This window comes from Urocitellus parryii, chromosome 15 (genome assembly GCF_045843805.1).
Source record: "Urocitellus parryii isolate mUroPar1 chromosome 15, mUroPar1.hap1, whole genome shotgun sequence".
In the NCBI taxonomy this organism is placed as follows: domain Eukaryota; kingdom Metazoa; phylum Chordata; class Mammalia; order Rodentia; family Sciuridae; genus Urocitellus; species Urocitellus parryii.
In genome coordinates this window covers 50,013,369-50,085,457 of record NC_135545.1, presented here as the reverse complement: position 1 = coordinate 50,085,457, position 72,089 = coordinate 50,013,369, and positions in this window count along the sequence as shown.

Below are 72,089 nucleotides of genomic sequence, written 5' to 3'. Positions count from 1 at the left end.
TTGATCTTTGGCTCAGCAGCTAATGCAATATGCACAAAGAAATAAACTACTTATAATAAATACTGAAAGAGATATGTTGATGACATGCTTATAAAGTAAAAAAAAAAAACCCACAGAGCTCTACCATAAGCAATGAAAATTAAGAACAAGATCATTTTAAAAAGAATGAACAAAAGATCTAAAACTAATTTTCTTTACATTTGTAATATTAAATTAAAAAATAGAAGGTAGCATATAAATTTCATTCAGAAGAGCAAGAGACATAAACTACTGGGTATAAATATAACCAGAAGGTCTATGCAAAGGAAACCATAAAATCTTAACAGAAGGACTTAAAAAAGTATCAGAGGAAAGGAAGGCCAGATCAATATTCTCCTTAGAAGAACACAATAAAGCAAATGTATTCATTCAGGTTAAGTTGAGAATATAAGCCATCAGTGTTCTCAGAATCCTAATAGCTATTTTAAAAATTGGGCATGTTCAAGATCATTTAACAATGACAGACGGTGGTTACCAAACAAGGTAAATTAAATACTCAGGAAAAGCCATCATTCTATCTGTTGTTGTTATATGAATTTCCTTTCCTAAAGTACAAGGAAGGGACTATTTCCCTTCACCAGGAAGAACGAGGTATGCTGTTACAATAAATCTGTGGCTGCACCATCCAACTGGATTCTGCTGTCAGATAAGAAGCTACAGCTCAGACCAGAAGGAACATTCATCTCGCATCAGCATTTACCGAATCCCAGGCATCTCAGTCCACAGGGATCTCATTTCTAGCAGAGGTCACAGATAGGAGAACAAATCACAGCATTGGCAAAGGCGAGGGTGTCTCGGAGGTGGGGTGGTGGCTGATGAGCCAGGCTATCCTTGAGGACCAGAGAGCTGTGCAGTAAAGCCTGGGGAAAGGGCATCCAGGGCAGAACTCCTCACGAGGGCAAAGGCAAGGACGTGAGAAACAGCCTGGCCCAGGCCAACTCCCTCAAGTCACAGGTGCTGCCGGGGTTCAAGAGGAGAGGCAGAGATTGGGGGAAGGAAAGGTAAGACAAGATGCAAGCTTTAGTGCGTCTTTCAACAGAACTGAGAACATGGCTTCTTTTCTTTCATAAAATGAAACACCAAGCACAGAATCTCGAGGGCTGTGGCCAGCAGGCAGTGTGTGTACTAGCCACTGGGAATCAGTGAGGCAACTAGTCTCAGGCTTGGACACTTCATAGATAGCAGGGATGGGGAAGGGCTTGTGATTCAGGACGTCGGACCCAAGTGCTTGCCTTCTTTATCGTTAGGATGGCCAGCTAATTTTCACTTATTCACCAAAATTCAGCCCAGGTATCCCTTCTGAAAAATTCCTGGCACCACAGCCTGACTGTGATAACATCTGCCTCTTATCTGCTGTCTTGCAACTTTTTATTTTTGTTTTTGGCCACCGCTCTGAATTGTCTTACCTACCCCTTATCGAGTTCAGCTGTATCCTTTTTTTCCCACCATCCTTCCCTTCCCTCCCCTATCGGGCCCCTTACTTCATATATTATACTGTCCTATGACCACTGACTTATTGATTTACTCTTGTATCCCCCAGTAGATGGTAAATTCCTTGATGGATAGGCCTGCCCTTTTTAGACCTTAGATCTTCCTCCCCAACAATGACGCTTGAATCACAGCAAAAGGTGGTCAAAGGGTAGTTTTGACATATGGACAGATTGATTGACTGGATGAATGAGTGGAAAATGGAAGGCTTAGCCTCATCAGCTGATGCCTGAACTGGCACCGGGAAGGAAATATAGCTTTGGGAATGCTCTGAGATGGCAGCAAACATAATTAATATTATCAGAGGGGCTGAATTTTTATATTATTGTCTTTTTTCTAAGGAACTTACTTGATTATATATACCTTTATACACTCTTTTACTAAGTAATTTTCAGATTGGGGAAAACAATATTTTGAATTATTTTTGATGTTGAGTTAATATTAAAAGTTTAGCTCAGAAATAAAAAATAGGACTCTGGGAGAGGAACCCCTGTTTCTACTCACAATGTCTAACGAGCTCAGGTCAAGCACACTGTGACAGCTGAGCATGAGATTCATAGGCAGACAAGCTGGATTGTCACCCTGGCCCTGTGTGGCCCTGACTGTTAGGTACACTTTCTGAAGCACAGATCCTTATTAGTGATGGGAATTTTAGTACTTACTTCACAGTTATTAATAAGTAATAGAGACGCTGGAATGGAGTGTCTGGTACTAAGTAGCCCCCTAGTAAGTACAAATGCTGCTTCCTCACCCCCACTCAAACCCAAATGAAGAACACAGTCCCCATTGTCCTGGCTGTGACTATGCCTTATCCAGTGGCTTAAGCTGGGATTTGGAGCCAGAGAAGCCTCGTAAGGCAGTTCCGGCTCTACTGTCCTCTGTCACCAAGACCCCAGCCCTCCATGGAGTTTGTGATGTTGCTCCGGGCACTCTCCTGTGTTGTCTTGTGTCAAGTCTGTTAACATCCGGGGACTCAGGGCTTGCTATTGCTTGATCTAGACAAAGCCAAGTGCCCCTTCTAAGGCTATTTTATCATTAACGTATCATTTAGGGCCCAGTCTCTGGATTTAGGTCCCCTGATCCCACTCTCTTCCACAATGCTGCCTCCAAAAAAATCCTTAAAATCAGGAGCACAGGTGTCTTTCACCGTGAAATAGAGCAGAACTGGAGGGGGGAACCCTCGACTCTCCAGTGCTCAGGCCGCCAGCCTTCCTGCCGCTTACGTCCAGGCAGGCTCAGGGGCCACCAGTCCCCCGGAATCAACACTCTGCTCCTTGTTAAGACCACGGTGCATGTCCTTCCTGGTTCTGTGGCACCAACTCTGGTGGTCACTGGCTCCTGGTTTTTGGTTTCAGCATGGCTTTTGCCTGCTATGCTGACCATGGGCTAGATCCAGGGAGGCCCGTAGGATGCATTGCAAGGCATTGTGTGGTGGGGACAGGACTAGAGAGGAAGGAGACTGCAAGTCAAGAAGTGGGATTTGGGACTGGGGCTGTAGTTCAGAGAGCCTGCCTAGCGCATCTGAGTCACTGGGTTCGATCCTTAGCACCACATAAAAATGAAACAAATAAAATAAAGGCATGCTGTTACAAAAAAAAAAAAAAGAGAGAGAGAGAGAGAGAAAGAATTGGGGTTTGTTCTAAAAGCAGTGGGAAGCCACTGAAGGGATTTAAGCTGAGGAGTGATGTGATCAGAGTCCTGTTAAAATTCCTGCACATGACTCTGAGGAGCCAACTGAATGGCCCTCATTGGGGGCTGGAGCTTGAGAGGTGGCCAGGTTGGAGAGGAAAGACTTAGACTCTACTTACCATGTGCAACTCTCTTCTCTCACAGGCCTTCCCTGCCAGAGCAGGGAGACATGGCGATGAGCAAGGAGACAGTGTAAGGAGCATCGAGGAAAAACTAAAATTGGATAAAGCAAGGTGATGTGACAGTGGCAAGAGCCTTTCTCTGAGACGATCACATGGATTCTGGGATCTTAATAAGAAAGTCTCAGGAACATCAAGAGATGGAGCAGAGGCCAGAGGATGCAGCAAGTGGGAAGGCCAAGGCAGGATGGTTTCCTGTGGGATACAGTGTTACACATGGGTGGGTCCAATCAGGGGACGGGCCAGAGTTTTGGAACTTATACTAATGGGTTCTTGCAGGGGATAATGAACTCATTTAGGCAGGACTTGGTGCAGGGCTGATCCTGAGAGGTCAGAGGGGAGTACCAAGTGAGGGTGGTGTCCAGAGAGGTGGCCTGGTATCCTAGTGGGTGCTGTGGCCACCTCTGGAGACTTGTGCATTAAATATCCTCATGCAGTCGACTGTTGCTTTGAACACCGAATGGACAGTGTGAACCGGCTGCCCGCCTGTAATATTAAAATGTGTGTCTATGGCCTTGTAAATTAAAAAGCAAAGCTTGATATATAGAACTCATTTTATAGACTGGAAAGGTCCTCTGAGGAATGTCTGCAAATTAATTCACCTTCACCTCACCTGTGGCTGTGTGTCTGCTAGAGAATGGGGGCCCTGCTGTGTTTGGAAAGGTAGGAGCTGAGAAAAAGGTGGAGAGGTCTGAGGGGAAGGGAAAGGGGGAGAAGAGCAAGGAGAGCCATTTATTTTGTGACTTCAGAATTTTCTCAAGAAGATGTAATCAAAGCAGATACATTTTTCAGGAACTTCATTAATAAACATTAACCAAACACATAATGCTCCCTGTTTCTCCTTGTGCTGCAAATTATACAAAATACAAGGTTGTACAACACGCCTTGCTTACAACGTATGCAACAAATTAAGAAATTTGACAGCATAAAAGGCACAATTGCATTAGGTGTCAAAAGTGTGTCAAAGGAAAGAGCAGGGGCCATGGGTACCCTTCTGATACTGCACTCTTACCAAGCCACCTCTCTGGCTTTAGCTTTCTTTTTGTTTTAAGACAAAAATCCAATGGTCTGGAGTTTAAGATCTTCCAAAATTGGGCTTCGGTTCTGTCATTCTAAGCTTCAAAGAACTGGTGCTCCTGCTGAGTTCTGAGCCTCAAACAGCCATGGGAGGTAACCGGTCTAGGTAGAAGTGATGATGATGGTGAGGACAATAGCTGAGTACCTGTCACACTCCGGGACTGCACAAGACTTTCCTCTCTTCCTTACTAACAACTTGCAAGACAGATCTATTATCTTCATGAGTGAAAAGAAATTCGGGTTTTTTTTTTTTTTTTTTTTTTTCCCCTCAGGACATTCTGCTAGGAATGAGCAGAGCCAAGATTCAGAGACAACAGAATCCGGAGGTGCCTGCTACAGCTGTCTATCTGAACAAAGTCAGTGTCCAAATGGGTTTTTAGTAATCACATCCTTGCCTGAACCTCTAGAACTTTTTTTGTGTGTGTGATATTGCTGGAAGTTATGATTATAGAGATACTGTAATGAGAAAAATTATAATAAATACTATAAAGCTTGAATAGCATCAAGTACATGCTTTTTAACAATGGTAACACTTTGTGAACTCAGGCAAATTGCTTAAAAGGTATTTCAGTTTTCTTTCGGTTCCTGGAGATAACAGGACCTGCCTGAGTCCTGCAGAGGAAGAGTGAGTAGATCAGATACAGTTTAGAACCTGGTTGAAGACAAATATGCCTTGCCTATCAAGGCTACCTAATAGGCAGAGCCCCAGTGCATATTTGTCTGCAACCAGGATGGTGGGGACAAGTAGTGAGAAGAGAACCAAGTAAGTAAGAAAATATCAGTTAGTACTAAGAGCTAAGTGTTCCTTAGGTGCTAAATGCTTAGAAGAAAAGGAAGTAAGATGTTGTGGTAAGGAACTGAGGAGGCTGTTACATTTAGAATAGTCAAAGGTGGTATCTCTTTTCTTTCTTTTTTTTGGGGGGGTGGTGTCTGGGATTGAACCCAGGGCCTTGTGCATGTAAGACAGGCATTCTACCAACTGAGCAAAATTCCCAATCCCCATATTTTATTTATAGAAAGGGACTCTACTGTTGCTGAGGCTGTCTTTGAACCTACAGTCCTCCTGTCTCAACCTCCTGAGCCACTGGGATTACAGGCATGAACTCTAAATAGGAAAGAGGGGTGGAAAGGGAAGGGAGGGGGCATAGGGTTAGAAATGATGGTGGAATGTGATGGACATTATTATCCAAAGTACATGTATGAAGACACGAATTGTTGTGAATATACTTTGTATACAACCAGAGATATGAAAAATTGTGCTCTATTTGTGTAATAAGATTTGTAATGCATTCCACTGTCATATATGAATAAAAAATTAATTAAAAACAAAAACAAAGATGGTATCTCTGAAGAGACAATACTTTAGATGATCTTGAGTGGTGAGACCTGTTTCGTCTTGAGTTAGAATATGAGTATTGCCAAGTACCAAGTTCTGAGCACTCCCAGTCAGGTGAGTGGTGCATGGAGTACCTCTGTCAGTGGTGCATGGGTTCAATAAAGAGAAATATGTCTTATTTTGGGACCCTCAAGGACATAACTGTTTTCAGGGGAAGGTCAGAAAACTCTTGGCTGGAATTTCATGCCCAATTTTAGACAGTGGATCATCTTTTCCTGCTTGCAGCTTTTCTGGTGGGCTGGTGGATGGTGGATGAGGCCAGGAGTCAGGAATGAACCTCAGGTTTATCCTTACCCTGGGGGAAGCCTGCTGGTTTGAAGTATGTTGGGAACATTGTTTCCCTATGGGGGACAGAAAAATGTCTACAGCCAAAGACTACCAGGGACAAACCTTCAACAGAATAGGTTTATTGACTTACTGCAATAAAAGAGAGCGCACCAGGTGGTCTGTGAAGGGTCGGTCTTTTGGTAAGAAGGGACAGAGAGAATGTGTTTGTGAGACTTGTGCTGTGTCAAGTGATTCTTAGGAAGGGCTAGAGGACGTAGGAATCAGCTCTGCATTGCTTGATGTTATAAAGTCTAAGCTCCAGTGGATTTTGCAAAGCTGGGCTGGGGACATCTTTGTATGAAATCAGTCGCCCTCAAGGAAGAGGGTCATTGCAAGACGCTACAGCTGCCGAATGACCTTTGGAGAAATACCCTTTACTGTTAACTTACTGTGGACTTTATCTGTGGCTGTTATCATAATCTGGTTAATGGCAGGCCTGATATTTACTACCTCAGCTCAGAGAAAAAAAATGTAAAATGTTCCTGACATTTTTAAAAAAATCAGGGCTATAATCAGTAGTGGTTTTAGCCCTGTTGTATCCGAGGAGCAGAATAAACCCCAAGAACAGTTATAGCTGGCATTTTTTGATTGGCTTTCTTCCATACAAATCAGACTGGCCCTTGTTAGTTTGACAGGTTGGATTGGAAAGGCCTATTTTGCTAAACAATGCTGGACTTCAATGCTTATTATTATTTTTTTAATTGGGCAACAACAACAAAAAAATGTCCAAAGTATCAGCTAATGAGAAATAACAAAACACACCGGTTCCAAGTGAAAACTTAACCAGCCTACCAGAACATCCAAATACTCTCCACTTAATTGAGTTAAGGCCCCTTAGCACAGATATTTCAGAAAAGTTATGAGGTTGGAAGTATCTGGAAGAGATTCTCAGAAAGTGGAAGTCGATTCAGCGGAAGTAGAATGCACCCTCCATCCATCATACACCCTTCTCTCTATGATGATCAGGGACAAATGTTTTCAGGTGCTATGTCAGGGGCTGGGAAGACAAAGAGGAATGATGAGACTCCCATTTCTCATTGTACACAATGATAAACCAAGGTTCAGAAATCTCAAAGAATTAAGAAACATATCTGATAACCAACTAAGCTGGGGTGTCCTTCCATGCCTGGCTGAACACAGGGCCCAACAAAGAGAACCTTTGTTGGAAACAACTAAGACTTTGGACAGATCTAGGTAACTATGAAAGAGTCTCTTGGGTCTCTAGGTGCCCCCAACCCCCATACAATCCTCTTTAAAGTTTTTTTCTTTCTCACCTCAGGCCTATTGTCCTTTTATCATCCATATTCACTTAGAAGGCCAAGGCAGATTTGTGTGAAGAAAAGACATTCTTCTTTTGTGTCCCCCCCAAAAAGAGGTTTCCTTAGCTTTCTCTAGGATCAGAGGGAAAATGAGGCTTCAGTGGCAAACTGAAAATCGACTGAGCTGATCTACGGTCTTCAGTAGAATGGCCTCTATGTTTTCTTGGTTCTGAGCGTCCTTTCTTCCACTTGTAAAATGAGGGTTAGTGAAACTCACCTCCCTGTGAGAGTTTCTACCCTTGAGATTGATAAAAACCCAGTGGAGGTGGCACCGATATTTCACAGAACAGCATCATGGAGCAACCCTGCAGTTTTCAATTAGGTTCCTAGGAGTGTGGCTATCAATGCAGGAAAAAAAAAAAAGCTTCAATATCCACTCAAGGTTTTAGGTGGCTGGCCTGGGAGAATAGTGGGGCACCAGGTAGTTATTATTGGAAGAAGTGCCACCTCTTATTTTCCTTTCCTAATAAGAGGTTTGAGCCGATGAATGAAAAGAATAGACTCACAGCTTGGCTATGAAAGCCCAGCCAGGTGCAGGACAGGGTCTTGGGTCTTGAATTTGCATCCAAGCTGGAGAAAAGAGCAAGACCTTAAATGAGCAGGGGATTTCTTTGTTCATTATGGCTTTGTTTTGGCTTTTTGGTAAAACTTGAGGGGATAAAGTGCAGGGGAAGGACAGAGTGTTTGATTGACTTTTCTTTGGGGTATTTTAAGTGACTGCTCAGAGTGTGTGTGTGGGGGGCGGGGGGAGCCCTTAAAGAATGATGGGAACAAATACCTATTTCCTGTGCAGTTCTTCACTTGATAAAGTTATAGCAAACCTGAATAGTGAAGAATATTTTTCTCTAACTAATCTGGAATTGAGGGTACTTGTAGCTGCCTTGAAAGATAGGTGATCCTCTCTGGACAGGTATCATATTATATGAGCGGCTGATGAAGATTATTTTTTAATTTGCTTAAATAAATGGTCTAGATAATATCTGGGACACATGCAAAGAATCTTAACAGTGGGCATTCTTGCATCTCATGGGGAGTTCAGTACTCCTACATTTAAACTAATTAACAAATACATCCAGCTGTTACGCCACACTCTATGCTGGAGAAAAATAATTTATCAAAATATTTCCGAGTTCTGCAAAACAGTTGACTACTTATTTTTCTCAGTATCTTGGGGAGATTTTAATTTTTAGTAAAGGTTTTGTTTGCTTTGCTTGCATATAATTGGAAAGTAATTATGTTTGTGAGAGCTAGACACTTAAAATTTTAGCTCCTGTATAAAATCCCTTACTTAAAATGTGGAGCAACATGTCTATATATTTTCAAAGTAAAAATAAACACTTCTTGGATTACCTTTATATAAAGATTATACTTCCGCAAATACAGACAGTCCCTGTAATTGCATTTCCTGAACACTTTTTTTTTTGTGCTTTATCTTCCAGAGTGTCTTCATCATTCAGGTGTGAAAATGTACAAGGAAGCACTTTATGAACATTAGCTAATGAGACAAGCATCGAGACAACTTAAGGTCATCAAGAACTTGGGATAAATTTGAGAAGTCATTCCTTTGTTTTTACAATGATTAACCTGAAAGAAGACAGAACTCAGGGTAAACTATCAACTGCTGCTAATAAAACTCTGCTACCAAAATATAATAGCATACAAGTCTTTCACCTCCTTGGTTAAATTTCTTCCTAAGTATTTTACTATTTTTGATGCTATAATAAATGGGAATTTTACCAAAAAATCTTTCTTGGATAGTTCATTGTAAGTGTATAAAAACAATTAATTTTTGCATGTTGACTTTCATCCTGTAACTGTTGAATTTATTTATTAGTTCTGGTGTGTGTGTGTGTGTGTGTGTGTGTGTGTGTGTGTGAGAGAGAGAGAGAGAGAGAGAGAGAGAGAGAGAGAGAGAGAGAGAGAGAGAGGTGTCGAGGTATCTTTGGAGTTTTCTACATATATGATCATGCCATCCGTGAAAAGAGATCATTTCCTTTTTGCCTAGGATGCCTTTATATATCTTTTCTTGCCTAATTGCTCTGGCAAGGACTCCTAGTACTGTACCAAGAAATGGTGAGAATGGGCATCCTTATCTTATTCCTGATCTTAGAGGAAAATCAGTATTTCAACACTGTGTAAAATGTGAGCTTCATGTTTTTCACATAGAGACTTTATTATGTTTAGGTAATTTCTTTCTATTCCTAATTTATTAATTTTACTCTTAGCATCTACCTTTGGGAAAGAAGACAGATCTCTCCAGAGAGACTTATAAGTGAATCATAGTAACATTATTTATAATATCTAAGAAGCGTAACCCATCCAAATATCCCATTGGCTTTTTAAATGAACAAAGTGTGGCATGTTCATACAGTGAAACAGGGCTCTACCATCAAGTTGAAATAAATACTGATATGCGCAACAGAAAGGACGGGTTTCATTCTACCAGAGTGAAAACAGACCCATATGAGTACATTTCTTCTGATACCATTTATGTGAAATTTCTAGAAAAGGGAAAACTACAGAGACCCCCAAATAGAACAGAATAAGAAGTAGAAGAGATGTTGACTAGGACTGGCTAGAGAAACAAGGATTGGCTGAATGTGGACATAAGGGTGCTTTGAGGGGTGATGTAAATGTTCTACAAATGTACAAATTTACTAAAACTCACTAAATGGTACACTGAAATGTATATGAATTTTATAACATGAAAATTATACCTCGATAATTTAGATTAGTGAAAAGTAGCTAACCAAGGTGCAAAGTGGCGTTTCACGGGGGGGAAGTCATGCATGGAACTCTGCAGTCAGACCTGCCTTCAGAGAGCAGCTGTCTCGCAGGTCAACTTCTTTATCATACCATATTCTTAGTCTCTGTAGGGCTATTATTAAATACCAGGTAATCACCTACCACTAAATCAAGGTGTCTAATCCACAGGTCTAAAAATGTGCAGCATTTCTATTGGAAGAAAGGTGATTGCCAAAGATCTGACTCTGTCTCCTTCCTTGGTGGTGGTGGTGGGGTCCTTGAGGGCTGTTTTCATTCCCCTGATGATGGAGCCTGGGCAGGAAGACACACAGCAGGAGAAAGCACCCAGGAGGATCAGCCGACACTGCGTGTGCTGGGGTGCTTTTCTGTTGGGCTGTAATTTGCTATGTTCTTCCAGATCAGGGAAAAAAAAACAACAACAACAACAAGAAACACTCTACAGAAGAGAATAGATGTGCTGTGGAGTTTATAATTAAAAAGGGAATGAACGGTTGGCAGCTGCTGTGAAATGATGCCTCTTCTCCTCTTCCTGGGCACCCTTTTCAGGCAAGGGCTCTTAACAAGAAGGCACAAGGGTTCCACCTCAAAGGAGAGAGCTGTGAACAGGGCTCTCAGGATCAGCATGCAGCTGCTGAGAAACCTCATCAGGCTTTGTCAGAAAGAATCTCACTACAATCCGACCCATTCAGCTGCCGGGGAAAGAGGCTCCACAGTACCATTCCCAGGATGCACCCATGCCGTCAGCCCTTTCTGGAAAAGAAGCCACCTGCTTCCTTCATCGTAGCACTAAGGGGAGCCAGGGTGGCACCTCTGGAACCCAGGGATGTCACCTGGCAGGTCTTACCGAAAGGCATGTTTTGTGTTAGCAGGTTTGAGGTGCAACTTCTAGGCCATACTTGAAGTGGCACGAAATTAGAAGGCTTCGTACATTTGGGAAGAATACAATTTATTCCAAGAGTGGCTCAAGAAGAAATCATTTCCTTTTTCATCAACATTCCTTAAATTTCAGACAGAGACAGAGGTATTTGTGGAACTCAAGGAGCTAAAGATCAATTTGATTATTGTTTTTGAGGACTTTAGAAGAAATGGCCAGTGGGTTATAGGGTGTCCCAGGACAGGTCAGGGACTTGTCCCAAGTCACAGTGGTAGTTCTGAGAAAGACTTGTATTCAGAAAGCACCATCTCTACTAAGATCAACCTTTTTCATCTTAATTGCCACTTAAAACTTTTTTTGCTAATTAACTTTTAATGATTATATATTTATGGGAGGGGGGATAGTGTGATGTTTTGATACATGTTCACACTGTGTGATCACCCAGAGTATTTTTCATTGCCAGTGCCTGGTGCATTTATCATTTCTTTGTGGTGAGACCATTCAAACTCCTCTCTTCTAAGTGTTTTGAAATATACAATATCATCTTTTATCTATAGTCACTCTCCTGTGCAAAAGAAAACCAGAACTTACTTTTCCTATGTTTGACTTATTACCCATTGGCTGACTCTCCCCAGACTTCTTCCCTCAGACATCTCAGGTCACTTCTGTCCTACTGTATATTTATATGAGATCAACTTTTTTAGATTCTGTGCCTGACTTATTCCACTTCACCTGATGTCCTTCAGGTTCATCCTTGTGGTTGCAAATGACAGGATTTCATTCTTTTAATAGTGGAACAGTATTCCATTGTGTGTAGGCACTGCATTTTCTTTATCCACTCATCTGTCGATGGACACTGAGGTTAACTCCATATCATGGCTATTGTAAATAGAGGTACAATAAACGTGCAAGTGCAGATGTCTCTTTGACATCCCAATTTCATTTCCTTTGGATCTATGACCAGCAGAGGGATTGCTGGGTCATATGGCTGTTCTATTTTTAGTTTGTTCGCTTTTTAAACACTGTTTGTCCTGTTATTGTTAAGCAAGAGGAAATTACCTACAGTGGTTAATATTCCTAAAAGGTAAGTTATCATAATTTAAAATTCTGTGGCAAAATGTCAAAGACTTTTCTCAGCATTATGCTATGTCTACTCAAACCCATTTAACCTATTTAATCATAACAATCCTATGAAGCTGGCACAATGTTATCTTGATTTCACAGACGAGGAGACTAATGTTTAGAGTGCAATTCACTTGGGTCATACCATCTGTATGCTTGGCTTCTTCCAGAATGTTTTTCTATCATAGGTCACAGCTTTTTCAACTCTGGCTGCACATTGGAATCACAGCACGTTGGAATCTTAGTTCAGGCTGCTGTAACGAAAACAATAGACGAGGTAAGCTTAAGTAACAGAAATTTATTTCTTGGAGTTCTGGAAGTTAGAAAAGCCAAGATCAGGGTATGGTTCAGATGGCCACCTTTTTGATGCATCCTCCCAAGGCAGACAGAGATCTGCTTTCTCAAGTGTCTTCTTGAAGAGTGCTCATCTATTCAGAAGGGTTCTGCCAAAGCCTCCATCTCCAAATTTCATCATGTTAGGGCTTAAGCATATGGGTTTTGAGGGAATGTAAGTGTAGGTCCAAGCAATCACCTAGAAGGATTTACCAAATCTTGGTACCTGAACCCCCCAACACCAGTGCGGTAATTGCCATGCAGCCAAGATTGAGAGAGACACAGGTGCTCCCTGAGGACATGAGTTTCTCATCTCTTGCCTCCCCCTGGATGCACCCTCTGCAACCACTCAGAGGACCTCAAAAATGTTGCTGGAACAAATGAGAGCAATTTGTATAGCAAGGCATGCACATCAGGAAGTAGATTATTTTTACTCCCTGAAAGATTTCAAACAAAATAGTCTATGTAAAAGCAGTTAGAAAACTGAAGTATGCAATTTGTATCTAATAATATCAATAGTTCTCATGACCTCCAAGAGACATTCTTTCAAGTAGAGGAATCCAATCTGACAGTGCACCAAATTATGGAGTGACCTCCCATTGTCATAATCTCTACAGGGGTCCTTGATTTTGGTCTTTGGGGAACTAGATGAAGGATCTTTATGATTAAGGACATATAAAAGGGGTTGATATCAGAAGCAAAGTATTGTCATTTCACAATGTGGTCGGTGAACAATAAGATGTCCCTAGATATTGGCACAAAATCTGAACATGAAAGCGAATGAAAATCAACAGAGAACACAAATGACTAGTGACCTGGAGAGGTCACCTACCCTGGATAACAGGCTGACAATGGGCTGCAACTAGGACCAGAAGGCATATCTGTGCCTAGGTCTGGAGCCTTAGTCCATTTTGACTGCTATAACAAAATACTATTCACATGAAGCTTTTAAAAAATATATATATTATTTTTCTGGAGGTTGAGAAGTCTAAGGTCAAGGCACTGGGCAGATTTGGTGTCTGGTGATGGCCTCTTTTTTAGCACCTAGATGGTGTTTTTTAGGACTGCATTCTCTGAAAATATGAGCTCAAATAAACCTTCCCTCCTCTAAGTGGTCAGGTATTTTGGTCACAGTTACAGAATGCTAACTCACACAGACACATCCCGATTTCAGAGCCATTAAGATGTGAAAAGCCTGTCTTCAAATCACTGAAATATGGGGAAATACAAGATTCTGTACTGACAGACTATTCTACAGAAATCCTAAAGGAAAGAGGGTGCTAGACATGCTGGTTTTACCTGAGAAGGTCTGTGGGATTCCTGTTTGGTCAGTAAGGTTCACAGTACCAGTGGATCAAGTGGGTCCAATAACCTGAAGTTGCCTAGGCCACTGGCCCTTTGCTAACTGGGATGCAGGATGCAGGTCCTTGGCCCTTAGCTAACAGGGATGCAGGATATCAGAATTTGTCACTTGATGCCCCAGTTCCTTCCAGAATAATTGAGGTATTCCAAATGGAGCTCCCAATTGGTGATGTTGAAACTCAATGAAATTGATCTCAAAATGCTCTCAACACCCCCCCCCACACACACACACACAGAGTACGTAACTTTGAGTTGGTTGATATGTTATTAGCTTGATTGTGGGATCATCTCACAATGTACACATATACCAAAGCATCAAGTTGTAGACTGTAAAAATGTTGAAGTCTACAGTTATTATTTGTCAACTATATCTCAGTGAAGCTGAAAAAAATCAAGCAAACATAAAAACAAATCCAAATATCTTGCACCAGGCCATTGATAGCACTTATTTCTGGGGGCTGGAAGAGAAGGTTGGATCTCACCCTCAGTGTCACTTAAGAAAGAGACTTGGATTTCTTTTTTTCTAAATTGAAAAAAATAAAGAGAACATAGATTTGATAACAAATGATTGTGTAGGAAGCTATTCATGATATTTTAAGATAAAAGAAGGCTTAAAAATAAGTATCTACCATACCATTTTATTTTGTTAATTATACATACACAGAAAGAAGAAAAGATGTTTGTAAGGATTTAAAAAAAAACTATCAATAGCAGCTGTCAGTAAATGAAGAGAGCTGTACATCTACCTATCTATCTATATCTATCATGTATCTATCTCTATCTATACATATGAATTAGAACCTCGTTAAAAGCGTTTGCTTAGTTAAGCCCCATGTATTTACCCAGGGATTGAGACATGAACGGAGGCATTACTGATGGTCAGAAGGGAGCTCCTGCCGAGGTCACAGAAGAAATCCTAGTGCAGCCTTCTCTCCCACTTTATAACACAGGCTCTGACTTTCTTGTTTAACAAAAACATCCTGCCTGTGAACGAACCCTTTCCTGTGCTTGAGGTTTATAAGATTCCGGCATAGGCTCTTATGGGAGCATGTGTGATAAGCAAAGCACTACTTGCTATATTAAATACTCCACTGGCCTCAGAGACTCAAAAACTGACTTCCAACTAAGATCTCTGTGTGACACTGTGCACCGGATTCTGTAGTTTGTCCTTAAAAATAATAAATATATATGTGTCTGGTAATGGTACCACTTGTAGATTTTGATTGGTGTCATAGTAGCTAATGATCCTAAAGTCCTTAGAGTTATCAATACGATTATATGTGTAATTAAAAGGGACCCTTACACATAGAGGTCACTTGATTCTAGGTTTCCTTGGAATATCCTACTGGCTTTCAAATCGACACAACCTCTGATTGGACTTGGAACAATGACCCTGGGGCAGTTCTCAACGGATACAAGAGGAATGAACCTCTGCTCTCTTTTGTGAATTGAAGAGTTCCAAAGAGGCTGAGTCTAAATCTCCCTGGGTTGGAAGGCACCTTTGCGGGGTCCCTGGTACAGATGCACCACACCCTAAGATGGGAAGTTGAAGGAGCCCCCATGAGTGTCCCTGAGCCTGGACCAGGACAAGAGGGGTGAAATAACCCCTAGTAGTGTAGAGCCACAAGAGCTCCATGGTGACTTTGCCCCACAAGCAGTGGCCATGGCAGAACCTCAGAGCTGTCCCTCCCCAGCACTCAAGCCTGGCTGCAGGGGCTGGGACCCCAGGATCACCGGTGCTTATTTTCAAAGAGTATTTAAAGAGACAAATTCCTCATCTTAAAAAGTATAGAAGAGATTCTCACACACTGAGGTTTAGAGCAGAATTATTCAAAATAGCCAAAAATGAAAGCAATTCAACCATACACTAATGGCTGGATGGATAAACAAGGCATGGTATATACATATGTGGAAGTTATTCATCCTTAAAAGGGAATGAAGTTCTGGCACACGCTAAGGCATATGTGAACCTTGAAGACTGTAGGCTACGTAAACCAGACCTAATGCAGTGACTAGCACAGTTCCACTCCCAAATGTGGGAATGGTGGCTGCAAGGGGCTAAGGGGAAGAAGAAATGTGAGTTGTGTTTAATAGGTCTAGAGTGCCAGTTGGGGTAAACGAGAGATAGTGCTGGAGACGGCTGGAGATGAGGTTTGCACAATGAGAGAGCCCTTAGTAACAACCAACTACCCCTGGAAATGGTCACAATCTAAGTGTTCTGTTATGGCACTTTACTACAATAAAAAAATAAAAACTAGAAAAACAAGATAATCTTTTGTCCATCATAATAAACTATACCCAAAGCAAAATCCCTACACAAACAAACAAAAACCTACAAGGAAATACTTGATTTTTTGAGCACTGTGGCCAAGTGCATGGGATATGCTACTTGGGTTGTAGGAGATAAAGAGTGGCTGAATGATTTTGAGGGATTTGGAAATGCTCTTTGAGTGTGACACTGACAAAAACAAAGAGAACACTGTGGGGAGGAAGCAAAAATGTCTGAGCTGTTAAGAGCAAAATATGCACCTGTGTATTTGAAAGTTTTCCTCCCATTCCTCACCACTATGTGATTGGCAGGAGCCCATTGGCTGCCTTAGATCCACACAAGGCCAACCATCCCCAAGCAGGTCTGGTGGAGTCGATGCTAAGTGCTTCCCTCCATCTAGGAAAGAACAGGAAGCCAACAAAAGTGTCTGTGAAGTAAGTCTCACAGCATCATCCCAGGCCCTCCGTTGCTTCTCTTACCTTTTCACAGAATCAGATGTGCATGGTGGAAAAGAGCATTTTGGGAACACACAGGTGATGCTCAGTGTTCGAATGCTGGAGGTCTCCACCCTGTTTCTCTCTTTTGTAAATGATGGGAAAATGACCCTGACCTTTAGAGTGTCTTTGAGGAGTAAATGAGATCAAGAAAGTGCCAAACGTGGAGCTCATCCTGGCTCATCTGCCTCCCTTTCCTTCCCCGGCACACAGTTGATGAAGACATCAGAGGTGCAGAGAGGAGGCCGCAAGGCATAGTGAGGGGTGGGGTGAGGGGTAACGAACGTGAGTGGTAATGAACGCCAGCTGTTGGGAACGGAATCCCAGCTCAGCAGCCCACCAGCTGTGTAACCTCAGGCATGTTTATCTCCCAATTTTTTTGCAGGGACATAATGCTGCATATAAAATTATAAACACACTTTACATTTTTTATGGAAACGGTGTGAAATAGGATATATCAGAACATACATGTTTGTTAGGCGCTCTTACAGAGTACTGCTACCCACAGAAGACGCCTGTGCATGTGAGCTGGCACCTCTTAGGAACACAGACTATCCCCCCACCCCACCCACCAAAGAAATCCAATCAACCACGCTAGAGGAATGATATCAACATTCTATTCTTTCTAGAGAAACTGGGAACAAAATTGTTGCTACATGAGAAAGCAGAGTATAAAAGAAAAAACAATATATTTTCTGGAGATGTGTTAGATATCCAATAAATAAAAATGTATTGTGTGTCCGGAGTTTGTGATAATGGTGCATTTTTATTTTATTTTAATTTTTCGAGCTGCTGGGCAAGTGTTCTACCAGCGAGCCATACCCCCAGCCCTATGGTGGTATTTTTTGTTTTTTAGATAATTTTTTGGTGACTTTGCTTCTCATTCTAAATAGGCACCCTCATTTGTACATAACTATAGACTTAATCATTTTGTATTCTCTGTCTTAATTGGGCACCACAGTTGATTGCTGGAATCGCCTCTTCCCAGATCCTTGTTCTAGTGAGTTAACAAGGGAACTCAGGCTGGAGATGGAGGCTCAAGGTCATGGAGGCACGAATCTCACCTGCAGAATCACATCCTCTGTGCATAACGATCCCAAAAACGTTGAGCGATGAAAATACACGTAAGAAAAAAAAGTAACACTCATAACTGCTTTTTGATGATCTATTATTATTTCAAAATTCAGGACTTCAATTTTATGCAATTGTGACCACTTCACATGTATTATCTCAATTACCACAAATCTGTGGGGTATGTATTAGTATTATTTCAATTTGATGAGTGAGTTAAGGAAACTGGGGTTTCAAAGGGTAAAAATCCTTGGCACACAGTCCCTGGATGACAGACTACAATCTCAGGTGTTTGAAAGCCCGACATGAACACAGATGTTGAGAACTAGGGTGGGTGGTGGGCAAGTGTGGGCACCTTACCCGTGCGTGAGTTTTCTACCTTGATTTCTGCTGTGGGTTAACGAGTGAAAAGACATGGGGCCTCTGTTGAGTTTGCTTTAACCCTAAATTTTTCTGCTTGCTCAATAGGGAATCAGGTGCTTTTTATTTAACTTTCATTAATCATAACTAAAGAGGGCTAATTGGGGAACAGGTCAGGTTTTTGTAAATTGTTTATGATTTTAATATGAAAAAAATGCTTTCTATTAGTAGTACTTTCTTTTTTTAACCAGGATTAAAATTATCTTTCTACTTTAATTCATTTTTTAAAGTTCTAAAAATTGTGAGGGCCCAACTTCCTTGACACTTTAATTAAAATGATTTATAAATTAAGTAAGCAAATAAATGAATTAATCATCCATTTGCAGTAACATTATCATTTCCTGACCCTAAACAGGCCATTTTATCTGATGCAAAATAAAGATGAGAAGGGTTCACTTTGGATAATAAAAAATGATGTCATGAGTCAGGTACTTGATTTGCCAAATGGATAAATGCATTACTTAATCATTGCAAAATTTATTTCTATAAATGGAAACACATTTTACAACTCATCATCCATAGGAATTTTTGAATAAGCTGAATGGTTAATGGCAAAAATGAAAGCCTATATGTGCACAAGAATCTGAGTATTAACAGTTTGGAAAAGAGTTTAAAATATGACTTGCAGAGTGATATTGAACTCAGGCCTTGCAAAAAAATTATAGTTTCAGAAATGACATAAAATTGTCTGAAACTCTTCATAGCTCCTTTTCAGAACTTTCTATGTGGAAAATTTCATAAATCACATAAACTGGAAAACATATCTTCAAGTGCTCATATAATCATTATCTGTACATAGCAAATATCAACATTTTGTCTATTTAAAAAAAAATCTATGTCCCTGTAGAATATTGTTTGTTTTGATTAAAGTGGTTTAAGGCCAATTCCATGTATCATGCTATTTCATCCATCAAAAGTGGACTTGATGACACTGAAGACAACAACACATGTTCTGAGATGCCATTTTGCAATCTGTTTGAGAAGACATCACCATGTTCCACAGACCAAACAAGATATTATGGTGCACATTGGCTTATGCTGAATTTTCTAGGTCGAGGCCTTTGATTTTTTTTTTTTTTTTTTTAGCAAATGACAGAATAAAGATAATCACTGTGGACCAGAGCTGCGTTTATCACTGTGACAAAATATCTGAGAAAAATCAACCTAAAGGAGGAAGGACTTATTTTTGCTCATGGATTTAGAAGTTTCAGTTCTCGGTCAGCTGGCTCCATGATTTCTGGGCCATGATGAGGCAGAACATCATAGCATGGAGAGGGTAGTGAAACAAAGCTGCTTACCATATGATGGCCAGGGAGGAGACAGAGAGAAAGAGAGAGGGGGAGTGAGAGAAGACGAGAGGAGAGAGAAGAAAGGGCCAGGGGCAAGATGTAACTTTCCAATGCCTTGGAATTTTCTGAATTTCCACCACCTCCCAATAACACCATCAGCTATGAACTCCTTAATTGATTAATCCATTGACGAGGTCAGAGCCCTTATGAGCCAATTACTTCTCAACAGCCCCACCTCTGAACATTGATTGGGGCCCAAACCTTCAACACATAAGCCTTTGGAAGACATTACAGATCTGAATTCCAACAGGAGCATATGAAAAGATGAACAGAGAAATGTGGTATGCATGATGGTGGATGGGGTGCATCAAACCTGGATGGATGGGAGGAATTTATATAAGAGAACAACAGATGCTCCAGGGGTTTTTGAAGAAGGTCCGTAGCATGGTGAAATGATACTTATGGAAGAATCATATACATAGAACTACGCAGAGTAGTTCAGGGATAAGGTTATGGAGACTTGCACTATAGCAGCCAGAGTGAGAACTACTTACAGATACCTTCAGTAGATTCACATTTTTTTTTTCATACCAGAAAGGTAAAGCATTCAAAAAATTCTAATAGTAGTTAATTTTAAAAAAAGAAACAGAGAAAAGTATGAAAAAGACATGTTTTTATTGGCCAGTGATATGTCCAGAGATGATGATGAACACCATATTTAATTAGATGTTTTGATTATTTCTACCTTTATCAAAATAAAAATAAACAACTAGACTCACTGTTTTCAGACATGTTAGGAAATCTCAGTCTAATCATTAGCTGACTACTAAGGTAACTAAACGGAGATTTTAGTGACCCCATATGATGTGAATATAGGTTATAGAGCTGTAAATAGGAAAGTAATTAAACAAGCAGAAATACCAATTAACCAGGGAAGAGGAGGATCTACTGTCTAGAATTGACATATTACATTGTATAAAATGTCTATTTTTCAATAATAAAAAATATAAGACATATGAAGAACCAAGAAAGTATGACTCATACGTAGAATATTTTAAAAAGAAAGTAGTCCTTGTTCTGGAGGAAGCCCAGATGTTGGGCATGCCAGATAAAGGTTTTAAATCCATAAGTGTAAGCATGTTCACAGAACTAAAGCAAATCATGTCTAAACAACTAAAGGAAAAGAAGAGGATGATATCTTAGAGCACAGAGACTATAAATAAAAGGGTGGACTTTTGTAGAAAGGCACCAAATAGACATTCCAGAGTTGGAAAAAAGGTAACTAAAATGAAAAAAAAAAATCATCAGAGCAGCTCAAGAGCTGATTTGAGCAGTCAGAGAAAAATCAGTGAACCTGAAAATAGGTCGATGGAGATTATCCACCCTGAAGAACAAAAGGAAAAATATGAAGATCAAAATAGAAGCTTAATGGCCAACAGGGCATCATCAAGAATACCAAAATATGCACAGTATGACTCCCAGCAATCGAGGAGAGAAGGGAACATAGACAATAGTTGAAAGAACAATGTTTAAAAATGCTCAAATTGGATGAAAAAATACAAATCAGCAAATCCAAGAAGCCCAATAAAGTCCAAGTAAGATCATCTGGAACATGCCAGAAACACATCATATTCGAACTGTAGAAAATCAAAGAAAAAGAGTCACAAGAATAGCAAGAAATTTAAAGGACAAAAGCATTTTCTTTTCCTTGCAAACAGAAAACATACACATTAGGAGTGTCCAGTAATTTCAGTGTTTGCTGTAAAATAAGGAAGTATCAATATTAATGCATAATATGCACCAAAATCTTCCCTAAATTGCTCAGAAATAAATCAATCAGAAGTTAATCAGGATTTTGAGAATACAATAGACAGCAAGTCCAGATTGGAGTGATTTACAATGCAAGTGCATAGTAAAAGATGAATGCATAGTAAAAGGTCAATGTTCACAGGGCACCCTAGCTACTAAGTGGCATCACCAAATTTCACCATTCCAGTTATTTTTGTGTATGGCCTTGGGATGACTACAAAGCCACAGGAAGGGAGAGGTCAGGAGAAGAGGAGAATTTCTTTGCCACTTAACTTTCCTTCCTGTCTCTTAGACAGAAGGGGCTTACATGCTACCCTAGCTGCAGGGAGTCTGTAAATGTGTGTGTCCAGCCAATGGAATGAAATAGACCATCTTCCATGGACTGGCACATTGCTACCCTGAGCAAAATTTAAGTTAACAAGAAAAAAGGGTTAGGGATGATGGTTGGGTAGGCAATGAATGCAGCCCATGGAAGACAGGAAATCATTCTTTTGGACATTTAGTTAAGAGTAAATTCTACTTCTTATTTGTCTTCCAAAGTCCTATGTTTTCAGTGCTCAGTAGCATAGCTGTCAAATGGTTCCTGCTCTTTAGCTATAGGCTGCATATATGAATGAATGAATAAATTGCTTGGTCTTTGATAACTTGTAATTTGGGCAGAAAATTACTCAATACACCGATAGAAATAGAAAATCGGGAAGCAAAGTGTCAGTACCCTGAAATTTTGTGCCCAGAGGAAAATTTTCAGTTATAACTGAAGAGAAGGTAAAGGTCTGTATTAACTAATTTCCTAGCTTTTATGTAAGTGGAAAAACTCTGAAAGTGTCAAGAATTTAGTATCCCTCAGCAGTGCTGGGGCCCAGAAGTAGACACAGATGGACTCTTTACCATCTTCCCGCTTAACCAGGAAGCACCAGGCAGGGCATGTTTCAAACCTCTTTCCTGGGAACACTGCTGTGGCAACAAGACAAAAGCTTGCCGAGTAAAAAGGCTAATCATCAAGTGATTTGCAACAGTCTTCCCAGTGCTGTGTCCAAGAGCAATGCTTTTCTGTAATGACTTCCTGGTGCACCTGAGATTAGGTATCCAGATGTCTGCTTCTCCTCTTTATGTGTGAATTCGAGGCTTGGGGCATTACAGTTGATTTTGCAGGATACATCTAGATCATGTACAATGAATTTTTCTATTGTATAAAATTTGAGTCCTCAATAGACAAGAACTGGAGACTAAATTCTTTAGTAGAATATATTTCAACGATCAATGGATGCTTTAGTTAATAAACGAAAGTATAAAACCCTTGTAATCCTATCATCAAGATACATTTTGGTGAATTTCCTTATTGGTTCTAATTTAATGTCATTTAAAAGTATGAAATTAATGCGTATTTATTGCAAGAAATGGGTGGCACAGGGGTAGTAATAAATTTGCAGATTCTAACTCCAAGGACTACTTTCTAAAGTTAATTCCTATTAATGGTTTATAGCCTATCCTTCCAAGCATTTTAGCAAGCTTATTTTTAAAGTTCAGAAAGCATTCACCTCGTAGCAGAATACAACAGTTACTAATATGGCATTATGTAAAAATGTGGATGTGTAACCGATGTGATTCTGCAATCAGTATTTGGGGTAAAAATGGGAGTTCATAACCCACTTGAATCTAATGTATGAAATATGATATGTCAAGAGCTTTGTAATGTTTTGAACATCCAATAAAAATTAAAAAAAAAAGAAAGCATTCACCTCCATCAGATTCCATGAGAAAGAGTTTGATTTTGTCTAATATAAAAAGACTATTTGGAAGCTCCTGATGGATAATACATTCAACTTGGATAGGAAGATCTTTTATTTTCAGCTCAGCCTAAGACCCACTTCTGAAAGTTACCTAAGCCTTTCTGCCATTTATCCATTTATGAAGTGTAATTCAATTATTTCATAAATATTTATAACACAACTACAATATGCTTGGCATAGTACCGGGTATTTAGAGGGCTAGGAAAAAAATATTGAGCAGAGTTTGTGTGTTCCACAGTTGTGAGGTATTGAACAAAGCTCTGTGCTTGAGTTTTCTAATTTCATGTAACAGAAGCCTCAGAAACTGACTGGCTTAAAACAATAATGGTAATCAGCTCAGAAACCTGCTCCATAGAGCATCAGCTGGGGCAGCTCCCTGGGGGCTGGAGGGTTGAGTCACAGGGTGATTCATTTACATGAAAGCCACTTGGTCCTGGCTGCTGACTGAGAACTCAGGTGGGGTTGGGGACCTTGGACCTTATTTTCTCTCTGCTTGAGTTCCCCCACAAACTTCCCTGTAGCACTGTGGACGGTTTCCAAGAGTGAGCCCAGAAGATAGGACAGCTGCTAGTTTCCTTATTCTTTAGGCTAGAAGCTGAACATTCTCTGCCAGGCAAAAGCAGAGCAAGCGAGTTTAGGGGACTTTGTCCCACTTCTCAATGGGAAGCATGTTAAAGGAATTTGAAGTTGTGTTTTGGAGTAGATGTGTGTGTGTGTGTGTGTGTGTGTGTGTGTGTGTGTGTGTTTATTTAAATATATCTTCCTTGGCTAAGATCACTCATCTTCCTATAACAAATTTTGCCCCTAGACCCACTCCACAGAATGGAGTTTTCAATCAGTGAATAGGGATTTCAACCAGTTTTAGGTCTATTTCCCACAAGGTGGGTATGTGGTATCTGTACAGCTAATAGCAATACCACATGACATGGCCCCAGTGTTTGATGTTTCTTCCTGGGCGGGCACAAATTTTATTTTGCCCATCATATTTCTTTACTGGTTACTATTACCAATAGAACAAAGATGGAACAATCTACTTGTATTGCTGTGTTGGTAGTAAAATACTGTAGCCCTGTTTTCACTCCTAGAAAAGCTGGTCTATAGTAGGTTTGCATTTCATATGCCCTTGTAAAATCTTATACATACTGTAGCTCCTTTCTGGGTATCAATTTCCCCTGTAGTAATGTCTACCTTATGGGCTTTCATAAGGAATACACGAGACATGGGGGACACTCCCAAAATGTAAAATATGATCACTATGTTGTTGTTTAATATTGGTATAAATGGGTGAAAATTTTGAAATTTTGTAAAACAGAAGCTTCCAGTGTTTGAAGTTATATAGCTCTTACCTTTTGGAGGGCAGGAAAATCTAAGCAAAGGAAGAGATGGGAATGATCTTGTGGAGCAAAGTGGAGGTACCCATGAAATGTATATTGATTGCATCCGGGGACCCACATGATGAGGTCTACAAATTTTTTGAATAATTAGACATAACAGATATAGTTGTAATATTTAATTATCCTTTTGCTTCTCCTGATCCAAAGTATGATGAAGCAAATACGCTTTCTGTGCATGTGTAACAGAAACAGTAGCTACTTGCTGCAGACAGCACCCTTTCATATACATCTAGGAGACACTCTCTACCAAGGGGAGGAAGTAGGCAATACAATTATGATGGAAGAGAAAAAGGCTGTCTTTTGAAATAAGCATTTCCACCAAAGTGAGACTTTGCCTCCAACTGCAGGTACATCCAAAATTAAATCATGATTCACTTGCTTTTCTGATTTCTACATTTTATAAATAAAACCTTATAGCTTCACCCATAATAGAGCACATCTTTCACTTTTGATAAACTCTATTTTCTGTATTGAAACCACATGCAACTTAATTGTGTGTTTGTATCTTCCTCAAAACTGTGCATACATACTTTAATCTGGAAGGTCTGTGTATTCAAACTTGTGCTCAGACTAAACATCATTACGTTTCAAGGGCCATAGGATATTCAGTTCAGCATGAAGCATGGGGCTGGTGATGTGACTGTTTTTTATTGGATTATTGAGTTTCGGAAGTGAGACACATATGCCAAGGATAGAACATGAGATCTTCCTGCAGGAAGAACTAAATGTAGACGCCTAGAGAAAGGGAAAGCATATGGCAGGCACCCTCTGAAAAATGTCTCCAGCAGTGAAAGAGTACCATGATCCATTGAATGCATTCATTGTATTCTGTATCAACGAATTCTCAGGCAGGAAAGCTAGATCTTGAGAAGTGGAAACACCCCAGATGGATAGAGGATGAAAACAGAAATCCATCTGGTCTCGGTGCTGCTCTACCCCACGGGAATGACTGCTCGGCTGCACACAGGTCTGCATCGTCAAGGATACTTCTTAGAACTGAAAGCATCTTGGAAACCCACTGGAGAGAAATTAAAACCCGTGGTCCATGATAGCTGGCTATTAGGGCATGTAGCTTTTAGCTTTTATCATTACCTTTATTTCGTTGCCATCCCCGACATTCCCATTAGGCAAAGACTTACTGTCCAAAGCATTTTGTATGAAGGAGCACATATGTTATCAAGGCCTTTTTTTGTTCTCCATAAGCCTGAAGGAATTGGGGGGATCGATAAAAACAGCCAGTCAAGTTAACCGAGGAATCAGCTCTGCCTAGGTTCATGTTTCCCGATGCTTCTGACTGTGTCCCAGGGTGTCAAGAGTTCTGGGGAGGTTCCATTGTGCACCGCAGAAGGGAAAGCATGATTTTAAAAGGAAGTGGATCTCAGATAGGGGTCATCTCTTGCCCTAAGCCAGTTGTTATGGTTTGAATGTCTCCCCAAAGCTCCTGTGTTATAAATTTAATCCTTAGGGCATAGGTAGGAGGGTGGGGCCTTAGTAAGAGTTGATCAGAAGACAAGGGCTCTGCTGTCACCAATAGACTAATGTCATTATTGTGGGAATAGGTTAGTCATTACAAAAGCAGATTTGTTATAACAGTGAGCTCAGTCCTGGTTGCCTTTCTGCCTTCCGCTATGGGGTAATCAGCAAGGGGGCCCTCACCAGATGCCAGCCCTGTTCTTGGATTTCCGAGACTTCAGAATATAGTAAGCCACATACATTCTTGTTCTTCATAAATTATTATGTTGTAGAAGCAGAAAACAGATTAAGACACTGGCCATATTTATGAAATTTGGAGCTTCACAAGCTTTAAATAATGATCCTTTTTGGTTTCTACTAACTTTCGATTAGTTTCAAATGATAAGATATGTGGCTTACCATAGCGATAACGGAAGTGAGTTTCAGGAGGTTTAAGAAATGGCCATGCCTGATGTGTATTTAGAAGAGGAATGGTGATCACCAGAATCAAGCCAGGCTATACCAGTTTAAAATGTTCAGATTAGGGTATCAGTTCTATGCACCAGGCAAATGCTGACTCATCATTGTGGCCCAAAGTGGACTATTCATTGGTGATGCTAGTTGGGTTTTTATATATGGAAAAAAAAAAAGGAATCTGTGGCCACATGTGATCAGTGGATACTGAATTAAATAAAAATATTCTTGGACTTCTCAGAGACTTTGATGTTAGGCATGTTCCCAAATGTGTTACACTCCGTTTCTCAGGACAAATGATTAGAGGAGCACCCTGGAAGCCTGCAATAATGACTGAATCTGGAGTCAGCCAACCTTTTGACACAGTCCTGCATCTCAGTTGACGTTCAAGATGAACAATTTTTTTTTTTTTTGTTTGGGCAGGATATTAATACTGTTCAGTGAGTTCATAATCAGTTGGGAACTAATTAATATTTGCCAGTGTGAGGAGAGTCTACAGTGAAGTGTTATATTCTGCCTCTCTCCCCTTGGTGTTTATTTTTTCTTCCCCAATATGTGAATACAGACAGGACATGGATGACATTCTTCTTCTTACTTTTTTTTTTTAGGTTAAAATGACCTGACAAGCTTAAATAGCCTATTGGGTTGAATATGATAACAGAGAAATCTATAATATCTTTCACTTAACACCTTTATACTAATAATGCCCATAGTAAAAGGAAATCGCTAACAGGGTTTACAGTATGATCCCCTACACAGGCAAATATGTCACGGTGTTTGCTTTACCGAGTGCCCAGGAACTGGAGATTTGGACCCTAAGCGATACTTAGTTGTATTGCATACATTTTTTCTGTTGCTTGAATTTTTTTATATTTTAATGACCGTGTTACTTTTTTTTTCTAAAAATGTATTGAAATTTATTGGAAGAAGGAAGTGAAGATGTACAGGATTAAGAAAGTTATAGATTAAGGGGAGTCACATTGAGAAAACCTTAGGGATTAAGGTAACTATAAATGGAAATGTGAATGGACCCTCTGGTGTAGTCAAAAGGAAAGTGAATCCACTAGGTTTCAGCTGGTCACTGTCCTTATGAAGACATTATGATCTTTGGTAGCATGTAAAAGATACATTATGGAGTGGAATTAATGGCCCACTGGATTTTTTCTTTGGAGACCTATATACTATTTTGTTTGGCCAAGGAGAACTATCACCCTTTTCCGTTTTCTTCATGAAGGGATAACATTTAGTAATCTAGGTGTTCTATCTAAATCATGTTTTAAAAAAACTTTAAGTGGATCTTCCATTACCTGAGTTAGCTGTTCAAAGTTACTCCTTAATGTTGCTTCTAAACCACAAAATTGGCATATTTAATGCATAGACTTTAGCCAATATAGAAAATAAGAACAAACAACACAAAAAATGAAAAGTTAATTTTACAAATGTAAGAAAGTTCATTGTCAATAAAAGTTTCTCAACATAGCCTATATTATGAAAAAGGGCGGCAAAATCAATTCTCTTGACATCTATGATATATAAAACAGGATCACAGAGTATCGGAGCATCAAAGATAGGTTCCCTTTTGAGACTACATGTAATACTTGTTCTTAGATGAAAAAATATTATCATTGCTCATTTTGGTACATTAAACACTGTAGCAGAATTCCCCTTTCCTATCTGCTATTCTAACTAGCATATACATTTGTTTTTGCCTTATGTTTGGTAATATCAGTGTCACTTTGAAGAAGATACCAATATAGCAGTGTCTGCTGGAGCAAAACAACAAAATCTACTGGTTTTTATGTAAGCACACAGAAATAACTTGATTAAACCTCAAATGGGCTATGTTCCAGGCTAACCAGAAAACTTGAAAAAACCTCTCTGGTGATTCACACTTCATGAGTTGTCCATTGCCCCAAGTCTCTTGGTTTAGTATTTGACATCTGTTAAGGCAGTGATAAATACCCTATGTCCATCATCCTACTGTCGGAAACTGCTCTTTAAAAGGAGTCTTTGGTTATTCAATATAAAAGTGTATAATTCAATATAAAGCTAGAGGATTTCTAACTATGTCTGGCTCTGTGTGTCTCCCTCTTTTTTTTTTTTAAACAAACCACGTTGTTGGGAGAAATCTGTACAATCTTGATGCTGGGAACTGGAAGCAGGTTGACATAAAATAAATAGGCCCAGATCATCTTCCTAGTTACCGTCTTGCTTTCTACTCATGCTAATGCTGAACCAATAGCACTCCCAAGCAAATATATCTTAACCACAATTTAGAAAGAGTTTTAAAGGAAACCACCTCTCTCACAGGTGTAATTCATTCTTGCTTAATCTCCACCTTCCACAGAGTGGGTTTTTCAGAAGTTTCTGTTGCCCACAGCACTGCTGGAGGACATCGAAGGTACAAGGAAAAGATTATTAAACACCTGCTGCATGGAATTCTACTTCATTCCCACACCTGCTAAAACAGCTGGCTCCCTGCTTGGGGACAAAGACACAAAGAGCCCACTTTAATGAGTTACCTCTTGATGTGAGTCTGAAGACAATTTACTATATTGGAAAAAAAAAAGTTTCATCTCAAGAAAAACTATGGTACATAGAGATGGATTATGTCTCTTGGGAGATATTAACCACGGGTGGTGGTGTAATGATTATTTTAATGTTCTATTTTCATGGACTTTTTTCTGTTTTCTATAATAAATATCAATATATCTGTAATTAAAGTTGTTTTAAAAAATGTCACACTTCATCCAAGCATCTCCTATTGAAAAGGATTATAGCATGGCCACTCAATACCTCCAGACTGAAGTGTCTTGTCGTGGCGATTTATTTCCTTGCGTCTTTTGTTACTAAGATAGAAGAAATTAAATGAAAGCATCTCCAGGGCATTTCCTCTCCTGGTGATGGTTCTTACCACAAGCCTAGAAGGAGAGGCTCTACCCAAGGGCCCCTCTGGTGGTCTTAGGCTGTTCCTGGTCTGACAGTGCTGCTGCAGGTTGGTCTCAAGCTAAGACAATTTTCAGAGCTCTGCGGGGAGACCAAAGGCCACCTGGAGCCAGTCCCTGATGGAAGGAACGGAAGCCTTGCAGGGAGTATGGTCACTAAGAACAGATAATAAATCACTCAATTTGTAAAAACTGACTCAACTTGGCCTGAGAGCCCCTGGTTTCTTTGATCTATTCCTCAGCTGCTTAATTTACTTTTGGGGGCAGTTCTGGCTCTGTGGGTATTGGAACTGGAAAATAGACTTCTTGGTAGGTAAATCCTTTTGAAAGATTAGGCGGAGAGCTAGCTGCTCTGCTCACAGCAAAGCAATCCCAGTTTCTGGAAAGACACACAAGCAGCTGGCAATAGTTATGACCTAGAGAAGGGGGCTTGGGATTTTGGATTGGTTCAGTACCCTGCTTTCCTGGTGTACCCTGTTATACTCTGTGCAATTATGACTACACACTGTGACATTTTTTTTTCAATTAAATAGCAACTAATAATTATGAGCACTCCTCCCCATCCCCCCCCAACACTTAGCTTCATGCAAAGAAGTCAGTGAAAAGTCCTCTCCGACATGACCTTGTGTCTAGACTGGTCTCCATCTTTTCCTTCCTTTACTTGGCTGCCTGCTAGGAGCTTTATCTAAAATGTGTGTGTGTGTGTGTGTGTGTGTGTGTGTGTGTGTGTGTGTGTGTATTCTTATTGCATTCTTATGTAAAATCCTTTAAAACCACACCTTTCTTCTTTGGATATTGTACTCCAGGTTGCTTTTAACCTACTGTGGGTGGAAAAACCCTTTTATACCGTAACCATGCCTGAACTCTGGAAAATTTTATGGGTGGGACACGCTGTCTTTATTCCTTGGGCAGAAGGGCGTGGTCTTTCTCGCTGCCTTCTGGTTCTCCTTCAGGGCATGGTCCTGCTTTCACTTCCCCATCCTATTCACCCATTCATCTCTTGGCTTCCACTAGAGGTCTACTTGCTCATCCGTAGGTACTTGCTCTTTCTCTGGAACTGTCCATTTTGGCTTACTTATTAATTTCTACTCCAGGTTGTCAATTACAATTTTCGACTTTGTGGAAGAGAACAAGAAGGAATGCATATTTATATTCAATTCCCACTTTATAATTCTATTATAAAGTCTGGTTCCACTGTTGATGTTTAATTGCTTCCAGCTTTTAATGCCCATCACTCCGCCTTCTCTTTCTGTCCCACCTCTGGGAAGGTCAATAAGACATCCTAAAAGTGCTGGCCCAGTGGCACAAACTCTCACCCAGCCACACCCTGTGCAAAGCCCCAGGCTAGACTTCTTTCCCTGCTCTCTAGGAATTCCTAGACCTGCTTGGGAGCCCACCCAGCTCTCCACAGAGAGCTTCATTATGAATAATAAACTGGTCCCCACCCTCTTGTGAGTGTGTAGCATCATCAGTCTCAACATCTGATCCAAACTTGGATTAGAAACTTCCATCTGCCTCTGAGGGGCAAACATACCCCCCAACTCCCCACCTAATCACAACTCTCCAGACTACATCAATCATTTTGTGCACACAATACTCATATAGTACTTGTGACACACAGGAAGTTAAGAAGATAGATTCCAAAGTTCTTGCAGATAGTTAGGCTTGTTTTAACTCTTTATCTGGAACATGAGAGAAAGTGGGGGAAAGGAATAGATCATTTAAAAACCACCAAGGAAATTTATAGGAAAATCTCTTTTCCTAAAAAATGCCATTTACCTGGTTGGGTATTTTCCAGTAAGTTGATTTTAATAATCACAAAGCACCGCCCAAGAGCTTGTTTCCTGGCACCTGCCAACTTCCATGATTAAGTCAAGTGGGCATGACTTCAGTATAATGAGCCCACTCCCAAAGCCACTCAGAGCCAAGTCACATCAACCTTTTCAAGTCAGGTGGCCTATGCAAGGCGTTGAATTGGAGGGCCGATGATGCACCCAGAACTCCTTGTTTGAAGGGTGGGATCTTTGAAACCTAGGTTTTCTTCTTTGGAGATTTTCAAGGTCATAGTGGCTCAGACTTTAAAGCACTCAGCATAAGGATGAATTCAGCATTTCAGGCCACATAAAAATGGTGTTAGTGACTAAAAGAACAAGAAGACTCATACTAAGTAACTAATCCCAATTCAAGCACTTTGAAAATAGCTATAATGAAAATCACACCAGGAGAAGGACATCAGACGTCTGTTAGCAAAACAAAGCATAATGAAACCCTTTACTTTACTCAATTACAAGTACCCAAATCACAGGCTACCGAGGAGACTTTATAGAACACCATTGCTTTCTTTCTTCCTTCCTTTATAAAAAATGTCATTGATGTAACAACACAAAGGAAAAGTCAAAAATAGAAAATGTGTCCTACAATCCATTCCTTTTCAATATGCATCATTATAGTACAATGATTATATATTTTCAACTAGGCATAAATCTTTTATGTTCTATTTCATTTTAATGGATCATATATTTTTTGCTCTTAGAAGCATAGTTTTCAAAATGATACTTTAAAAGCTGCATGATAATGCATGGAATTAATGAATCAACTTTCCCGAAACTATACCCCTTTGGTTGGGCACTTAGAAGTTTCCCAAATGTTTTCTATTGTGATTCCATATATCACTTTTTTTTAAAAAAAGGAACATGTCTATCCTCATGTTGAATCTTTTATAGAAACATAAGGAATCTCTCTTAATTGGTTCTTTATATCAGCCTCTTTACAAATGGGAGTAGGAAACTATTAACAGAGAGATCACAAACACTGGCATTAACTCAGTTGAAATTCTTTTAGACCCAATGGAAAAGATGGATTCAGTTATATGACATATCTAATTGTCCATAACATACTAGAGCTGTTATATGCTCTTCATTGATTAAGCACAATGATACCGAAGATCACGGCAAACAAAAATCATGGATTCTTAATGCCAAAGAACTTTCTTTCAAGGTAAAGGCAAACTTAGAAAAGAAATACCATTAACTTCTGCAATTCACAAATATTATGCTTGAGGGAAAAAAAAACATCATGATGCTTGCTTTATCTGACTAGACTATTATCATTAAAATAAAAGTGTATTGATTGAAGCAAGAATTAGTATTTAACAAAAGGAAAAGTTCCTATCTTTCCTTGGGAAGTTGACATTTTCATGGAGTGAATGGACAAGTCAAGAGGCAATTAAAATGTAGTGAGCTGCTGGTCTAGTCCTAACAAGACCTGCTTCTCTGTGTGATCAAGAATAGTCTCTGAAGTTATTATGATCATGAAAGGGAGGCTGATAATAAAACTGTAAAAAGGTTTTAATCAAACAAAATAGATATATGGATATCCTTTCTAGTGCACCCTTCCAAGATAGCAATGTCTCTCATTGGCTTTGAACTATTGTAATTTGATATATTGTAGAAAGCTGACAGAAAAGCAAAGGATTATTGTTAATAAAACTGTAAGTAAATTTTGTTTGTACCATACAGTTGATGGTTGCTTGGTGGCTATTCACCATTTTTGCATTTATTTGTAAATCCATTTCAGCATTATTGATGGCCTGAATGTGTACATCTTCTCAGAATTCTTTGACCGAATTTTTCCTTCTTACTCATTCCCTCTCGAATTAATGAGTTAGATAAAATCACAACTGTTGGTTTTATATGTGTATGACAGTCATGATTTTTAACTTTTTTTTTAATAAATGTCTTTCAGCACTAGGGTACAATAGTGACTTAGTAATTCTCTTATGCAACCTTTAGCAAAGGCCACATTTGGCATTTCACAGGCTTTCTAACAAGACTGACTTTCAGTGACATAATTTTGCAATTATCCAGCCTAATTTAAGTCCACAAAGATTTATTGAGCCCTTGTTCTATGCATTCGGATCAGAGATCAATAAGATCCACCTGGGTCCCAGATAGTCCACATGGGTACAATTACAACTCCAAGCTTGACTACACGATGCATTATGTTATGTGTAATAATAGAATCCCATGCAAAATGTCTTCTGAGACTGAAAAAGCAGCAATGAATTCCAATGAAACAGAATGTGCTATGCTTTACCAAGAAACCAGTGTTTGAGTTTTATAGAATTAGTAAGGTTTTTACTGAACGAAAGGAGGAAAGAGCAATATTTTGGAAAGGCAGTAGACTGCAGAAGGGCACCTTTTGCTGGAGTCTGATCTCTCTGGTAGAGGGATGTGGGTGGGGTGGACACATCCCTGGAGAGATGGGAAATTTAGGACAGGGCCAAATTATGAGAGTCTCTCCCAAATTTTACAGGTTTTGGTGTCCATGAAGCCTGGACTTACCCTTGGGCATGTATCAACAGGTTCATGGCAAGGTTCCACACAGCAAGAAAATTTGGAGATGACATGTCCCCCAAACAGTGCACCCACCAAGTTTTTCAGTGACCTAATTACCATATCTAATGGGCAATTTTTCCATTTAATTTTTTAAAATTCTAAAAATATTTACAAATATATGTAACAATGCAAGAGTAATGGAAATGGTGAAAGTAAAAAGTGTCTTTATCTCTCACTCCACTTTCAATATTTTGTTTCCCAACTGTAACCACTATTAATAATTTGGAGGTTTTTTTTTTTTACCACATCCCATTTTCTATATATTTACATGCATGTCTGTGTTTATGTATGTGTGTATGTGCGTGTGTGTGTGATGCATGTATGTCTGATTTTCATATAGACAACTAATTTTTTTTTACTTTTGTTCCATAATGGAGATATTACTCTACATATTATTCTGCAAGTGTAAGGTTATCTAATAGAGATTTTCTATGTCAGTACAAACAAAAGCCCCACCTTGTTTTTGAATCACTGATGTCACATAGGATGAAGATACCATGGGTTTATTAGCTTTTGCCTATTGAGAGGCACTTAGGCATTATCTGATTATATACTGATGTCAACCAGGTGGCAAGCGAGATCCTTTAATGTAAAACTTGTGTAAAAGTATGTGCATTTCTATAGGATCAAATCATGGAAGTAGAATTCCTTTTGAGATTGGAGAATAAGGGAATATATGTGCCCATAAAATAGGTGGGAAGAATAAAAAGAAATGAGAAGGCAAGAAACAAGAGTCAACTGTGGGTTTGTCAAAATTGAGGGAAAATTTATAATGAAATTCAGGCTGTGAGTTCCTAGAGGCCTGGAGGTTAACAGGAGCGGAGGACAGAGAGATGCCATGGGATTTGAATACCAGCTTACCTCCTGGACTCAAATTTCTCTATGAACTGCTGTGTGCCAGGCCCCAGACACTATCTGACAATCCTTGAGAGTTTGGGCAAGTGATGGGGACTTGGAGGACAGAGGCATTTGGCACTGGGAGGGTACTTCTTCCAGGTGTCCTCTCCAGAACTAAAAAGCACTGACTCAAGATGACACAGTGGGAATCAGAGAAGGCAAAACATAGATGACTGATGACCTGCCACCTCTTGTGGTCTTTTAGAAATGATTACAGAGGAATGAATGAGGGAGGGAAAGCCATGGCAGCACTACTAACTGAATCCACGAAATTTAAGGGAAAACATGTGTTTCTCAAACCGTGGTCACTCTTTAGAATGACTGGGCTTTGAAAATTTCCCATTCTCCGACTGCTGCCCACATGGATTAAATGGCAAACTTTGAGGGTCGAGCATCAGTACAATAGTCCCCCTTACCAGTGGTTTCACTTTCCACCGTTTCACTGACTTGTGGAAATCTGTGACAAAAATATCAAATGGAAAATTCCAGAAATAACAATACATGAATTTTAAATTGCACAGCATTGAGTAGGGTGATGAAATCCCATGATGTCTGCCCTGACCTGCCAAGGACGTGAATAGTTCCTCTGTCCAGTGTAACTGTCCAGTGTAAACATGCTGTATGTGCAACCCACCCGTTAGGTACTTGATAGAAATGTGGGTTGTGAGACCTCAAGGTTTTAAAGTAATCTTTTTTTTTTCACTTTGTAGTGGCCCCAAAGCATAAGAGTAGGGATGCTGGCAATTCAGATATACCAAAAAGAAGCCATAAAGTGTTTCCTTTAAGTACCATCTCACATCATCAAAAGAACAAGGGTGAGAATAGTTCAATAAGCTACTTAGAGAGTGAGCAGGTACATTCTGATAACATTACAGTGTCTTGCTATATTCTCTTTTATTATTATTGTTAACCTCTTACTGTACCTTAATTATAAAATAAACTTTATCGAGTTACATAACATTAACAGAAAATACAACTTATTCACTTTCTGCAAATAAGTACATCTGTAGATACATCTACAGTGAATGTTTACTAATTCAAATTGGCACATGGTTTTTCCTTGGGTCTCTTTTTTGGACATGACACTTTTTGTATTGTCATGGAGACAGAAGCATTAGTGCTTCCTGTAGGGTGTCCTTGTCTCTCAGAATAATTTATCATCTGAGGCGGGGACTGCCTTGTACTCACCTGTAATTATTTCTTGTAATTAGAGCTGCCCCTACATGTAATGTTCTCCCCATGAGATTCCAGAGAATACGTTGAAGGGCAAGGATCACTTCATTCTTCCCTGGTGAACTGATCTATCACCCAAGTACTTTAATTTGTATCAAAAACTGCCACACAGGGTCAGTTCCTAGACTATGTTTTTCTGTCGTTTTGCCATGAAAAATTCCTACTAAAATTGTTTTTCCTTTATTTTAACAAAGATGGACTCAGGAGAAGTTCAGGAATCAGAGGGGAAAAAAAAACAACTAAATATTTTTCTGGTTTAATTTTCCCTTGAAAGCAAATTTTATAAAATTTTATACTTAATATTTCTTTAGCTACAATCTATTGTTAGATTTTTTTTTTGGTCTAAATATGTATTTCTCCCTTTCCACACCAAAGGTTTCTACATTTTGCAAGATATTCTACAGTTTAGTATTTTTTAAATCTGAAATTTCTCCAATTTTTTTCTAATGTTTACAGTTCTTTAAACTTTAAACAATGTTAAATTCCCAGTTACAAAGAATTTCTTGATAGTCATGATTTTTTTTTGTTCTCTTTCTCTGATGAGGTTTGATTTAACATTCAACTTTAGAACAGGAAGTGATAGTTTCCAAAATTCAAAACTTCATCTGCTTGGACATGTAGAATTCCTAAGCCGCCTTTTGGGTGTACAGTTCTTAGCATCTGGAAATGGCTTTCACTGAAAATGTCCCTGAAATCTCCACTGATGACTTCTGCATGCTTTGTTCTTTTCCTCTGTAGTCCTGAGGGTACCAAGGGAAGGCTTCTTCTGCCCTGTTTTATTTTAAGGGAGGAGAGTTGGGAGGAGGTGGCACTAAGGACCAAAATCAGACAACACTGGCTGGAAGGGGCCAGCAGGTGGCGCCTGCTACCACAGGAAGTGCCATCTGTGGGCACCTCTTCATGGGATGGTAAATACACAGAACTATCTTCTTGTCACCTAGTGGTGTCTCTAAAGCTCATTAAGAAAGCCTCCTGGGCACAATTTGTCCTGTTGGTCTTCCTCTTTTCTCCACACTCAAGCTCTTTTGAGTGATGAAGTTTTGCCATACCCCTACAAGTTAATTTTCATTTCCCAAGATACCTATGGAGTCTCCCAAGCAACCCCTTCATCACCCAGGGCACAAGTGTTCAGTTGCCATGACTGCACCTCAACTGTCACTTCTTCAAATCATCCCTATGCATATTGCCTGATCTCCCTATCCATAATCAAGAGGTGTTGGGTAGTGGTTAGGTTTTACTGGTTCATTTATTCCATGTTGTCAAGCATTGTATGCATAGCAACAAAGTCTTAGGCAGAGCAGAAATTTGCAGAAGAAAAACCTTGATAAAGAATCTAGAGAGTTAACTAAGACCATGCATGATTAGGTTGTTGTTGCTGAATGAGTATTGGCTCAAAACTATAAGAGGCAATTGCTTCTTACAAAATGGATCCATTACTAGTTATTGGTAATTACTCAGTCCTAGAGTCTGTGTGAATTTTCTTCAGTCTTGGAAACAACCTTTCAGACTATGGGAGATGAAGACCTTGAGTATCTACAGACAGGTTTTCACTCTGGGTGAAACCAAGAAGCAGATAGAGGAATCAAAATCACAGCTGTTTCATGGCCAGTGTTCTATGCCTCTCAGCATATCTTACTGTGTATGAACATATGCATGTGTGTATAGATACAAACAAACGAAATGAAAGCTTCATAAAGTAACAATATTTACATTATCTGATACATTCTGATATTTTCTGCTGTATTTTAACATTTATCAAGTCAATCGATGACCCAGTGACATCACCAGTTAAGATCTGAAGGATTATGCATTCATGTCATTTTGCAAGCTTCCTTTCCCTAAGGGTGAACTTTTTAGCATCACAGTGATATTAATGTAAAGTCACATTCATTGCTTGTCCTTTTGAAATAATACTAACCCAATCAATGACTGCAGACTAATAAGAGTAAATGGTTGATCCAACACAACATGGTCACATGTGAGGCAAGACAACAGTCATGGTGGAGAGGTGGGTCCAGGCCTGGCTACCATCTCTCTCCCTCTCCTGGGCCTCCTGCAATTCCCCCATCTGCATCTCACATTGGTCTTAAAAGTAGCTTGTTTCTCTGCCACCCCAGTCTCCCATTGTCCCCATCACTGTTACTAGGCTTTTTATAACTGTGATTTTGGAAAATATGCTGCCATTATCCGGTGGGCTAAAATTATTCAAGGCTCAGCAAAAATGAACATGCAAAAACCAGCCATCAATAAATATTTGAATTAATAGGTGGTTGAATGGTAAGTGGATCCTGGTCTACATCAGAACTCTGTATCTTTGCTCGGTCCTGGCAGTGTAGGCAGAGCTGTCGGGTAATGCACTTCACTTCAGAAAACCATTTCCTCACTTATAAAATGAGAACTAGAATATCCCAAGGTTCCCGGGAGGATTAAACAAAACACTAAGTATAAAGAATTTAACACTTAATAATTCTTCAATTTGGCAAAAATTTCTCACGTGTCTATGATGGATGAGAGAGAGGTATCAGAACTGACTCATTTTTGTAAAAGAATAGTTAGGTTTTCTGAGTTTTGTGAGTTTGTTGAGAAACCATCAGACTTTGTTGTCATCCATGGTGGGAACATTTATACCGCTGAAATCCACAGACACTGGCCATCAGGGTTCTGCTGCTCAAGAGCCATCTGCTGACATTTGCCAGCACATCACTAGCTCAAGACTTCAACGAGATGAACCACAGGGGTGGTCCCAGATAGAGACCTTGGCACATGGCCTTGGGTCCAACATGTGTTAACAGGAAGACTCGTGCATACCTGAACCCATGGAGAGCGGAGATCTGGAATGGCCAGACAGGACCTAAAGGGCCAAGACTTAAATGCTTGTACCCATCAGCCATTTCATATAGTGAGGGGCCTGACATTGGGTGAGGCAGCAGTAATCCCTAAAGGATGATGGGACTCCCCACAGCTGGCATTAATCTCCCCTTACAGGGTGGTCTGGGTAGCATGCCTCAGGGTCATTGCAAGGGTAAAAGAAATCTCCTCCTGGATTGATAAAGCCTAGGAGCTGTGAGCTAGAAAAGGAAATTATTGTATCTTCAGATATATCCCGTGGGTCAGGGTGAGGACTGAGGAGGAGACAGGCTGCAGAGGCTGCAGGATGTGAGAGTGTGCGCACAGAGAGGGGAGGGAGGCAGAGGGTCAAGCCTGAGCTGCCATAACAGTCGTGAAGCCATGTGCTAACTCCAAGGGACCAGAAAACGTCACAATAAGGAAGAGAGCAGCAACTTAGAACTGCACTTGACATCTATTTGTGTTCATCAAAAAAATCCCCAGTGACTGGTCAACTCTAAGCAGTTAGCAAAAGTGCAAGACAAATAATTCCTTGAAGAGAATGTGCATATTGCTAGACAGCCAGGGGCAAATGGGGCACGGGTTTTCTTTGCTCCCACATTCCCTAACACACGATGACATCTTCTGCAATCCACCAAACTGTGATCCGGCAAACTCCACTAACGCCCCTCGCTTACCTTCAGTCACATTGATCCCAGCACAGCTGCCATGGAGAATTTGTGGCCCAATGGCAACGTCTGTCAATTGAAAAGCTCCAGTCATTTTCCTGCTGACACACGTCCCACTTTTCCCCTTCCTTTAGCTCAGAGGAGGGGGAGATGAGAAAACTGACCATGGAGCAGATGCTGATTTATACTTCTTTTTTGGACCAGGGGATTCATATTGATTAGTTGGATGAATGAGTCTGTCCCTTTGTTTCAAATGATTAGAGTGAGTGTCTGCCCTTGGAATATATCACAGCTCCACTGTGACATAACGAATAAGATCCATTGTGGGTTTTGGTTTTTTTTTTGCAAGTCTCAAAGACTTCACTCTCCTTATGAAATACATCTGTCGATGATACTTAACCTGATTATGGAAAAAGAGGTCTTTAGGGAGTTCTGAAGAATGTGGGTACCAGTAGGGACATCAAAACGTGTCGTCAGATTCTCCCTTTGAGCTCTTCCAAATTGCTTAATGTATTTATTCTGAATTTGTCATCAAAGGGGTGGATGATATATTTGTTACTTATACGAATTCACTTTTCCCCTCATTATTCTGTTCTAGGATCTTACCATTTGTATAAATGGTTACACAAATAACTTTTGTCGGAGTTTATTTTCTATAAGAATCCTTTGCTTATTGGAGGGAGAAAGGGAATGGGGTTTTGAGGATCACCACAGAGCATATGTCTCTATTTTAGTGTTTTTTTTTACATCTATAATTAAAAAGCTTACAAAATTATATCCATCTTTTTATGTTTTCCAGGAACTATCTTGGTGAGGTTAGATGACAGTTTATTTGGAGAATATACATTTTGTTTTGTTTTAAGGACCTATTTAAGGATTTAGTAACATTCCTGAGACACACTGCTAGGTAAAAAAGAAAAAAGAGGTTTTAAAGGCCCCTATATGATTTATATTTTGAAACAAATACAGTTATGCATATTTTATATGTATGCATTTATGCACATAGAAATTTTACTTTCAAATATCACAGAACCAAAGAACATTTAGTGAGAAAAATAAGCCACTTTGTGTATAAAAGTCTCACTGCAATCTGCAGAATAAACTTTTTATGTTCTTTGCCCTATGTTGATTTTTGAAGGAAAAGATCCGATTTTCAACGAAATTTTCTCCAATTTTAGAATGTTAGAAATGCATTTCTTCCCTGAGGATTGACTTCATCTCCTTTAATTCTTCCCTTGGGACATCCTCCCTTGGCCCCTCTGGAGGACCTCAAAACAAACAGTCACCCACCTTGGTAATCTTTCACATGTTGGAAACAATCAAACACTTCCTATTGATATTGTCTTCCCAGACAGCCTATGCTCTTCCTTCAACCACTATAAGTTAATTCAATAATAAATTTTTAAGGTGCCTAAGTTCACCGATTGCTACCCCACCAGGTCACCGAGGCCCAGAGGAGGGGCCCAGAGCCCTGGCCACTCCACCGGCTGGTGTTCGTCACGTCCTCCTCAGATTTCAGGAGGAGTAGGTACTCTGGATGCAGCATGGATCTTGTGTTCCAGGTGATTTGTGATGATCTGGGTGTCCTTGTCAGTGGTACTCTGAGCCCCTTCTGTTTTCCAAGTGACCTGCAGACACATCTAATCAATGTGGCATTTCCATCTCCGTAAATTCATACATGGACAGGAGAGAGGGCCAGGGAGTAGTGAAGGATGAGTAAAGGGTAGTGGAATAAATTAGAGAATGGAATTATTTTCCCCCCAGTGCTGAGAGTCAGTGTCTTTCAAACAGAGTTGTTTCTGAGTGAAAAACATTTACTCCAGATAGGACTTCTAATGGCAAATCCCTTTTTTTTTTTTCCATAACACTCAAGACTTGAGATTGAAGTTACAACATCTCTCTAGATATGTATGGAATATCCCTAAGTCTCCACAAATGCTCCCGACTCAGACCTACATAATCATGTTGATGCTGCATCACTCCAACTATCTAATGTGTTTTTATAAAATTCAAAAGCTCAGTTCAGAGTTCTGTGCCCTAAGCTGCCTCTCCAGCACATGGTGAGCGCATATGGATTATTCTACCACCATTTCCAGTTCAGAGCACCATGTACAAAGATTTTGCTCCTCTTACTCTTAATTATTAGCATGCAACTCCACACCAGCCTTGTTTTTCTACGTTCACAGTGCCCTTCATTTTGACTTAATGAAAATTTCATGCTATACAGCATATATTTTGAATTTTAAATATAAATTTTTTAGGACATAGCATTTTCCTGAAAAATTGGGAATCTATAAACCTATAGATCTCTTCAAACACCTTCCAAAGGTATGGCCTTGGGCTCCTTGTCCTCTGCTCTTCATGGTGTCTCTGCCTTCTAAGGACCCTGCTAGATCATTCTCCCTTACCTGATCCACAGTATCAAATTCAGTCAGTAGATGGCAACTGTGATTATTGTGAAGCCAAACTTAAAGCTCAGTACCTAGCGAATAATATAAAACAAACAGGATTGAGAGACAATGAAGCAATGAGCAGAGCACAGATACATGTGACCTTCTGAGCACTGAAGATCAAAGATGTGAGGACAGAGAGAGCAAGCAGCTATGAGCCTGTCTCCCCCTCCCTCAGTGTGTCCCTGCAGAACAGCAGCAGGGAGGTCAGCCCAGAGCCAGTCTAGCTGACGATGCTCCGTGGTTCCCATTGGGCTTCTTAGGTGACCAGACTCTCAAGGCTCCTCCTGCCCTGATTAGAAAAAAGAACTCTCCTTGCATACTTGTCTTGCTCCTGCCTCAACCTACTTGGGTCCTTGGAACCCAGGGGCCCCCATAGCCTGTCCTAGAAGATGCCAGTCATTTTAATACACCTTCCTTCAGATTCCTCCTAGATTGTACCCGCTAATTCCCAGAGGCTCCAAATATTCCATTACCTTCTGCTATTAATTTTTTTTGGCTTTAATGCTGCTTGGGGTTGTGAGTGCAGCTCTGATCTCGTCTATCCTGTGGTCCTAAAGTGGCCCCAGATCCCCTGGTTCATGGCAGGGGTGGGTCTGGAGTTTGGGCAGCCCAGATTTCCTGTTGTTTTTTTTTAATGCTACAGTGCACGTTGGCACACTCAGAAGACAGTGGTCTTAGGCACAGGAGGTGTGCGGAGCACTCTGGGGACAAAGATTCCTGCTTTTATACCACTATCACTTTATGATACCAATGAATGACATAAATCCAAACAGTAATTAAACCATAAGCGTAGGGATCGCCTCTGAGATGCCAGACACTGTCCTAAAAACATCCAGAGGAGTGTGAGTCTGGGCCCTGCCTGTCATTAGGCTTATTACCTAGACAAAGAGATAAGCCGTGAGTGAGAAAAGCCATATATTAGGACAACGGCAACTGGAAGGTGCTAGGGAGGCAGAGATATGTAGAAGAGTTATGAGCCAGCGTTACCAGTCTTAATTAACCCTGATTTATGAAAAACTGGTTATCTGTAGGAGTGGAATTGTGCAATCTGGCTGATGGATGAATGGGCTTTGTGATGTTAGCACGTGAGCTTTCTCAGTAGAGGATCATTAATAGATTGCTTTAATGTGAAGCACAATTTCCCATGGAGACAGATGCTGAACATGGTGGTTAGGCCTCCAGAAGCCAATTTAACCCAAAATATAATGTCAATATACTGATGTTCAGTCACAGTTTTCCACTCTATATTTAAGGACTAAGCATTCCATGCTCCTGGTCACGTGGCTGCAATCCTATTAGTTAGGGACACCCCTCTACTCCATATTCCCATGCTTGGGGTTTACTCTTTTTATTCCCCAATCATGAAATGGTAGTCTTTCCTTACCTCTCCCCTTGGGCCACAAGAAAGTGACTTCCTTCCTACTTTACTCCAGGATCTTTGAAATGCAAAAATGGAATCATTTCCACACACACACACACACACACACACACACACACACACACTCTTAGCTTCTGGAGGAAGTGATTAAAAATGTTGTTGGTAAAAACACAGAAAGAAGTTCATTTAGTTAGAAAAGAGCTGGGGAAAGTACTTCCAGGGCAGTTTGGGAATAATGAGATGGAGCTAATTTCCGTAGTAAGGCTGGGACAGTTAGAATGAAGGTGAGCTAAATAGCAAGCTTGCTTATTTATGGTGGTCACATTTCAAGGACAAAGTCTTAAGTGGTGGCTGCTGGGAGTTGACCTGGCTCCTAAGACGAACTTCCCCATCCCCCCTGGAAGAGCTGTCCAATGGTGAGCCCTGCTGGCTCACATGATCCTTACCCACCAATCAGACTAGCCCTGCTGGCTTACATGATCCTTACCCACCAATCAGAAAGCACCCCATGCCAACTGTCAAACCCTTCAACCATTAAACTGTCATAACTGTCAAACCCCCCCCCCCCATAAATATGCTGTTCTTCAATAAACGGGCATTTTCTCCGACAACGAGCCTTGTTCGTTCTTTCACTGGCTGCCAATGTTTTGCCTCCTCTCCAAAAAAGTCAGCATTTCTGTTGATCTGTACTTTTCTACTTATGTTAGGTGGTTTGATGTAATCATTATTTTATTGTATTTCACAGTTGTATGGGCTGATTGGACTCAATGGGGCAGTTCTTCTAAGGCTCTGGCTTAGGATCTCCCATGTAGTTGTGGTCACATGACAACTGAAGCTGGATTCATCTGGAGAGTTGTCTGAAATGCCAGGATGGCTAGACTCACCAGGTGGTTTCCAATATCTCATTTTCTGCCATGTTTGTGATGTTCTTCTTCACTGCCACCCTACAAAGCAGCATGGTTCATTATTGTTATCTGTAGTAACTAGATTCAGTTTCCTCAAGTCGGCCAAGTCCATGCAAGCTTGGTCTCTTTCCCAGCTTGCAAAAGGTGGTTGTTTTTATTCCCAGACTTAGTGTTTTCTTTTTCTTTGTTTCTTTATTTTTTAATTTAATTTAATTTTTTATTTTGGTATCAGGGATTGAACCCAGGCGTCCTTTTTAATATTTTATTAGATGCAGAGTCTTGCTAAGTTGCTCAGGGCCTTGCTAAATTTCTGAGGCTGGCCTTTGAGCTCGAAATCCTCCTGCCTCAGTCTCCAGAGCCTCTGGGATTATGAGGTGTCTCACACACACACACACACACACACACACACACACACACACACCCCACCCCACCCCATCCACATTACCTAGTACTCTTAGTTCTTGTCTTTCAATGTCTAAAACTATCTTTACTCTCATTTTAATGGAATTTGGGAAGGGACCCAAGTCTTTCTGTGTGTTCAATCCATCACGTTGTCCAGCTTTTTAAAAATTTTATTTTTATTTATTTTAAAAATTACTTCTAGCTGAAGATGGACACAATATCTTTTATCTTTTTAAAAATTTTTTTTGGTGTCATTGGACACAATGCCTTTATTTTATTTATTCTTTTTTTTTTAATGTGGTGCTGAGGATCTAACCCAGGGCTTTACACATGCTAGGTGAGCACTCTATCACTGAACCACAACCTCAGCCCTGGACACAATATATCTATTTAATTCTTTTTAAATGTGATGCTGAGAATAGAACCTATTCTCTATTTAATTTTTAAATAGAACCTATTCTCTTTAATTTTTTTTAAAAAATTATTTTTTAAAATTAAATAGAATATCTCTATTTAATTTTTTAATGTGATGCTAAGAATAGCAAGCGCTCTACCACTGAGCCACAACCTCAGCCCTGGACACAATATCTCTATTTAATTCTTTTTAAATGTGATGCTGAGAATAGAACCTATTCTCTATTTAATTTTTAAATAGAACCTATTCTCTTTAATTTTTTTTAAAAAATTATTTTTTAAAATTAAATAGAATATCTCTATTTAATTTTTTAATGTGATGCTAAGAATAGCAAGCGCTCTACCACTGAGCCACAACCTCAGCCCTGGACACAATATCTCTATTTAATTTTTTTATGTGATGCTGAGAATAGAACCCATCAGTGCCTCACACATGTTAGGTAAGCACTCTACCACATTTTAATCTTCATTTTTCCTATTAGCCATTATATTTATATCATAATTTCTAATGGATGAGTCTTCAACACTTTATTTCAACATCATATGGGCTTATCCTGCATGAAAAAACAAAAAAGGTTTCCAAGGATCTTAAATACATTTTCAAAATCCATATTGAAATTTGAAAATGATTATTTTTAACTTCTCTGAGTTCACAACTATATTACAAATAGGTTAAAATCATGAATCAGTACTTGATTACTGTGAAATGTCAAAATTATAGCTATCAAATAAAATTTCAAATGCAATTTTTAATCCTAACAGTTAATCCTGAATTACAAATATTGCTGCATTTTGAGAATCATGTTTCTCAATAAGAGCCTCAGTTCTCTGCATATTTTCAAGTGTTATATTCTTGGATAAAGTTAAACTGTTTTTGTTGTGCAAATTAAACAAATCATCCCTGAGGAAGCATATAAAGAAACTTAAAACATGTTTTCCAATTTGCTCTCTCCCTGCTCTGGACACTGCCAGTAACATATTCATTTGGAGAGAAGCATTGCAATGTTATTTCCTCTTGATGAAAATCAAAGATGCAGGAGACATTTGAAAGCCGGAGCAGGATGCATCTTGAGATGGCCAGACTGCTGAGAAAAATAGCTTATTGCTTTTTAAATTGCCTTATATTTCCTCCAAATTCTTAAAACAGGCCCTAGAGAACAATTCATCCTATGTCTTTCAAAACTGGCTACTTTAAGAAATGCTGATTTAGTTTTTTAGTAAAAGTTTCAACAGTTGGGGAAGATGATCTAAGATTTGGGACTTATTGTTGATAGGAGCCACCAGAGAAGAGGTCTGGTGGGTTTGTTAAATGTGATGGTCAGAAGCTCTAAAAGGAAACAGGAAAAACCATTCAGAGTTGATCATTCTCTTAACTTTCTGGGTTCAATTCATTTGTTTCTTTTTTTCCTATTTTTTTTTTCTGGGCACTTCTCTACTTTTAGTGTTCTCATTTATTCTTTTCATTTTATTTGGTCAATTTTCCTCTCCAGTCCAATACAATCTAATGCAATTGAGTTGACTCAGTATTCATGGTGTCAACCTGACCTCACTTCCTTTCAAAGGGAAAATCAGATGAGAGCTTGCACTGGTCCCAAGAGTTCAAATACACTTTAATCTGTGCTTCTGCTCTCCTTGTTACCTCCTGTTGAGCTAAAAGAGCCATCTCCTTACCCATCCAGTACCCACCCTCCACCTGTGCCGGCACCCCCTCTCCCCTGGAAGAGGCCCTTCACCCACCACTACCCCCCGCCCCTGCCTGTACATTTAGTGTCCGCACTCAGAGGGAGCCTTTCCACCATCTTCTACATGTAGCCAGATTTTTCAGGTGAAATGAAAAAACCAAAGCAACACACACACACAAAAACCAACCCAGAAATATTCTTTTTCAATACTCCTCTCTTGCCCGAGCTTAGCCTTATTTGAATCCACTCACCTGATGGGATAGTCTGAATCCAAGGCTTTCACTTCCTCTCAACCCAGTCCAACATGTCTGCTACACCCATCCTCTGCCAAAGCAACCTCTCTGAGGCTCCCAACATGGTCAGTGTCATGGAACCCTGTCGGCATTTTCTGTTCCATTTTATTGGGCCTCTTAGCAGGATTTCGAAGTGATGCCATACTGCATCTCACCTGGGTGGCCACTAGCCATTTTGCCTTTCTCTCCCTATAACCTAGCGCCCACTTGTATCTTTGTGTGTGTCTCCAAATACTCCTTGTGGCTCTTACCAGGCCCCCTGTTTTTCTCACTTTGTCTGCTCAGCAGACTTTTTCATGCATACGGCTTTGATTATCAATTGTGCAGGTCAGATCCACATGCCTTATTGCCCACTCATCTCCTGGGGGGATGGGGAATCCGCCTGCTGGCATGGAACTTCTCCCTAAACTCATTAAGTGAAGTTCATTTTTTTTCAATGACCTGTTTAGTAAAAGCCTTGTCCCTCTACCCAGCTATATAAATTTAGGGCCCCAGGAGTCATCCTACACACCTCCTTCACCTGTGCCCTACCATCCAAGCACTGATTGCTCCAAGTTTTAATACCTCAAGAATGGAAAGGTCAAGTGAGGGGACAACCTTCCCACCTCTGCCATCACCTAATCCCCATCACCCCAATTCCACCTTACTCAGGTAAACTTCACCTCTTTGGCCTGGATGACGGCAAAGGCCTTTTACCTGCTTGCCCACATCATCTCCAACTTCTCACCCAGTCCCAATTCTTACATTAAAATAATCTTTTGAAACACAATTTTTTTTTTAATCATTGTCATGTCTGTAAGTAAGACAGCTCAAACGGTTTCCATTGCTCGTTGGATAAGGTGACATCCCTACCTTTGCACAAAAGCTCAGCATTGTCTGATCCGAGTCCACACCAAGCATCATCCATTTTGCTTTTTGCTTCAGCTGCACTTCGTTTTGAAGTTCTTCAAACATGCCCCGCTAATTATTCCATGAATTATCCTCATGTGCTGTTTCCTTGTCATTATTTTTGCCTGGTTAAATTCCTCTCTTCCTATAGATAGCAGATCTATCCGTATTTCATGGTAAACATCTTTCTTTAATTTCTGATTGGGTAAATTTTCTCTCTTTATGGCCCCAGGTGCAGATGATGTTGGGTGCAACACCAAGATCACCCGTTTACCAACAGAAGGTTTGTAACTTCCAGATGCTGGGAATGTTGACACTGATGGCTCCCTGCTGCACCCCACTTCAAACTTTTCCCCTTAACCAAAGGGTGCTGCAGCAGTCAAAATTATGTCCCATCCACAGGATGTGGTGGTGCACACCTGCAACCCCAGTGGATGGGGAGGCTGAGGCAGGAAGATTACAAGTTCAAAGCCAGTCTCAGCAACTTAGTAAGGACTAAACAACTCAGCGAGAACTTGTCTCAAAATAAAATAAGAATAAAAACAGATATGACTTGGTAGTAAAACACCCCTGGGTACAATCCCTGGTACAAAAAAAATATTACCCCTTATTTCTGGAGAAGTCCACATCCATGATGGGGGGTGGGGTGTTAAGGTCTGTAAATAAGTCAAAAATAACACCTGGTATTTTGCCAGGGAAATGTTAAGAGTTCGTAAACAAGTCTGGATGGTGCCTGGCAAAATGTCAGAGGGAGTGGTTTGAAAAGTAACAAAAGCGAGCCATTAAGTGTGGAGATTCCTTATTGGTTGATTGATGTATCTAGTTTATGCTAATTAAGATAAGCTGTGCAAAATGTATAAATAGCTCTGTTGCCCTACAATAAATGGCTCCTAGTCCTGCTGTATCAATCTACAGAAGTTATTCGTCACCCCCCCAGCTATTTTGCTGCAGCCGGACCCCGGCAGTGGGGGTCAGTGAAGGAGGATAGAATATAAACCTTGGCTTCCTTCCCTAAATTGGGGACAGTGTCAAAGGATCAGCCTTGCTCCAGATCTGCTCAGCACTTTGGCTGGGGTGTCTGCTGAGACTGCACAGCTGTTCAACTTCTCTTCACCCCCACCCCTGCCTGACGAGCCCTGCCTCTGGTAGTACCTGTCATGTGTTGCTAAAGAGCATGCTCCAATCGCCTCCTGCATGCACATTTATCATGGTGTCCCCTGAAGGCTCAGATGCTGCTCCTTGCCAACATCTGTCATGGATCCATGTTTATGGTGCCAGACTGCCAGTCTCTGATTTGAGTTGTGGTACCTTATGGCTCTGGGACCTTTCACCAGGAACCTGTGTTGTTTGTGCCTCAGTTTCCTTAACTACTTCATGGTGAGAATTGAGCTGCTCAGGACAGTGTCTTAGTGGGTTAAGGCTTCAGTAACAAATGAAAAGACTTGGTGGATTAAACAATAAACATTTATTTCTTGTGGACCTGGAGCTGGAATTCTGAGACCAGGGTGCCAGTAGGGTTGTGTTTTTGGTAAAGGACCTCTTCCTGGTTGTGTCCTCACTTGACCTTTCCATGCACACATCAAGAGGGAGTGATATCACTTTTCCTCCTCTTTACAAGGGTAAAAATTGCATCTTGAAGGCCCCATCCTTGTGATCTCATCCAACCCTAATTACCTTCCAGAGACTCCCATCACATTGTGCTGCAGTCCGGCTGGGCAAAATAACCGTGAGGTGACAAGCAACTTGAAGGTTGAAGCGGGAACTGCTTTATTGCGAGGGAACTGTGCGGGAACTCAAGGTAGCAGGCACCCAAGGTAGCAGGAGCCGCTTTATTGTGGGACAGCAGAGGTATATATACCTAACTGATTACACACAGCTTGACTCAATTAGCATCATCTAGATACGGCAGTCAGCCAATAAGGAATCCCCACCATCTTAATGGCTCAGTGACGTTGCTTCGCAAACCACTCCTCCTGGCAAACTGCAAGGCGCCATCTTGACTTGATTTTCGGTCCCCAACAACATTGGGGATTGCTTTTCAAGATGTGAACTCATGGAGGGGGACACAAATATTTAGTTTACAGAAAATAGTATCTAGTGCATATTACATTCTCCGTGATAACTATTATTACTATCAACAATATAATTCCAAAGAAGTTTTGTTTCCTTCATCTGGAGACAATCTAAAATATAGATCCCATTAGGAGGTAGAACTTAAACCAAAATTTCACAAACATGTTACTGCAGATACACTAATTCCATAGGATGATATACAAATGAAAGATTCTTTGTTTCAATGAGAAAATCTTACAAATCTCACACCTGGAACCTTGGGGCATAAAGACTCCTGAAAAGTTCAGAAAAATAATTGGCTTCACCTTTTGTCATCCAGGATTTGGAGACACTTCCTCAGGTAACATCTGTCTTGTGCAGATCGGCTAGAAACAGCTCAGTAGGGGCCATCCTGTAGAGGCAGGCAGGGTTCATTTGATTGTAGAGCAGGGTGGGACAAAGGGACTGGAAGGGGCTAATTTGGCTTCCATGACCTGCTCTGCCCACCTTGGAGACCTTGTGACCTACCCTAATATCACTGTATAGGCCACCACCAGAAAGTTCAAGATTCAAGAGCAGCCCAAAGCATGACAAATTACTGGGTGGATATCTGGTCATCCAAAGGCACCAATTTCCCAGGATATCCTTTTCAATATAAGCAAATGCTTCCAACAGAGAGCCTTTCATGTCCTGCCACTGTGGGGCAGTGTGTGTGTAGTGCCTGTTCCTGGCTCCTTATCGCTATTTCCTGATAACAGTGATGGATGAGGCGCTCCAGGGAATCCCACCCCAACTGAGAAGGCTTCCTGATTAGACAATTACTTTTATTAAACGATACTGGCTTACACAAACTCCACACTTTCTCTTGGATAAGTGTCTTTCCCACTGAACAAGACCATGCATATGAATAATAGTTATTTTGTGTGCATATGGATAATTGAAATAAAATGAAAGAAAAGGAGAGATAAGCAAAGAATTACTAAAATATGTGTAGATGGCTGAAATACAAGGAAGCTTCAGTTTTTCCAAAAATATTTGAACAAAGGTGTGTGTGAACAATGGACTGAATGTTGGTGTCCCTGCTAGATGCACATGTTAAAGTCCTAATCCCAATGTGCAGGCATTAAGAAGTGGGGCCCTTGGGAGCTAATCAGGTCCTGAGGGAGGGGCCTGCATGAATATGGTTAATGCCCTCATAACCAGAACTCCCACGTGAGTCTTCAAGGAGATGTGAGAGAATCAGGAAGCAGGTTGTCACCAGACATTGGACTGATGGCATCTTGACCTTTCTTGGACTTTCCAGCCTCCTGGAGTATGAGAAGTCAAGGTTTGTTTGAGCCACCTGGTCTGTGGTTCTTTATTACAGCAGCCTGAATGAAGACAAAAGTATTTCCCTATGTTTGTGTCTCTGTTTCCATCTACGTCTGTTTGTATCTCCTTCTCTTTCCCTGATCTCTTCAGTACCAGGCATTATATTATTACATTGTTGGCATGGCAGAATTCAGGCTCAGTTCTCTTGCTGCTTTCCATGGGAGAGTACTGCTGGGCAGGCATGGATTCTTGTATTTGTTTCTGGTTGGGTTTTTTTTTTTTTTTTTTTTTTGGTAACAAGGGTTGTACCCAGGGGTGCTTTAACCACTGAGCCACATACCCAGTCCTTTTCACTTTTTGATAGGGTCTCACTAAGTTGCCGAGGCTGGCCTCAAACTTGCAATCCTCCTGCCTCAGCATGCTGAGTTGCTGGAATTACAAGTACAGGTGTATATCACCACGTGTCTGGCTTTGTTAGTCTTGATAGCATTTTTGTGTCTAAATAGATTGTCAGAGATTGTGGACCTGAGACCAGGAATTTTCAACTGTATCAATTACTTTTTGGAAACATGGCCCTTTGACCCAGTTCCATGCCTTGTTTCTCTTGTTAGCATAGAGGGTGTCACCCTAATGAGCATTTTGAGATGGAAGGAATTCCAGTCTATGTGAGTCCTTCCCTGACTATAGCGAACATGTGTGCAAATCATGTGTTAGAGAGGGGTAAGTGCATCCAGGGCTGGTGCTGTGCCTGGGGTGAGAGATGATTCTCACGTTCCTCTCCAGGAGAAAGGAAAAGAGACACGTTAAGTAGGAGCTGGAGCTCCCGGGGGCTGGCGTGCTTTCCAATTTAGTTTGAAAGCTGGGCTCTTCCCAGAAGGGCTGTCAAACCCATTCCATACGTTTATCCATCCACTCATTCATTCATTCTTTTAATCCTACATGGGTTGAGGTCAAAAGCAAATAAAAATAAATTTTACTTGTCTGCCGCTTTTAGTTATGAAAGACTGATTTTCCACATTTCCCTCTAAGTGCTGGGTAATCAAGAATGGACAGCTTATGAAGCATGCTAACGACCCCTAGTTCCCCGAAAAGAGATCTGGGAATATTCTTTAGAAGATATTTGTCTCTGGGTGACATATCACCTGCCTACTGACTTTAGGAAGTGACTTAAAGCTTTTGCATGAGAGAGTGGTAGTAAAAATAATGTTTTTGGAAATACCAACCACCGCTAAACAGTAATACAAGCATGGGACTACTGCACAACTTGAAGTTGGAGAGAAAGGCAGGGATTTAAAATGAAAAATAAAAATAGAGTAAAAGACAAGTCATTCTGGAAAATTCTTCAACTTCTCCTGATCATCACCCACATATTTCTAATTACATCAGAAATAATTGAACTTTCCAAGATTTACTGGCACCTCCAAGTGCTGAAGTGAGAGTACAGAGGGGGTCCTGTGGAGAGGTCCTTCCATGTTAAAATCAGCTTGTAGACTCATGAGGATTCTCAGTGATCACCATTGTTTTTAGCATGTATTGACTTCTCTGTTACGAAGAAGAGTTCGAAAAGAGTGGACTCCCTTGTAAAGCATGTATGTAAAAGCATATATATGCATATGTGTGTGTTTAATAGGAAACCCAGACAGCCTCATTGATATTGAATCAAAGGCCAGCTGAAATAAAGCCTTTGGAAAACTTTCCATCTTAAGAATATATTCTTGTCTTTTATATCTTGTTAATTACGGACAAAACCACAGCAGCATAAATATAGTAAAGAGAAGGGGAATAAACCATAAAGAATTAAAAGGAAGAAGAAAAAGAGGTAAGATAAAGGACAGTTTTGAAAGCAATGTTATTTTTTATTATTTGGTGCAGAAAACTGTGAAGCACATAAAACAATCTATAGGAAGTGGGAAAGATTTCTTCTCATTACTGGCCTTGAGGCAATTTTTTAAGCTGCCATAAACTGACAAACAGACATGATGGATATCATTATAAAATACACTGAGTTGGAAAATAGAGCACGGAGTGAAATGGTCCACATCAAAGGTAAAAAAGAAAAAGTCCCGCAGAGTTCTCAACAGGGTGGACAACCCTAAACCTGTTAAAGAGTAATATCAGGGAATTAGCCCCAGTCTTGCATTGTTGTTTCTGGAAGATCATATGATCTATTTCTTTATTGTCAAGACCTACCAAGTGAAAGTAAGGCCAGAAGCCCTAGTCTTGTATTTTAATAGACAACTACTATGATGAATCTCCTTCATATTTAAATAAAGCATCTCAAAGGCTAAAAATGTCAATGCAGATATGTCCAATGGCCACATGCATTTGTAGCAGGAATGGGGTGTGTATACATTAACCCTTTCAGGCAGCAGGGACCACTATGTTTGTATAAATACCAAATCGTTCCAAAAGAAAAAACAAAAAGAAAAAAAGAGCAATTCCTCTGATACCTCTATGCTGTTCTGCAGCTTCATGGTGGAGAGTCAAAGGCCAGTCCTGCAGGAGCCACCTCTCAGCTCCTGCTACACAGCCAGTTGGCCACTAAGGATGACAGAGAGCTGTTATCGTCAAAGTGTGATGCAATACGGAGACCTATCTGCCTCTATCTCAGCCCTGCCCTGGGCTAAACTATGTGTCCTCTGGCCAAATCCGTGAAGTTACTGTACTTGTTGCATGTTCTTATTGTTAAAATGGGAATCACAAAGCCTGCCTCACATGATTATTCCAAGTGTGGAATAAAATAGATTACCAGGTCACAATGATTACCATATCTATATGTATTAACTATCTTTCATAGGATGTCCCTGGTCAAGGGTTGCACGAAGTAGATGCAGAATCTGTGAATTGATGAGGCCTGGCTTCCTGCAAAAGTGCCAATAAGCAGAGCTCTAGGGTGGAGTTGCTTCCTCAACAGGAAGCCGTGATCATACCCCTCTTGCTTCAGACAATGCGTTTATCTCTAGTCAGGGAAAGAGAAGAAGGGAAGACCTGGGTGTGGGGGTGTCTTCCCTTGATGTCCCATGGTGTTCCTGCTTTGTTGGAACATCTGAGGGTCCACTCTTAGTAAGGCCTGATAAGGGACATGAACTCTATGTCTTGGTTTCCACTAATTTTAATGAGACCAATAATGCTTACCTTATCTCTCTCAGTTCTCTCATGGTGGAAGTAGTGCTCTATGTGAAGGTAGTTTAACAAGTTATGTTTTTTACCTACACAGATAGGTTTATTAAAAGCAACCTTCAGAAAATATAGTACCAATACCAAGTTGTAAGAAAACACGTTGCTGTGAATGGCCTGATCAAGTTCCCTCCCTTCCTCGATCCGTTTAACTATTCCCATCGTATTTTAAACTTTTGACTTCTTCTGGTTTCATATTTGGTGAGAGAGGGAAACATGTCCTTTCCATCTTTCATCTGCTTAGTGCCCTGCAAAAATACCTCCTGCACAGCGGGGCTCATGAATGCTTTGCAAATTGAATATTTCCATTGGAGTGTTTTCTGTGGAAATGTTAAATACCTCCTCACACTCCCAGGAAGCCTGCTCTTGGGGATGTTGTTTAGAGGGCATTTTAATAGGTGGCAAGATAGTGACAGCTGTAGAGTCGTGGAATTTTTTTTTTTTTTTTGAGCTACAGGAAAACGTGAATACCAGGAGTTGTGCACTATAATTTTTCACACGATTAATTGAAGACCCAGTGAAAGGAGTGAGTCACTCCATTATCCAGCCAGAAAGTGACAGAGCTGTGCCTGGAAATTAGCCGTCTCCACCGTCATCATGGCCATTTCTGATTCTCTCAGAAGCATTTAGAGACTTGACAAAGAAACCTTGGGGGATAGCTCCTGTGAATTTCTAAAGCAGAGCATGAATTGTGAAAACTGTGGCATCTACTGTGTAAGATATTTTACTGTTTCATTGCAAATATTTATAAAGATAATATTACATTTTCAATGCTTATTCATTTGTAAATACTAAACCTGATTTTCCTTAGCCATTTTTCTTAACTGAAGATACAGACTAGCATACAGTTGTAACAGGTGTTCAATTTAAAGCCAGTACACATCAGTTCAAATTTTTTTTTTAAAATAAGTCCAATTTGAATCCCACAAACCTGGTGGGGAAAATCTGCCTCTAGGTATCAGGACACCAGAGCTATATTTCCTGAGCTTTTGAAGAGGACTCGGTGGTGAGAAATACGTGTTGGTCAGGGTGTAGTGGGAAAAGACATAGTTGCTCTATAATTTAAAACTGATTTTCACAAGTTTCCCAAACCTTGGGTGCACTTGGAATTCATCCTGTTGCGTTACTTGAGATATGGGTGCAATTTAAGGTTTTTCTGCAGTGGTTCTCTATGTCTCTGAGAGCCTTTATTTACTAACCCATCCTTTCCCCAGATTCCACATACCCGCTTTATCATAGAGCACAACCATTGGATTTTAATCAAGAAAGGGGCATGATCTATTCTTTCACTTATTTATGTCTGAAGTAGAGCTTTTGTTTTTATTATCATTCTACCCACAGAAAATTTACTATTCTGGATCCAACTCTGCGGAGTGTCCGTCCATATTATTTGTAGGCTGTAAAAGGCCAGGCTGACTTGCATTCTGAACAATCTCACATAGGCGGTAAACATTTACAATGAAAATCAAATGCTTTTCCCAAGAGAGGAACAGAGGATGCAGATACCATGGCTTTGGAGTTAAACCAGAAATACTCCATGTTGGATATATTTCTAATATTCAGGATTGTACCCTCCTGATTTAGCAGCTCGAGGATGCAGAGGATCACTCACTGTTGGAGTGGCAGTGTGGCAGAGAAGCCCGGGGCACGGATTCTGGGCCAGATGCATTGTGTTGGAATTCTCCTGGTGCTCAGAAGGTTGCTAACTCAATCTCTGCCTCAGTTGCTACAACCCTAGGGTAGAGAGAAAAACAGCATCCTTGGAGGGTTGCTTAGATGAAGAACTAGCTTATACCATGCCATGTTATGGTTTAGACATGAGGTGTCCCCCAAAAGCTCATGTATGAGACAATGTAAGAAAATTTAGAGGTGAAATGATTGGGTGATGAAAGTCTTAACCCAATCAGTGAATTAATCTCCTGATAGCAATTAACTGAGTGGTAACTGAAGGCGGTTAGGCTGTGGCTGGAGGAGGTGGGCCTTTGGAGGCATGCCTTAGGAAATGTCCCTGGAAAGTGGACCCTCTCTCTCTCTCTCTGCTTCCTGGTGCCATGTTCCCAACTGCCTTCCTCCTTCTTCTACCAAAGATGTTCTGTCTCATCGTAGGCCTTGAGGAATTGAATGGCCATCTGTGGACTGAGACCCCCCTAAAATCATGATCTTCAAATAAACATTTTCTCCTCCAAAATTGTTCTTGTTAGGTCTTTTGTTCCCAGTGGCAATAAAGCTGACTAAAAATTACCATGAAGCCAAGCAGCTGGCCCACCAAAGGGAAGGACCTGAATTCCTATGCAATGTAGGGTCTGCCACAAGGTTAGGCCTATTGGGACTTTATCATCAGTGCCTTGGGCATCTCATAGATCTGGGCTGAAAAGAAGAGCTCCTTGTCTAAGACACGAAATCCATCTGTTTCCTTATTTGTAAAATTGCTCTGGGATCAGTGACTCCCTTGGGGTGACATCCTAGGAACCAGATCAGATCAGGCAGGTGTAGAACCCAGCCCAACACCTGGTGAACAGCAGGCAACCACACTTGTGAATTATCCTCCTCCTGCCCTCAATTGCCCTGCTCATGAAACCCGCTGACTTCCCCAGTCACTGGGCTCCTTCCCAACCCGACAATGACGAGCCTCCCTTAGCTTGAATTCTGGGAGGCTCTGCCCCTAGCTCTGGTTGACGACAGCCCCACAGTGCTGCTCTCTATCTGGAAGGACCCAGGACGGAGGGGCTTCAGTCTCAGGACAACAGAGGTCCCAGATTAGCTTTAATTTGCACTGGTTTCCTTTTGCCCTAGGAGGGAACTGTGCCCATTTCCTGCTCTGGTCTTTCTGTCCTGTCACTTCCTGTCCTGCCTGTCCCTCCCTCAGCCCCTGAAGGTAATGCTGGACCCCACTTCCACTCTCTGGAGTGGATGCACATGGCTCTTCCAGCTCTGGGCTGACTCACCAAACACGTGCTGCCTCTCCTTCCTCCCGGGGTCCTGAGGTTCCCTTCACCATCACCACCAACACTGGCTTTTGTCAGTGCTCTCCCCTTGTGTCAATCGACTGGGCTGTGCCCTCTGGCCCCTGGGGTCTGGGAGCCAGGATGGCAGGTCCCTCCTGGAGGCCTGATTATTTCTGGCAGTAATGTTAGCTTCCCTTTCACAGACCACGTGGCACCTGCCAAATTAAGTTATTGCCACAATACAGGATAGAGGTCTCTGGAGACAAAGTTTATTCTATTTTACTGGCACTAAAATGACAAAGAATAGGTCCAGTATGTAACCCAGAGCTGCTGAGCTGATTATTGTTTAATAATAACAACTAACATTTCTCTAGCTGACTGTCATGCCTCACGCTCAGCACCTGGCACAATTTTTTTTTAAAAAATTGAATATTAAAATAAGCTGATGATATAGACACTATCATTTTGCCTGCTTTTACAAAGAAAGCCATACTTTAAGCCTGCAGAGGTTGAATAAACAGGTAAAGATGAGACAGAAAGAAAGTAACAAAGTCAGGATTCAAAATCCCTGTTCTACCACAAAGGTTGGGACAAGGATGATGTCTATTTCCTAATTCTTGACCTACTATTTAAGGGATTAGGGATGTCTCTTGCTGGGGCTTCCTTATTGTTCTCAGAGCTGGGTGGGAGGGCTGGGCTTGGCTGGGCAGTGTCAGCCCTGGGTGCTCCAGGCAGGAAGGTGCACCCTGGCAGACTACCTGGAGGGCCTCGGGCAGCCCTGGGGATGGCTGCTGGGTGGAGGTAGCTTGAGGGCACCCTGTTCCATAGGTCACCTACCCTGCGATCATGGAGGGACATCAGGACTCCAGAGCATCATAGGGTCAATTCCCTCTGCAGAGCTGTGTCCATGTGCCCCAGGGCATGCAGAACTACAAGATGCTTGAAAACCCAGGCGTCTTTGAGCTCAACGGTCACTGTTCACTAGCCATCCGGGGCTGTGTGTGGATTGTTGCACATAGTAGCTTCCTGAGAGCATAAGTCTGGCATTGGGAACACCCTGTGGCACCCCCACAGGGATTGACTGCTTGATGCAGGTGAACCTCTCACTCAAGCTCTGCCAGAGATCCCACACAGCACCTCCGATGATGTGTGACCTGTCAAAAGGTCAAGACTCCTCCCTTGAAACCTTATCCCTGACTTTGTCATACCCTCTTAAATAAGCCACCAGGGCCACTTTGTCTTTTATCTAGTTCCAGAAAACCCACATGAATCTATCAGGGGCTTTGTTTTCTGTAAATATTTCTGAGTATCTGTGCTTTGTTATCTACTAATTGTTTGAGATTGTAAGTCTTAGGGTGGCTTGGATTATCCTGGGCAGGAAGAAGGACCCCTGAATGAGACACTGGCCGCCGTGTGCCCCTGCCCCCCCATATCCAACCTTACCTGAACAAAAACGTATCTCAAGTGTGTACATCAGGATGTTTAAAGCACCCTGGATGTTATTTTCCTTCAGTGTCATGTCTTCCGCAGGCTGCTCTTGGGCAGATGACCCTGGTTGGCTACCACCAGGGATGGATGAGACTTTCTGAAGTCATTTCCACCTGAAGAGCACATTCATGGGCTAGAATCACCTACTGCCACTTTGCACAGCATGGATGCAATGGCAGGGCATTCTGTGTGGGCTGTGCTGACCAGGACAGGATCTAGAGAAGTCCAAGCTGAGAATAAGGCCCCAGAGGCCACCTGGGGACAGTTCTCCCTCCACTTAGCAAACAACCTGTTTCTCCTCTTTCCCAGGAATATTTCAATTTTCCCTCATCTTCTGCTTCTGTATGTTTTCAAAGACTTCAGATGTGGAGGGAGACCAAGGGTGACATTTGCCAAACCCTGCGACAGTCTTCTTCTAAGAAAGAACAGTAGTAACCAAAATATGGAATCAAACTAGTCTATCAATGAAAAATGTGGTATATAAACACAACAGAATACCATTCAGCTATAAAAGAGAGTGATATCCTGTCATTTGGAGCAACAAGGATAGAGTTGGAAGACATCATGTTAAGTGAAACTAGCCAGGCACAGAAAGACAAATACCATGAGTCCTCACTCACATGTGAAAGCTAAAATTTTGATCTCACTGATGTTGACAGCAGAAGAGTGGTTACTAAAAGCTGGGCAAGGAAAAGGTGAGAGGTTAGAGAGATGGCTAATGGATACAGGGATACCGTTGGAGGCGAAGAATAACTTCTGTTGTTCCATAGCACGGTAATTTGCTTTTATGTAATTATGATTGACAACTGATTGCATATTTCAAAATAGCTAATCAGAGGATCTTGAATGTTCCAAATACAAGAAATAATGAATGTCTAAGATGATTGATGTGCTAAATACTATGAGTTGATCTCTACACATGGTGTTAATTAAATGTTTTTTTATTAACTTATAAATGAGAATACTGGAGAGAACAGGGCAACAAGGAGTTAGACTCTCTTCTGCCATTCGGTGACGGTATGACTTTGGTTCTCAATGCCACGTCTCCAACAGGGATGGTGGCAGCCGACACAGATGGTGCATTAGTCAGCTTTTCATCACTGTGACCAAAATGCCTGACAAGAACAGCTTAGAGGAGGAAAAGTTTATTTTGGCTCATGGTTTCAGAGGTTCAGTCCATGGTTGGCTGAATCCCCTGCTCTGGGCCTGAGGAAGGCAGAACATCATGGCGGAACAGCATGGCAGAGGACAGCATCTCAGCTCATGGTAGCTGGGGGGTAGAGAAAGAGCTTGTGAGGAGCCAAGGACAGATTCTAAGATTGTTCCCTGAGTGCTGCTTCCCCCAGCCACACCTGACCCGCCTACAGTTCAGACCCAGTCGTCCATTCAATTTATTAAGCCATCAAATGGATTAATTTACCAGTGAGGGTCCAGCTTTCACCATCTAATCCTTTCAACACTGAACATCCCTGCATTGCCTGACACACGAGCATTTCAGGGGACATTAAAGATCCAAACTCTAACAGATGTCACAGGTTAGTTCTGGAAGCCACTTGTCCTGTGGTTACTGAACTGACCCCGCTGGTTGTTGGTCAGACCAAAATGTTCCCTGAGACCCCTCCTGTTGGGGAATTCCATGTGTGCTTCTCTGCCACATGCCTTCCTTCTGTCACTGTGGCTTTCAGGGCAGATGAACAGGTAAATCTTATTTATTTCCATATGCTACTTCTCTTACACCTAATCCCTCATGTTAGAGGCACCCCATTCGACAGACAGAATGGAAAACACCTGGAAGTAGGAAAAGGTCAGCTTTTTCAACAGCTACCCTGGCCCCTGCCCGTCATGGACAGCATGGATCCTTCCCAAACTTCTGCCAGGACACTGCCTTGGCACCCTATGTATGATCTCTGGGGGAAGGCAGGGGTTCCAGCTCTTCCCTGTTTTTCTAACCACGTCTTCCTGAGGGTAGCCAACTAGGTAGTGCTGACGATTTGATATGAGCTTTATATACAGTATCACATTTAAGGTGCCCAACAACTGCCTGTTATCCCGGGTTGTACAGAGAAGTAGAGAACCTTTGCGTGCACGCACACATATTTATTACCAGGAATCGGCTTGTGTAATTACGCAAGTGTGAGACTCTTAAGATCTCGACGGTGAGTCTAAAAGTTGGAGGCAGAGGAGATGGTATAGTTCCAATTTGTATCTGAAGGCAGGATAAAAGCAGGCATTCCGATAAGAAGGCAGAGCGCGAAGAATTCTCTCTCGCCTGGGCAAGGGTTAGCCTTTTTGTTTCATTATGGTCTTCAACTGGTTGGAGGAGGCCCGCCCCCACCAGGGAGGACTATCTGCCTTACTCCATAAACCAATTGAAATGATTCCATCCAGGAACACCCTCACAGACCCACCAGAATAACGAAGGACCAAATCTCTAAGCATCCCATAGTTCAGTCAAGTTGACACATGAAATTGACTGTTATGGACTCTATGAGAATGATATTTTTCTCACTTTACAGGGGAAAATGGCAAAGGGACAAGGAGATGGGCCGGTGAATCTCATTGCATGTTGGGGTTTTATTTTCCACATTTTTTTGGTCTTGTTCCTACTCTCTGGCATTAGAGGTATCCCAAGCTTTTTTTTTTTTTTGGGGGGGGGGGCAAATCACACAGATCCACATGGATGACTCCATTTCATAAATGTGAAATTTCACTAACTGAAAGGACAAATCGGCCACACTAGGTGAGTCCCCATCAGACAGAGCTACCTGGTCAAGAGACTAGGGAGAGGTCCCTGGCAGGCAGCAGTGGAGCTGGGCTCTTATGATTGAGCAGGAGCTCACAGAGAGAAAGTGTGGGTGTGTAGGAAGAAACCCCTTCAGGGGTAACAAAGGCACCAAGGAGAGAAGGAGCAGGGGCTGGAGAAGCCAGTGAGATGGGAGTAAGACAGCAAAGTGGGGTTGGGAGGAAGAGGGCTGCAGAGAGCCTCAGTCGACAGCCTCGTGGCATCTGCAGGTCACATGAGAGTTGTGTCCTTCATGTGGTCATCCCCAGAGCATCAGGATGCCCTTGTAGAGTGGTAAGGGAGGGGAGTGAGAAGAGAATCTACCCTGAGAAGCTCCCCCTGGCAGAAGAACTTACCAGGGTGTGGGGACATGTCCAGGCTCAGGGGGAAAGGAGGCTTAGGTGCCTGCTGTGGTCCAGCAGAGAGATGCTGGTGACTGGGACTTGAATGGCAGCAAAGAAATGGACAGAAATGGATGCCTTCAGGATGCTCTGACCTGGAGAGTGAGGGGAGGGAACAAAGGATCCAGACCATGTCCTGCCCCCAGGGACAGAGAAGCTTGCAGTTAGCGGATCTTGAAGGTAGAGGCACTTCACAATGGACTCTGGTGGCCCTGCGTGAGGTGGTTGTCATTTGTGAACACTTATTTAAAAAAAAAAAAAATGAGAGTGGATGCAAAGTTATCTCTGTGGCAATGTGCTTTTGAAATAGGCACCGTGGGCTACCCAGGGACATGCTTCTTCGGTGGGAGGTTGTCCAGTAGGGTTGGACTGCAGTTGGAAAGGAGAACAGATGAAGACTGGCTGATATACACCGGTGCCAGGAAAGACAGCGTGAGTACAAACTAGCTGCTGTGGAGCACGGGAAGAGGGACAATTAATTCAGACATGAACCTGATACACAGAGGGAAAGCAACAGAAATAAAACGTAAGCGGAATCGACAGCCGACCCTCAACAATAAATAATGCATATTGACGAATCATCTCCGTGCTGATCATTTCAGGGCCTCTTCGATGCCTGTGTGATGTCACCATGGAGAGTCACCGTTTGGAGCATGAGGGATAAGCCAATGCTCATTCGGCCGTGAATTCGTTTCTGTGGATGCCCAGTGTCCTAATTTTCTTATTTCTTGGTGGTGAGCCAGATTTTCTCCTCTCTGATGCTGAAGAGTTAAGGCATTTATCTTTCGGTAGTCAGGTATGAGTGTATATGGCGACGATAGCTCACTTCTTCCTGTTTATAAAAACGGCAACAGGGAAAGCAATGCCCGCACAGCCTGCCGGTGAGATTGATGGGCACACTGGGGGCTGCGGCGACACGGGGAGCTCAGAATCCTTAATCTTCCAGCAGAGCCATGGGCTCCTTGGGTTTTCTGCATCGAGTGCACCGAATGTTCTAGCAGCAGCAGCCCTGTTAGCCTCTCAGGAGAGGCATTTGAATAAATGCTCTTGAACTCATGTAGTATATTTTATCTGTAAGGACAGAAGTGCATAGTTCACCCTGACATCCTGCGTATTTCAAATAACTATCGATAAGCACTAAGCTGACATTTTTTGGGAGGATAATTTTCCAGTAGCTTAAAATAACATTTTAGAGGCTCTTTGTAATAGCGATGTGAAATTGGTCCAGGTATTATCCTTCTCCTTGTGAGAGATGGAAGCAACGGCCCCCAAGGAAAATGCCTTTGAGGAGATGTCCTCAGTGTCGCTTCACACACAATTTAGAACACTCCTTCATATCAGGATGGCATGTTTGCATTTCCAAAGCCACTTAATAACTGCTAATGTGTTTCACTTAGGGAAAGGAGCAGGATGCCATTACTGTGCTTGCTAAAGACAGAAATTGGAGGTGGACTCTGGGTCGTGAGCGGAAAGGCAGGACAGATCTCGTGTCTTCCAGTCCCATAATTCCTCTCTCAGCCAGGAAACAGAAGGTAGAAGGGGAAGTGGCCAAACACACACATGCACACGCATATGTGCATTTGCTCTTGTGTGCTTGCTCTCTCTCTCTCTCTCTCTCTCTCTCTCTCTCTCTCTCTCTCTCTCTCTCCACAAACTAAGGCAGCTTCCGGAAGGGAGCTCTGGCTAGGGAAGGAAGCCTGGGACCAGAGGAAATCTGTCCATGCCCTCTGAGAGGTATTGGAAAAGGACATTTAATCATGAGAACTTGGTTAAATAAGAGCAGGACTTCACACGGGAGGAGGTTTGAATCTTGCTAGTTAAACAGCACAGAAAACCCAACCTGCGGCAATGAAGGCGGAGCCCGGGTGATTTAATCTTACTTTGGATGGAACTGCGTGCCTGGCAGTAGTTGTTGGTATTACAAGTTTGGTATTTCCTTTCTGTACACCTACTTTTAGAATAATTTTAATATAATGTACATTTTATACGTACATATACACAGATTATCTAATGTAAACTCCATTACTTAAAGTCAACAGGTACACATCACACGTACAATTTAGGATAACTAAATTCCATAGTGACGGTGGACTCTCTACCCTTTTATTCGTAACATTCACCCAGAGAGACGAAAATGGCAGCATAGGAAGTTTACCTAAGTGGACCAAGGTTATTTTGGTAACATTAGTTGACTTAGGATTTAACAACTCCAGACTTATTTGACTTAAAAGTTTGAGCTCTTAATTACCATTTCAAAAACAATGCTTCATCTGTCTTCATAGTAAAACATTGCTGTCATTTTATCTCATTATTTTTTTTGTTCAACAATACCTTGATAATTTTTCATTGTATGAATGGACTAAATCTCATGTAAATATTCTAACATTTTGAGCCTTTTTTCCTCCCTTCTACCTGTTAGGTGTCCCTGTAAAGGGTCTCTGCCATGCAACAAAGGCTCCAAATGCCCTTTCTGGATATGGACCCCTGATAGGAATCCACGGACCCAGGTGTTTTGAACAGCTGGCCCAGATCCGCAGCAGAGCTGCTGGCTACATTCTTGCTGCTAACGTCCTGCCAAGGCACAGACCAGGGGTATGCAATCACTGAAATAAAGGCCTCGGACTCACCAGAGATTCCCCCATAGTTTTCTGATAAGCCAGTGGCAGAAGGATTCACATGTGGACTTCCCAACAAAGAGCACTTCTCCTTCTCCACACTCCTTCATATTTAATATTTAATGTCACTTTCCAATTTCCTCATGCCTCCCAACCACTGGGACTGGAGATTGAATTCAGGATCTATCTTTTTAAATAAATGTATTGTTTTAGTTGTAGATGGACAAAATACTTATTATTTTATCTATTTATGTGGTGCTGAGGATTCAACCCAGTGCCTTACACGCGCTAGGCAAGTGCTTTACTGCTGGTTCACAGCCACAGCCCGAATCCAGGATCTTGAACCTACTAGGCAAGTACTGTACTACGGAGCTACATCCCCAGCCCTTCAATGTGAATTCTGAATCTGACCAGTGTCTACTGCTTTATCACATGGTGGGAAATATGCATCCAGAGATTCCTTGCAAAGAATTGTTTTACCCAATTGTTGGGACTAAAGAGGCAAGTTAGAAATCTATAGAGCAGACCATGGGCAAGATCTGCGGCTGCTTTTCATTGGGGGGGCGGGGTGTGTGTGTGACTGCTTTCTTCTTCAGAAATTCTCACCTCTGGTCTTAATGCTCTTCAGCTGACTGACTCAGGTCATCCAGATGATCTAATGTAAACTCCATTACTTAAAGTCAACAGATTATGAATTTTAATCACACTACAAAAATATCATTACAGCAATAGGTTCGTGTTTCCTTGAGTAATGGGACAACAGTGTAGCCATGATGACAGACCCAGAGAATAAATAAAATCTAACCATCACCACCATAACACCTTAGTCCAACTCAATCCAAGCCAGCATCCCTGTCATCTGGACAGTCTGGAGCTAACTGAGCTTCCTGCCTCCACACTTAGACACACACCATCTATTCTCCTTTCAGTGAGCCACAATGTCGTATTGATCTGACTCTACCTTCCTCTCACTTTACCATTTGCTAACTCAGTGTCTGCCACCTTGGGACAGTTCTGCTGCTTTGTAAACATGCCAAGGATACTAGAGATCCATGCTTTGTCCCTGCTGTCCCCCTGGTCTTCCTACAAATAAAGTCCCATGACTGACTCCCTCACTTAATTCAGGTCTTGGCTCAGAATCATTTCCTGAAAGTAATGAATTAGTATACACATGTTAATTAGAAACATGTACTAGAGTGGCTCGGTCTGAATTTGAAGCAACAACGCCACTTTCTAGTTGTGTGCCCTCAGACAGGTGGCTGAGCTTACACACCTACCTTATACAATTGTGAGGATTTAGTGTTTTAATATATATAAAAAGAACAAAGTCAACCTTCGATCGACTCCCTGGACATTTTTCCTGAAGTGGCATCCTAGCACAGTAGTCCACATCCCTTGTTTTGTGTCCCCTCATTGTCCTCTGTATTGAGTTGCAATCTAAGGTTTCTATACATCGTTGTTTTTCTATGAGCCCTCCATGAAGACAGGAACTTCACCTAGGGCGTTATTCTCTCTCCATTGCATAGAGCAGTTCTTGGTTTAAACGTTTCCTGAATGTATACAGGAAGAAAAGACTGCAAACTATATTTAGCAAATTGCATTACCTATGACTTTAAATGAAGCTGCAGGTAATGCAATATACAGAGCATTTCTTCTCTAAATGAAGTCATAGGTAATGCAATATGCCTAGCATTTCTTCTCTAACCTTTAAAATCCAGCATTCCACTTAGCAATCTCCAGCTCAACACTTCCTGGCTTCTGATCTTCGGCCCACTAGGAGCCCCCAGGTTCCTGATTTGCACTGGTTCTGATTTATGCATCTACTTAGTTACCCACCAACCTACCCACCGTGCCTCAGCCCATTTGTCTGGAGCAGATGCCTGTCTCTTCCTCTTCCAAAGTGTGGTTCGGAATTCTTCCTAACAGTAACCTTCTTCTAAGCCTTCTTCTGAGTCTGCAAAGCACTAAGTTATTCTGTATTTGACTGCTCTGGGTTCCTTAGTATAAAATTTGATATCCTGCACTTTGTAAGGTCTTGTTTTTTTTCTTTCCATAGTCTAATCTGGTGAAGCATATTGAGAACAATGTCCATGTTTCTTGGTACCTGGGTCTTTAGATGGTAGATTCTCAATGCTTCTCCAAAAACTCAAGTGCCTGACCTTTCATGTGCTTTAAGCAATATTATGCATCTTATGTTCATCTTATAGGGTTCCTGTTCTTCTGATTATTTAGCATCCATATCTTTTGGATGATATTTTTGAGAGTAACATAAAAATTCCAAGTAATTAAACTTATCTCATTTCAAAAATATACCTATTGACTGACAAAGTGAAGTTATCCTATCGGTGGATCCATAGTGTAAGTAATTTATTCCAAAACTATTTCCTTAATTAAAACAGTTTCTATAAAATCATTCCAAAACTATTTCCTTAATTAAAACAGTTTCTATAAAACTAATATATTAGTAATACATTCTCTAAATTTGTGTAAACAAAAATCCTTTATATCGATGATATGAACATTAAAAAAGGTTAAGTAGGATATTTCTTGGTTCATATTCATATTTTTTTTACCATTTCTTAGGTGCATCTTTCATGATGTCTAGCTCATATTTTCTAATTCTTGTTTCTAAATATTATTTTTAAAGTAAAAGTACCTGCATTCTGCCTCAAAATTGAATTTCATGGTTAATAAATGAAAATTTGCATGTTTAAGTGATGCATTTCTATAAATCATAATATTTTTAAATCTGGGGGAAAACTGTAAGTGCTTAGTCACTGCATGAAACAAAACAAATCCTGCTAAATGGAGCATTTCCTCAACTCTATTTGTTTCACGTTGAAGCAAATAAATATTTCAGCCCAAATAATTTCATAGGCTCTGGCTTTTGCCTTCATATACAGCATATTTTTTCCTGTCAAACATGTTTTATAAGCAAAATTGGTCAACAAGTTGTTTTTATTGATGATCATTTTGAATGTTTCATCAGACTTACATGGTTCACCAAATCACAGGCTTTCTCAATATAGTTCCAAGAAGAATATAAAAATTTATCCAGTTATAAATAGTAACAAGGGATTCTCTAAGACAATGGAAAAAGTCCAGAAGTAAATCTTTTTTTTTTCCTATGGGGGGGAAGGGAGGGGTACCTTGGATTGAACTCAAGGGCACTCAATCACTGAGCCACATCCCCAGCCCTATTTTGTACTTTATTTAGAGACAGGTTCTCACTGAGTTGCTTAGCACCTTGCCGTTGCTGAGGCTGACTTTGAACTCATGATCCTCCTGTCTCAGCCTCCCAAGCTTCTGGGATTACAGGCGTTCACCACCACTGGTTCAGAAGTAAATCTCATATACCATTTTAGCTGTCATCTGTCAGGAGGTTTGAGTGTTCCCTTTATTTTGTGAGAAGAAATATGCATCATAATCATTCTCTTTGCAAATTTTATATCAATAATTGCAAGCTTTTGAGGGTTTCCAAAGCTTCAGAAGGTGTGGTACATTGTTACTTGTGAACTTGTACCCTGTGGTTGAATTAAAGTTGACTTCTCATCCATAGGTTTCTTAGTTGATTAAGTAAATGGCATTTACCAACGTGCTGTGCTCCACCCAAATTTCAATTGTATCATCACTACAAAATTAAATAACGTTTTCCTCTAAATAGAATTTTGGTACATTTTAAATAACATCTGTAATGATGACAGGTATTTTATCTTCCACCAAAATAAATGACCCCAATTTTAAATTTGATTTCAATAACTACATGGAAAAATGGAGCATTTGTTGAAATGTCTTAACAAATAATTTTGCCTTGAAAACATGTGATAGCCCCAATATAAAATGACATCACTTACCTTTTGAGGAGTGGCTGCCAATACCCCAAATATTACTGTTCTTATTATGTCACAAATGGAACTTCCACATTAATAATAGCTGCTTCACTTTTTCTATATGTGCACAAAAGTTTGGCATTAATACCAAGCAGAATTAATTAAGACAGTGAATTGATTTTAATGAAAAGTCTCGAATTTTCTGCAACTAAATGTGGATTGGTTACTTTGGGCAGACTCAAAAATAATGACTTTGAAGTAGATGCTGATGCTTCTTAGCAAATTGGTGCCTCCTGGTTTTCCCGTGGTTGAAGAAATCTAGAGACTATGCCCATGGGTCATGACATTTCTTGATGTTTTAAAATTAATTGTGTATTTTAAAGCTCAGAGGTGTCAAAGGTTTGTTTTATATTAAAACAGAAAAGCATTAAAACACTGAGTGAAAGAGATTTACACACACAGTGATTTACACACACAGTAAAAGAAAAAAACATCTGTAGCCAGAGGATTCACATTATTGCATATTTCCAACGTCACCTCACATACCTCACTCGTAATCATGTGCCGACCCTGACATCTTCTGAGATTTCCCCTGCTCCTGTGTCCGGTGGCCTAGCTGCTTATGGTCCTTGGGACAGCAATCTGGACACCAAGTGACCAGCAACAGCGAGGAGCTCTGCTGTTCCTGCTGCAGGAGACCTGACAGGGTCACTGTCCTGGATGTTCCAGTCACAGAGCACTTAATTTTATCAGCGACTGCCCACAAGCTGTCTTTGAAAGGGAGGTGTTAATTACCCTGTGTCTGTGAAGTGCTTGGAAAAGAAAGAGAGGTCACAGCTAATTGTCTTGTGGATTTAACCATGGGCTTTCTGCCTGGGTAAGTGCTGTGTTTTCCTGCACCTGGAACTCAGACCCTCCCTTTGCAGGCTCTGGGAAGAAGCCAAGAGGAAAACTAGGCTCTCCCAAATCCAGCTCGGTTTATGGAGTGCAAGTATTAAAATCATACTTTATTGAAATATGAGAAGTCCAGGATGAATGCCAAGTCAGACAGGACCAGACAGTATGTTGTGACAGCAGAGATAGATCAGGACACATGGCCACTCTATCTCTGAGGATAAAACTATCCGTAAGAAAATTTACAGATCTATGCAGAACCGTAAATTAATTGCCTATAAGTAATGGTAACTCTTATTATGTTGGCTTAGCCCATAGCTCTAATTTGAACAATCATCCGTTTCTCAAATACAGATACCATCCTTATTTCAGGAAAGGGCTAAGTAATTTTTATATTGTATACCTTTCATTCCTTTATTGGCTAAGTTTACACACCTACCTTGTACAATTGTGAGGACTGTTCACTGAGGTCAACCTTACTAGGCACCTCTCTCCAGTCCTTGCTTATGGCCCTTTCAAACTTCCAAGCCAGTAAAGGCCTCTGGAATCCTGATTCTGTTTTGTATTCTGACCTCTGCTACCAGTCAGTCAATTCTGCCTTTAAATGGCTTCATCTGGAAAAGCTCCCTTTTGAGGAACTGAAAGTCACCTAACTAGTGATCTTAATTACAGCTGAAAAGTCCTATTTGCTATGTAATGTGGCAGTCATGGTTGTAATATATTCACAGCCTCAGGCATTAGGGTAGGAAATCTCAGGGGCCATCACAGAATTCTACTTACTACATGCAATTACATTCATCTGTCACCAAATGTATTCCATCCTGGGACCCCTGATAGCAGGCTGCTTTTTTAAAGTTTAGAAGGTGTTAAGTACGTCTGTTACCTTGTGATGATGGTATCCTAGGTATTTGCAAGTGTTCAAAATCATCAAATTGTATACCTTACATACATGCAGTTATTTCTATATCAATTATACCTCAATAAAGTTGCTAGAAACAAAATAATAGTTTGCATACCATTCAGTTCATCCCTTGTGGTATACAAAGGCATAGAGTTGTGTATCCAGCACCACACCAAACCTTTCTTCTCCCTTATTTGTGGTTTGCTTCTGTATTATAATGACTTCTATAAAACAGCACAAGTCATATGGACATGTCCAGTTGGACTCAGAGGGCATTACTATAGTCTAGAAAATATGAAGTGATTTTTAAATCTCATCGGCAAAAAGGTTTCTACCACCAGGCTCATTTGTTTCCTAAGAGTCAGTAGCAATTCACATTTTGGTTTGCAGGGGCTCAGCTGAAATTCCAAATACTTCCTCACAGGCGATAAAACAGCAAAAGAACATTTTATGATCTTCAGGTGATCCCTCCAAAGAATATCACTTGAATTAAAAATTAATTATGAAGTTCTCTGAGACAAAAAATTTCAAAAACATGAATTAATTAAACACTTAAATGATCATTTTTTACAACTTTATAAGTGCAATTTAAATGATTTAATTCTAATAATTTCAGGAAGACATTGTACAAAGCAGAATATTTTCCATGACAACTTTGAAAAAAGAAAATTAAGATTTATTGGATATGCATAATTTATAGTTTATTTAGACAAAATTGTACTTTGCCCATAAAGATTTATCTTTGTCATCATGTAAATGAATGATAAAAATGTGCCTTATGCAACTTTTGTACTCAAATATATTGCTAAGCCAAACATGTCATTTAAGCATGATCTTTCAGAGATACTGTATATATATTTTAAATGTATGTGTATACATACAAAAAAGAACAAATGACAAAGCAACATAGATGAAAAAGTGCTACCTTAGTGGAACTACCTTATGGACTTGAACAAAGTGTTTTTCATTGTGAGGATTTTAAAACATTTGTATGATGAAAAAGTACCTAGGAAAATCTGTATAGAATAGAGTGTAAATATAAATTTTGAAGCAATATTCATGATTGAGGGCAAAATAATTTTCTGAAAAGAAAAATATTTCCTTCTCTAAGAAGCTTATTATTATAATCATACTTCAGATGTTAGAAAATAAGGCACAAAAACACACTTAGGTGAAGTCATTTTCATGATGCATTAAGTTAATAGCAAGATTTGCATCCGATTTTTCCTTCTCTTCCTAGTTAAATTCAATTTTTACTGGAATTTGCTTTCTTTGGGAGGGTAGGGAGGCTAAAATGTTTTACAACACCCACACACCATATACATGTAGAGAAAGAAGAAGCATTTGTATAGAAGTTAACGCTTTTTGGAGCTAATGAGTCACAAATTACACCACATAGTTACTAAAACACCTAGTCCCAGTTGACTTGTGAAAAGATTCACTTCTTTGCATAGATAGAAAAATGTTTCAGCAATTGATAAAGACTGAGCATGCCTGGAACTATGTCACCTTCCCTGTTTGCTTTATTGAAGAATGAAGAGCTCACTCGAAACCTCACTCTGAGAGATGTGAAACCAGCAAGCCAACTTAACCCAACTTAAGCCCCTGCAATTTTAAAAAGGGAAACTTTGAACTCTCCTTTCTCTCTCTGGAGCCCTTGCCCAATTCTTCCCAGTAGGTGCACCTAAATAGGAACACTGATAATCGTCAGTCATTTCATCTTTAAAGATTTTTTTTCCAGTTTAGTCTGAATTTCCTTTATTGTGTTCATATGCCAGTAATTTATTCTGAAATGATCTCTTGAAGGAAATTGAACAGACAAGAATGTCCAACAGGGAAGGAGGCCCGACCAATGAAA